Raw genomic sequence first — 72,089 nt, forward strand, 5'->3', positions numbered from 1 at the left:
TTTTTTCATTAATCTCACTGATATGAAAACAGGTCCAAGATACGCTTCATGAGTGTGTCAAGGTGAAGATGATTGAGAACTCTGAAGAACAACTCTTTGTAGTGGCATATGAATGCAAGTATGCAACTAGTTGGGCTATGTTAAATTGTGCTATGAGTACATGACAATAGGTTGATATCTATTCTAGCTGCAAAAGCTTTGAACGAAGCTTCCTAACAATTATTGTTTGCAACCACAGACAGGGGGTTTACTTCTTTATCAATCTCACATCTTCAACATGCATCAATGGTGGTGAGTTAGCAATGTGAATTACAAGTTTACAAAGCCGTTTATCAAATTCTTTTCTTATATGTTTATAAGTTCTTTGTCCATATGGTGAAAGGTACACTGAAATCAGGTTGTCACTGAAATTATTGGTTTGCTACAATACTTAGTTACTTACACATTTCACATTCCATTGAATTTCTCAATAGTTCCATCGAAGTGTCCATTAGAAAATTTAATTTCTTAATTATGTCTTTAAAGGCGTCGGCATGCTAATGTGCTGCAGATTGCTTATGTCAATTTTAATCTTGCACTATTAGATTATATGAATGGCACTTGAGCAAATATCATATTTATAATCTACAACTTGAAATTCATAATAAAATAATAATATTCGGGTGTTAAGTAATCGGAATTCACTATTGTTGCTTATATATTTATATTATAGTAGAGAAACTAAACAAGTACACATTAAGAAGTATAATAACAATTATGTGATGAAGAATAATTTACCTACAAGCTTATGTGCAACTTAACCTCTTAATTGACTCAAATGCTACCAGAAAACAAATTACACATATCAGTGTTGGAAGTTTACATACAACCTTTTAAGTTATGTTCAGGGCTTTAACCAATGAATTTAAGAAAACAAACACTTGAGATAAAATTCTAAAAGATCCTGGCCATATGGTTGGGTAAAAAACCTTGTACTAAATTACTGATACATGTTGACCATTAATACTGAGCAGTTGAGAATTCTCCCAAAAAGCCACGTCATCGCTCATTTTTTCTCAAAAGTGGACACATCAGCCCCTTTTTTTTCTCTAAACACGTATGCTAGAAAAATGTAAATCCCTGCCTCTTTTCAATTTTTCATCAAAACCCCAATGCCCCCAAAAAAACAAACCTTGCTGCCTCTCGACCTCTCTCTCTAGCTTTTGCACAAACCATCAGAAAGAGGCTTCAAGCGATGGGAAAACCAATTAGATACACAAAAGCTTTTCCACAAACCTCAAGTATTTGCATTAGCCTTAAAGAGCACCTTTCTTTTTTATTCTTTTAAAGGTGGGAGGGGACGTGAAGGTTATAGTTTTCTTCTTAGGCAAAACCAAATTTGTTGAATAAATTCAAGATATTGTGCTGCTGATGTCTAGCAGAGAGAAGCACCTTCCAATCCATCTATTGGTGCCCCATGCCATCATATCTCCTTCACTTTGATATGCAAGATGCGCTATGGAGTTTAAGGTCATTATAAAGGCTTGATTTGGTGTAAATCTTTATAGGTCTTGATCGGAGAGGGGAAGGTGGATTGTATTTGATTTTGACTGAGTTCGTGTTGGATGCTAACTGCCTACGTATCAAGTTCTTTAGCCAAACTTGAATCCAATCAGATGTAGTTCCTCTTCTCTTTATATAGGCAACTTACCCGCACTTCATCCTCTCCCGCGTTAGGTCAAGTTTAGGACTTGATGTCATTTAATGAGCTATGATGGCGAGTTGTGGTGGAGTAATGGAGTGCGCATTTGGAGCTCTGGTCTTTATCATGACAGCTGTGACATCTATTACTATCCATTATTGCATGAGCAAGTGTGGACTTTCTAGAGGTCGCTATAATAGTTGAATTGGTAGGACGATCTCTCTGAAAAGATCGTGTTTTTGGTTCGAGTGGTTACGAAGCGATCTGGATATGTGTGGTGCAATGAAGCGACCTGAAGGAGTGCTTGGTGGAGATCAGTTGGTGGTTACACTTGTGCTGGACACGTGTATAATACTCATAGGATGTGGGTATTAGTCCCTCACATAGCCCCCTCTCAATAGGTTGTTATGTTCAGCAGAGCGAGCTGCTGAGAGAGTTTGATAGCACGTGTATGGTACATGCGGGGATGTGAGCCATTTTAACCAGGAATAGTAATTGCCTCATTTTGTGGAGATTTGAAAAGTTTCTGCATAAGATGATGTGTCGGTCTAGGGTTAATGTAATGATTACATGCGTTAGGAATTGGACAAGTTTCTTGTATAAGATGCTTTTGGAAAGCAGAGAAGCTGCTGACGTCTTGATTTCTTAAGAGTTTTGAAAAGTATCTAGGTTAGTTCTCTGCCATTTTTCTTTCTCATTTGCTCTGTTGGTTAGGATTAGATACATCTTTGGTGTTTGTAAAGAGAAGAAAATAAACCATGTCTGATTCTGATGATACTCGGTCCGACGAGTTACTAGAAGAGTCGTTAGGGTTTGACGATGTGAAGGAGAGGGTGGATTCAGAGTCTGTTATTGCTGTTTCAAGTAGTTTGGGCCCTGATGAAGCTTCATGTTCTAGTTGTTTACCTCCTAGGATCATAGATAAACGTGTTGTAAATAGGTTTGTAGAGTTGAGGGAGGCATATGATATAAACGTGAGCGACCTGGAACTACACGACCTGAGTTATATGGAGAACGTCTTTAGTACAAAGTTCATTCCAAGGGGTTATGGGGTAGTTATTTGTGAGGGGGAACTGAGAGCTGGGATAAGGTTGCCATTGTCTAAGTTAACTTGCGAGTTTTTTGAATTTTTGGAAGAAAGCGCCCTGCTAGTTTGTTGGTAATACTTGGCATTTTTTAGGGTTTTTGACATGTTGAACGATAGTGGTGATTATCGTATTGAGGTTGCGGATGTTGTTGAGCACTTTGCTGTGAAGCGTTTTCATGCCAATAACTTTAGTTTGTAGACCTTGGCTAGGAAGTCTAGTGTCCTGGATGGGGTTAGTAATGAACCCTAGGAAAAGAGGCCGCTATTGGTGATTGGGAACTACTGTGTGGGTGGAAGTAGTATAAACACTAGGGTTTGTAATTTTGCTGGTACGTTTGAGTGTATTGTGTTTTGTTTTGATGTACTAATGTATGATTTTGGTTCTGATATGCTTTTGTTTTGTTTGTGCAAAGGTCGTTATTACGAGGCGTACTAAGCGTGGGGAGATCGAGAAATTTGCCCATCTTAGTCGTGCTTAGAAACAGGAGAGGTTGCCTGAGGTAGTGAACTATTTTGTTAAGAAGGGAGGTCGGGAGATTAGGTTGAAGAGGAGGAAGCAAAAGAAGAGAGCTCGTGGTTTGATTGATAGCAATTCGTCATCAAATTTGAGTATGGATAGAGAAGATAGTAGCGTCATGACAAGGGAGGCGAGGAACTGGGGTCGTGGTGGTCAAGGACGAACTGGTGGTGGCATGGGTGCCTCAGGTTATGGTGGTGTGTCAACCAGGTGATAAAAGGGAAAACGATAGTTTTACCTACGAATAAGTAATTAAACTCAAATGTAAGTAAAACTAAAACTATTTGCGCTTAATATCAAAGTTATCTACTCTCGTTATCAATGCAATATTAGGAGTAGAGAATTCGTTCCACTCCTAGTTCGTTTAGAATGTAACGCTTCCTAGTTTATGTTAATCTAACAAAGTAGTGAGAGTAATAGAATTGAAATTAACTATGATGGTGAATCAACTAATCAAGATGTGATAAATAAAATGACGGCAATTCAATACTAAATTGACAATATGAGGAGGAATTAGGGGGATTTGATTCCACCTTAATTCGACTTAATAAACTAGCATATAATACGTTGTAATCCTAATCTTTATGTTTTCACGTAAAGGTTGGGTATTTCTAATCCCTAATTATTTATGGTAATCTTTACCAACTAATAATTAGCATGTGAAGCAATTAAACCCATTCTCATGGTGAACTAATTACTTTCTAGAGTAGAATAGAACATTACAACTATATCTATATTAACCAAAATCAAGTCATCATCAAGGCTTCCTCAAACCCCTCTAATGGAGGTTTTAGCCTTGAATCATTAAACTATCATTTCTAACACAAGAACAACAAGAACAAGTCATTATTGAATAAGTATTAAACTTTATTAATCTAATTGAACAATAGTATAATGATTCAAAATGAATTAAAACTGAATTTAGAACTAAGATTATGAATAACTAATTATCAATTTAAGACAAACTATATCTATGAATTAAGTATTGAATTAGAAACTAAAACTTGAAATATAAATTATGTAATTGATTCTAAAAAAACTAAATTTACTGTTCTAAAACTAATTTATTAATAATTAACTAAGTATATGATTCTACCATTAATTTCTTTTCTAAAAACTAATTCTATGAAAAATAATAACCAAGTACTTTGATAATTCCCTAGATAAAAACTAACTAACTATTCTCTAACTAAGTAACTTAAGAGCTAAGGCTTAGTCCTCTTAAAATAGAAGAAAACTAGATCTACAATTTCGTGCATGGGCTGAGGAGCCATGTTTTGGGCCGGAAAATCGAGCCCAAAACCTCATTACTTCAATCCACAAAGGGGTTTTCAGCTGGAAATGACTTCAACAGCTTTTTCGTCCACTTATGCTCTTCTGATTGGGTCAACGCTTGGACCATTAGAAAACTCTTTCCAAGCCGGTCGTTTTGACATAAGGTAGGTCCAATTCTGAGGTATGAATCCAAAGATACGGCCTTCGAAAGTTCTGTTGACTTTTGTATGCTATTTCTGCCCGCGTTGATTTTGACTTTTCAGCTTTGATCGGGCTTTAAAAAGGCTTTTTCTCCTTGAATCTTAGCCTTTAATCATAGAACTTCTTAGCAGCCAACCCTTGTTCCTTTATCTCGCAAAAGAGGCACATTTCTTCACATATTTGACTCCAATGCCTGGAATACACGAAAACACGATAACAGTACTAACTTTTATTTATTAATCACATAATTGGTCTAAAAGTAATATGGTTAAGGGATTAAAACTACAATTTTGGGCTCTTATCAAACCACCCCCAAACAGCATTTTGCTTGTCCTCAAGCAAATATGAGAAATTAGAATAAGTGACAAAAAATGGAGTTCTAACTAATCTCGTTTCGCCGAGTGCGATTGCATTGACCATATGCAACAAGGCCTTAAACCACTAAGAATTCCCTAATGGGCGAGTTATAGCCTCGTGAAAGTTTTCCAGTGAAGGTACTCACAAACTTCATCTATACTATAATGACAAAGAAATAAAACTATTGTTTCCCTACCTATTCTCAGATATCTTCCATCTTACTAGCAATGAATACAGAATAGTCAAGTCGAAACCTAAGCTAATACGTGCATAATAATCAATCATCTACGAATTAACATATATATATATATATATATAATGAGCTATGCTATGAAATGCACTAATAGGTTTGTTTCTGAAACTTTGGAATAACGTCCTTAAGTAGGTCCTCACATAAATGTCAAGACAAAAACACTATACCACTTACTATCACACTAACCTAATCTTAATTGAGCTAGAGGTCTTTATTAGGTGTTGCGGGGATTAGGTGATGGTCTAAGAATGAAGGAAATGGATATTCAAAAAGAACTAGTCTGAGATAATAGAGTCTTCATATTATGTAACTTAGAGAAAACCTTGTTCTTTACCTTGCTTCTACACTTTGTTTCCATCCTTAGCCATTTTTTTTCTTTTTCTTTGGCTTTTGACTCCTTTGATTCTGTCTTTTGAGTTCTAACTCTTTATTTTATTTTATTTTATTTTTGTTTTTACTTATTTATTATTATTTTTTATTTGGATGGAAACTTTCTTTTCTTATTTGAAGCAACTAACAAATCTTGATTTCAAAGGTCTTTCTCTTTTATATTCTTCATCTCTATTCTCAGACTCATTCAAAGAATGGGTAGGCTGATTTTTATTTTTATTTTGTTTTGTAAAAGGGTAAAGGATTTGTGATTTATGAAAGGCTAAAGAAAGGGTCAGAGGGGCAACTAGCGGAAAATGGTTTCATATAGGTTTGAATTTATGGCTATATCGATCCAAAGAGGGCCTAAATTCTCGCTTAGGATATGGCATAGTGGTCAAGCAAGGGGACGTGTGATTTCTCTATTCGAAATTTACTTATCTCTTGTGTTATTTCTCAAATATTTCACTCATATAAGGCTTTAGGCTATATTCTCACAGGATTTGTAGAATAAGTATACTAGCCTAGATTTCAAAAACTTACTGCCAAAACAAACATAGATACTCATGCAATATATTTATAGAAAGATGCAAATATTATTACCTACATATTAACCTAAGTTTCTAAAAACTATTCTAATGCAAAAGCTAACGTGAAACTTCTAGATTATTAAGAGCATAGAAAGAAAACAATACCAATATTCCTAAGTGTATATCATAAACTTTTTATTTATATTTTTGAATTTTTTTTAGTAATTTTTTTTCATTTTTTTTACTAGAAAACAGGTGCATATTATACTATCTATATCCTAACAGATGCCTTAAATTACACGTGTTTCTATGCCACCCCCAAACAAAAAACATGCTTTGTCCTCAAAGTATTGAAATACAAAGGGTAGAAAAATACCATGGAAATGCGTGAAATTTTGGAACATCTGTAAAACAAAGTTAAAATATACTAATATAGATAAATAAAAACAGACGCAACTCTATATGAGTTCCACCCATTATGGGGTTACAAGAAGTAAATTGCTTGGGACATAAGCAGACACGAAAAAAAACAAAACTTACCTTATCTCCAGCATTTAAGCATCATCATCCTCCTCTACATAGAAACGAGGTTCTTTTGCGTCCTACCATGCCATGATAATTTGCCAAGCTTCTCTCTATGTATCATCAACCCGTGCTAACCTGTTAAGTGTTACTCGGTCTGATGGGGTGTAAGGAGCAACCAAATGAGTTTGCACCTGCCATCCCGGCCAAGTCATAACTCGAAATGAACGAACAACGTAATTGGTGGGTCTCATGATTTCAACCCCAACCCAATCTGTGTAGCGAGTACAGAATTCAAGTAAACAACCGCGCATGATGTAGCAAACCAAAATACGTATAAGAAGATACTTATGCCTCATGCTATGGGCTCTCGCTAGACTAGCCACTAAAACTCTGGGAATATCATATAAGAGACGTCCCTCAGCTAAAGCACTCCCCTAAAATATTCATCAGGATAAATAACATGGTAGTGCCTACGTTTAGGGACAGGCTACCAAGGGCTATGTTATATTGCCCTTGGTCCATTACACGAAACACCCCTCCCCCATAATACTCATGAAAATACGCATAGTTATAAAGGTATGCATTATTAGTCATATATCCCAACGTGTTTGTAGAATCAGGCATAGGCAGTCCCACAACCAACGCTACCAAAAACTTACTGAATTCCATTGTCGTGTCATTAACTTTGACGGAGAATTTTTGTTCTCCATCAGGTTGACAAAAGAATTTAGCATTATTATAGAAATATGTAGTAAGTTAAGGTGAATACGTGTCGTCAGGACTTACCAGTAGATGCTGCCATCCTAACTACACAATCCTGTCGTAGAACCATCCTCCATAGGTCTCGCCCCTAACAAGTCTTTGAAAGACTGCTCAGGTATGATTGTAGGAGATGTCATCACAACAAATACTTTCTAGAAGTGCTGCAAACAACCCTGGAAATACTCACAAAAAAAATTAGAAGTTTAAGTGGCTGCGAAAAGCAAGGCGCGGGGTGCGCTCAGCATTGGCCTGTGAAGGGCGTGGGGTGCGCTCCTGTCTTACTCAAGGTCCAGACACTACAACGCAGGGTGCGCTCGGATTTAACCTATATAGGGCGCGGGGTGCGCTCCTGTCTTACTCGAGGTCCAGACACTACAACATAGGGTGCGCTCGGATTTAGCCTGTATAGGTCGGGGGGTACGCTCCGTATAACTTGAGTGCTCTGCAGTAAAAAACTAAGAGAAAAGTGAGGGGTGAATAGTGAGAGTACAAGGTGAGAGGTGTGGGTTGTGAGTGTAGAGTGAATCAAGTATTTATAGGGTTTTAGTTTCTAAAATGAATATCCATAAGTTGCCAAAAATTTTAAGGCAATTGTCGGAAACAAAATATTCTAAAACCAAAACGGAAACAAGTTAGGTGCATATTCCGAATATAAACCAATAGCTCTTTGGTTGATTTCAAAATAGCAACTTCCTAATTCTATTCATTGAATTTCCATTCTACAACAATATCTAATCTTAGCCACACCAATATCGACAATATTCTTAAACACTCGTATTTCCACAGTTTGCAAAATTTAACGTCTAAAATGGTGGATAAGATAAAAGCAATGCAAAAAACAATAATACCACCCCCAAACAATTTGGGAAGGTGGGATTCATTCAAAAACCATCGCATGCTTGGACAAAAACTAAATTAGATTAAAAATTCAACTAAGGATAAAATATTCGAAAACAAATACGTAATTCAAATCTAACTAATAAACTAAACAACTCGTAATAAAATTCTACAAAAATAGGGAAACTTTCTAAATCCAAAACAACTACACTACTCGCCATGAGAGGAAGATGGTCTAGCATCGTCAGTCCTGCGTCGACGACGCTCATGCCTGTCAGAGTCGTCAGAAACAAGACTCTGATAAGGTGGCAAGCATCTAAAGACTTTGTCTTTGAACTACCGCTGTCCCTCCATAAATTCCCTCATCTCAACACAATGCTCATCCCCAGTCTTCTGTAGGTTCACATTTTCATCATGAATGACAACCTGCCTATTCCGCAGGTCTTCACAAACATGGTTCAAGGAACACAAACCACGATGCAGCACTGACATGCATTCCATATCCGAATTACACCTCTCCAAGGCATTGACATCGAAACATGTCGTGTCCTCCTCCTCATCTGAATTAACATTTTCCACAACCCTATCTCTAGGCAATCGTCACATTTTCTAAACACATTCCGTATAAGCAATTGCATTTGCATGCAACTTTAACATAGTCCGCTCAATTTTTGGTTTGTCACCAAAAGACAACATTATCTTAGTAATTAAAACCGGAAAGGGTGCGGTACTTATTCCAACTCCTCTAATCATAGTTAACAAGAAGTCGATTATACAAAAATCATACCTCTGTTGCTGTAACACCCCCAAAGTTCGTGCAGACAGTTCAGACTAATGTTGCTGAACTTCTCTTTCTCGATGACAATCTTACCAACCCACTAAGCTACAGCCAGCTGGTTGGTCCTCAGAGATGACTGTCGGACGCAATGCGATTTCGCATTGTACCGTCCCTCCAAAACAATCTCTCTCATCAACGCCTCTACCCCCCCATATTGGGATTCATGCCTGGTGGCTACAAGTTGGCATTTTGGTGCCCAGAACGTGAGTCAACATTGAAGCACACACTTCTTTCTTCGCACCATTTACCTTCACAAAAATCTTCCTCCCCTCGATTTCCCACTTCTTGTAAAAATTCAAAACCAAATCTTCATGGTAAAAATCATTCTCCGTATACCACAACCATTGCCAATTCCTATGTTTCATCTCGTCATCGTAAAACGATGCAAAATGTTCCGTTTTGAAAAATTGTTCTGGAAAGATTTTGCGTTTTTGGGCCATTGATATTCAAAATCGAAAATGGGATTAGGGTAAGGTGGAGGAGAGGTGTTGAAACAAGAAATCAAACTTTGGTTTGAGTGGTTGTTTGATTTGGGCGATATTTTTTTTTTGGACGAACTGTTGGAGAGAGAAGTGAAGAAGATGAACTGGATGGGGCGAAATTTGGTGTGGGTGGGTTGATTTAAGTGGAGAAAATCGGTGGTTGTTAAATTTGGTGTTTTTTTTTATTTTTTATTTTTTTTTTAGGGTTTGGTTCGTTAATGGAGGCTGAAGGCGTTAGGAAGATGAAGAACGCGATGCGTTTTTGGGTAATTTTGGACTCACGTGCGAGGCACGTGACTACGATCTTTTGGGCCCGAGCCCAAACAATTTCGGAAATACCCATTTTGTCCCTATACGCGCAAACTTAAAATTAAAATTCTCGACTCGTTACCGGTCTGAATTTTGCGAATGAACTATGAAAACGATTAGGAGAGAATTTCCAATCCAATGATCCATAAAACACTCTATTCTAACCGTGGCTGACATATAAAAAGGTGATAAATGCCTCAAAGTGCGTGAATGACATAAGTTATGCAAACAAATGAAATCTAAAGTTATAGATAGTGTCAACCCGAATCAAAATACAACTAAACATCATAAACAACAAGAATATGAAGTTGAGAGATCAAGAAGGAAAGACCAAACACCCCACCACCAAAAAAATTTAGACAACAGAGTTTAGAAAATTTATTTTAAACGTGGGTCTTTTAAAGTCAGATTCCCGAGACTTCCTAGATTACTAATTTTATGGTTTTAATATTTTTTTTTTACTTTTTATGAATAAGATTTAATATAAAAGAAAATAGTAAGCAATAAAGACCTAAATCACTCCATAGATAAACATGACTTAAAACCGAGAAAACATGCGAGAGTGGAAAGTGTGAATTACGTTAAACGTGAACTTAGGATCCGGTACTTATAGCCACACGTTCCCTAGGGAGGGCCCGGTTATCTTAATGGTGCACTTACCAATATATGAAAATGAAAGGAAGTACACCAAACATCAAAGGTCAGTCCTCATAGACAGGGTCCTATAAAAGGACATCCTCCACATCTGGGGACATTAACTCATGAAAATGTTTTAACCGTTGGCCATTGACTTGAAAGGTACTGTTGTCCTTGGGATTTACCAAGGTGATTTCCCTGTAAGGGGTTACTCCAGTAACCAGAAAAGGACCAGACCAACGGGTTTTTAATTTCCTTGGGAAAATATGCAAACGGGAGTTGTAAAGCAAGACCTTTTGACCAACTACAAACTCTTTACACAAAATTTGTTTATCATGAACACATTTCATGTTAGCTTTGTAATCCTTTGTGAGATCATAAGAATCGCTACGGAGTTCTTCAAGCTCATTTAATTGCAATTTGAGCTTGACACCTGCCTCATCAAAATTGAAGTTAAGGCTTTTTATAGCCCATATAGTACGGTGCTCCAATTCAATGGGCAAGTGACAAGGTTTTCCAAAGACAAGTCTAAAGGGAGACATACCTATAGGAGTTTTAAATGCAGTCCTATATGCCCATAAGGCATCAGTTAGACGCTTAGACCAAAATTTACTATCAGGATTTACAGTTGTTTCTAAGATATTTTTGATTTCCCTATTAGAAACTTCTACTTGGCCGCTAGTTTGTGGATGATAAGGAGTTGCCACCTTATGTGTAACTCCATACTTTTTAACTAGAGATGCAACAACACTGTTGCAAAAATGTGTTCCACCATCACTAATGATGGCTTTAGGAATGCCAAACCAACAGAAAATGAATTCCTTAACAATAAACACAACTGTCTTATGGTCATTGCTATGGCAAGCCATGACCTCTATCCATTTAGATAAGTAGTCCACGACAACTAGAATATAAATAAAACTGTGGGAAACAAGAAAAGGACCCATGAAATCAATGCCCCATACATCAAAAATTTCTACTACAATGATAGGATTTAATGGCATCATATTTCGTTTAGTGATACGCCCAAGTTGTTGGCAGCAGACACATGTCTTGTTGTGAACCTGGGCATCTTTAAAAAGAGTAGGCCAATAAAACCCACATTGCAGAATTTTAGCAGCTGTTTTCATACCACTAAAATGGCTACCACACTTTTTGTCATGGCAGAAAGATAAAACCTCATTATATTCCCACTGGGGAATACAACAATGAATAATTTAATCCGCACAATACTTAAAAAGGTAGGGCTCATCCCAGTAATATAGTTTAACTCTGGCCAAGAACTTCTTACATTCATTTCTTGACCAAACATCAGGAATATATCATAAGCTAAATAATTCACAATGTCAGCGTAGCATGGTGCAAAAAAATAGCACAAAGATGCTCATCAGGAAAAGAGTCAGGTATGGACTTAGAATCACTATCATTCTCATTTGTTAGTCTAGCTAAGTGGTTAGCAACTACATTTTCGACCCCTCTTTTGTCCTTAATTTCTAAGGTGAACTATTGCAGGAGAAGAATCCATTGGATCAATCTCTGTTTAACATCCTTCTTTACGAGAAGGTACCTAAGGGCTGCATGGTCTGTGTAAACTAGAGTTTTAGTTCCAACCAAATAAGGACAAAACTTATCTAAATCATAAACGACAGCTAAAAATTCTTTTTCCATAGTTGTATAGTTTCTTTGAGCATCGTTTAAAGTTTTACTAGCATAATAAATATCAGTGGACTTATTATCTAGTTTCTGTCCCAACACAACACCAACAACATAATCACTAGCATCACACACGAGTTCAAAAGGTTTAGACCAATCGGGAGGCTGTATAATCGGTACAGATGTTAAGGCGGCGTTTATAGTTTCAAAAGCCTGTTTGCAGTTATAATTGAAATAAAAAATGGCATCTTTTAAAAGCAGATTAGTTAAAGGCCTAGCAATTTTCGAAAAATCCTTGATAAAACGCCTATAAAAACTTGCATGGCCTGAAAAGGCTCTAATTGTAGGGACTATTTTGGTTGCATCAAATGATTTACAAACCGTGAAAACCCATGCGTAGCGAAATAAAAGGTGTTCATGATTTTGTTAGGAATTCATACCTTTAATCAGCTGTGATAACTCTAAGAATCTAAGCTCTACGTATTAGCAATCTCTTGATCTTTTGTTGTATTCCTATCTTTGGAATGGACGTTATGTGGGTAACGATCTACCAACCCCTTCTTCCTCTCTTGGCCTCTCTCACTCACAAAGTTGGAACCGAATTTTGGATCTCACTTTTCTTGAGCAAAACCTGAGTATTCTCTCTTGTGTAAAACGACCAAGAAGAATGGTTTCTTTTTATAGGCTATAATAGGGACCATGAGGAGAAATTAGGGTTGGGCCTCCTGATGGGCTTGGGCTTCCCATGTTCGCCTAGAACACACGGCCCAAGTCCATCAACAAATGGCTTATTCCACTAAAGGCCATTGTTGCACTACTGCCCTAATCCCAAATTACGTGTATTACCTTTATGGGCCCCATATTATATGCTTGTTGATCTCCCCGTGTTAAGATATCAAAAGCCCGTTGATTAAGTCAAGTTACTGACAACTACATCAATCAACTTATTATGTCCTTGAGTAGTACCACTCAACCTTATTGTCATGTCGGATTAAATCCACTTACAGGGTTTACATGATAATCCTTATGAGCTCCTTAAGGGGACATCATCAACCCGACTTCTTACGGGTCACGGATTCCTTCTATAATCAACAGCACACCTGATAAGAGCCCAAAACTGTAGTTTTAACCCCTTAACAATATTACTTTTAGACCAATTATGTGATTAATAAGTAAAAGTTAGTACTGTTATCGTGTTCTTATGTATTTCAAGCATTGGAGTCGAATATGTGTAGAAATGCGCCCCTTTTGCGAGATAATAGAGCAAAGGTTGGTTGCTAAGAAGTTCTATGATTAAAGGCCACAATTCAAAGAGAAAAAGCCTTTTTAAAGCCCGATCAAAGCTAAAAAGTCAAAGTCAATGCAGGCAGAAATAGCGCACAAAAGTCAGCGGAACTTCCGGAAGCCATATTTTTGAACTCAGACCTCGAAATTGGGCCTACCTTACGTCAAAATGACCGGCTCGGAATGAGATTTTAATGGTCCAAGCCCTAACCTAATCAGAGGAGCAGAAGTGGATGAAAAGGCTATTGAAGTCAAATCTAGCTGAAAAGGCCTAAGCGTGACTTGTGCCCATACAAGGCTAACTTCGAGTGCCGCTAGCGCTGAAGCGCCTGGAACTCAAATTGGACTTGAGCGTGACCCGTGCTCTACCAAAGCAAAGTTCGAGCGCCCCCCGCGTTGAAGCGCCTGGAACTCGAGTTGGACTGGCGAGCGACCAGCCCTACTTAGGGCTATTTCCGGAAGCGGCCCGTGCCTGAACCAACCTTTGATTTTCACCGGTTAGTACAAACTTCCATTACTTCAAGTTATTCAGTATTTCTAACTTGTTAAACACACTAGGCTTGCGTATACAAGACGATATTCATAAGCGAAGCAAGGAGGCATTCAGGTACTTCTTTCTTCCATTCCTCACATCTCCTGTTAGAGGTTTATACTAGCATATCAGGATTGTTTTGACGGTTGTTGTGTTTAGTTAAGATTGGTCTTAGCCTTGCATGAGATTATGGTTAGGTAGAAGAAAAACGCCTAACGTAATCAAACGTCAACGTCAATAAACACACCTTTCTAGTATACCACTCACTACACCTCTAGCTAGTATAACACACACTACACCTGATATAATGGTTGAAGAAAGAGAGTCTTCTCTCTCTGACTTTTACAAAGCCTTGAACGATAGCCCAAATCTTGCATAGTTCTTGCAGACCCAGTGGGGGATTTCTGAATCCCCCCAAATATATGTAATTTGTTACCTGTTTTTCATGGGTTAGACCATGAAAAACCTTATCAGCATATGCGTAGGATTGAACAAGTCCTTTCCACATTCCATCATCCTATAGTTGGTGCTGAACAAATTAAACTGAGGGTGTTTCCTTTCACCCTAGCCGACAAGACGGCGTCTTGGTTAATTGCCCAAACGCCTAATTCTGTGAACTCATGGGCCAAACTTATTCAACTATTTATGGAACATTTTTACCCACCACTGAAGACAGATTAAATGCTTTCCAAGATTCATTTTTTTTGATAGAATCCTCATGAATCCTTTTCAGAGGCTTGGAATTATTTCACTGACCTTCTTATAAAGTGTCCACATCATAACCTTGCGAAAGACACGTTAGTTCGTGCCTTTTTCAAGGGACTTTTACACCACCATAAAGAGGTCCTTGATATAATGAATGGGGGTAGCTTCCTTAGTAAAGGAGCCTCAGAGGCTTATAAGTTTTTAGAAGATCAAACAAAGCGTAATAATAACTGGGGGGGGGGGGGGGGTAGGGGTAGTGACGATATCCCCCGCTCCGCTAGTTCTTCTTCAACAGTTAAGGCTACCAGTATGTTTGAGTTTAAATCCGATCCTGAGCTTAAAAACTTAATTGAATCTCTTACTAAAAAGGTAGAAGCTATTTCTGTTCAACAAAAGCCTATCCCCATCATGAATGTCAACTCTAATCCATGTAATTTCTATTTGAGTCAAGAGCATCCCAACTCCTATTGTCCTCTCGCCTATGAAAAACAACAATCACAACAAGACAATGTTTGTTCCATGATAAAACATAAAGAGATAAAAGTTTACCTACGAAATGAACGATAAAACTCAAAACATAAGTAAACTAAAACTTAATTATGTGTCTATGATTTATCAAAGATTTCTACTCTAAATCCTATGAGATATAGTGGAGTAGATGATTCGTTCCACTCCTAGTCCTTCCGCATGCTGTGTTTTCTACGTATAAATAATCTTCTTAAAGTCTAATGAGAGATTTACGAAATGATAACTAGACTACGATGCAACTACCCACAAGATGCAACTAGTCGACTATATGAACAACTATGGGAATGCTACGTCGATTCTATGATAAGGAGTTATATCGAAGGGGATTGATTCCACCTTAACTCGACTTAATCCTACTAACAAAGAATCGTCATAATCTGAATTGAACTGCTTCGCAGAACAATCTGGTTACTCCTAATCCCTAATTACACATGACATTTTTACCAATTCATAACTAGCATGTGAACGATTACACCCATTCTCATGGTGAACTAATCATTTCTAGAGTGGAAAGGAAATTACGACGACTCTACGATAATCGGAATCAAGCTTTCATCAAGGCTTCTCAACCCCCTCAAATGGAGGTTTAGCCGAGAATCATCACGCTATCATTCCCAATGGAATTCGAAAAAGACATGATATAAAGATTTGAACTTTACTTGTTTAAACTCAATTCAAAACTACTCATGCAATAATTGAATTAAACTAATAATGACAATTAAGTAAATCTAAGGATTTAAGCTAATAAATAAATGAAAATGAAACTAGATTATCAAGAACACTATTTTATTAATCTAATGAATAATAAAACAATGATTCAAATACTAAATTAATAATCTACTTTGTTCTAAAGTAATTAATTAAACATGAAACTAGATTTAAAACAAGATATGAAAAACTAATTAATTAACTAATTGAAATTCTAAAACTAAGTTCTAAAACTAATTAATAGAGGCTAACTAATCTAGGTCTAACTATCTACCATTAACAAAGAGTCAAGCTCTTGTTTTTATACTTTCAGATCCAAAAATCGTGCATGGGCTTGGAGCCATGTTTTGGGCCAGAGAATCAAGCCCAAAACCCAATTCTTTCAGTCCAAAAAGGCCTCTTCAGCTGCAGTTGGCTTCAACAGACTTTTCGTCTACTTTTGCTCCTCTGATTGGGTCAAAGCTTAGACCATTGAAAAGCTCTTTCAGAGCCGGTCGTTTTGACATAAGGTAGGCCCAATTCCGAGGTCTGAGTCCAAAGATACGGCCTTCGGAAGTTCTGCTGACTTTGTGTGTTGTTTCTGCCTGCGTCGACTTTTCAACTTTTGACCGGGCTTTAGAAAGGCTTTGTCTTCTTGAATCTTGGCCTTTAATCACAGAACTCCTTAGCAACCGACCTTTGCTCCTTTATCTCGCTAAAGTGGCACATTTCTGCACATAATGGACTTTGAAGCCTGAAATGCATAAAAACACGTAATCAGTATTAACTCTTAATTATTACTCATATAATTGGTCTAAACGTATGATGGTTAAGGGGTTAAAACTACAGTTTTGGGCTCTTATCATAGGTGCTAGCCCCTCCTATGTCCACTACGGTGTAGGGCCCCTCCCAATTTGGACCCAGCTTTCCGTCTTTCTCCCTCTTGGTACTAGGGGTCACTCGGTAGAGCACGGAATCTCCTATTTGGAATTGCCGCAGCTTGACTCTCTTGTTATATTGTCTCTGTAGGCGTCTTTGGTATTCTTCCAACTTGATACGGGCGGAGTCTCTTATTTCTTCTGCCAAATTCAAATTCCTTGCCAGTATGCCCCAGTTCAACCTTCCTCCATAGCCTTTGTTCGTGTTATAGATGCCACCATCTCCGACGGAATCACGGCCTCAACGCCGTAAGCTAGGGAGAACAGGGTCTCCTTGGTGGTTGTCCGAGGTGTGGTTCGGTAAGACCAGAGGACATGATTAAACTTATCGGCCCACGCACCCTTCTAATCTTCCAATTTCCTCTTGAGGTTGTTAATTATGGCTTTATTAGAAGACTCAGCCTGTCCATTGCCCTCGAGATTGTATGGGGTCAAGAACCCCTGTTTCACCTGTACGCTTGCAAGAACTCCTACACCTTTGCTCTTGTGAACTGAGTCCTATTGTCCGTGATGATAGCATAGGGTAGCCCAAACCTACATATGATATTTTCCTATAAGAACTTAATCACCTGCGCCTCCTTCACCTCTATCCACTTGGTGAAATAATCAATAGCTGCTAACATGAATCTCCTCTTGCCGCTGGCCATGGGCAGCAGACCTAGCTACTATATCCATCGCCCACATGGCGAACGACCATGGACTAGATACGTTATACAGCGGTTTAGCAGGTGTGAAGATCAATTGAGAGAATCTCTGACACTTGTCACACTTCTTAGCAAACTCCACCGCGTCTCTTTTCATATGGGGCCAAAAGTAACCCTGTGTTAACAGTTGGTGTGACGTAGTTCTTCCCACTAAATGGTTCCCGCAATCTCCCCCATGTAGTTCTGCCAGCACCTCTAGTGCCAACCTTGGCCCGAGACATTGTAACAACGGCCCATTGAAGTTCTTTCGATACAACTCTCCTTATAGTAGAACGTACCCCCTGAGAAGTCTGTTTCAACATTCTTCTCTCTTTCTTATCAGCCACCTCTTTCCCAGACAAAAAGCACTTGATAGGATCCATCCAACCCTCTTCTTCTTCCATGGTCTGACATACCTCTATCGCCTCCTCCGTGCTCGGTTTCTCCAACCTCCCTACTTTTATCGTTCTTTCCTCAGATCCAGGTATTGTTATGGCTATGTAAGCAAGGGCGTCCGCATGTCTATTTTCACTGTGACCCAAGTGTACAAACCTGATCTTCGTAAACTTAGTTAACATTTTATGCAACACTTCCAAATACCTTGCCATTCGCGGGCACCACGTAGTAAACCCTCCATTTGCTTGACACACCACTAAGTTCGAGTCAGAATACACCGTTAGCTCTTTTACCCCCAAATCCTTGGCCATTCTCAAACCTGCTATCACCACCTCATACTCTGATTCATTACTAGATGCTGCGAACCCCAGCTTCATGGTTTGTTCTATTCTGTTGTTATCAGGCGTAACCAATACAACTCCTATGCCGCTGCATGCATCCGTGGCAGATCTATCTGCGAACACCCTCCACCCATTTCTCTTATCCCATGGGTCTAGGAGATCCTGCTCCATATCCTTTTTAGGCTCCATGACCATCGCTTGCCCCCAAGTAGGGGGGGTGGGAACTCTGCCATCGTATGTGCCTTCTCCGCAGTCCTTATATGATATTGTATCTCATAAGAACTCAGCATCACTACCCATTTTAACATTTTGCTGAACTTTTCTGCCCTTAACGCTTGTTCCAGGGGCAGGTTCGTCACCACCACCACCGAGTGTGATTCAAAGTAGGGTTTCAACTTTAGGGTCGAGAATATCAATGCCAAAGCATACTTCTCAATTCTACTATATCGCATCTCGACATCTAATAATGTTTTGCTCTGGAAATATACCGGCTTCTCCACCTTGTCGACAACCCGGACGAGGACTGAGCTAACTGTGTACTCCGTGGCCCCCAGGTACAAGTACAATTTCTCCCCCTGTTCCGGCTGCGACAACAAAGGAGCCTTGCCCAAATATCTCTTCAACTCTTGAAACGCCTCCTCGCACTCTATCGTCCATAAGAAATCTGGTGTACTTCTTAGTAATCGATATAACGGCCTACACTTGTCTGAGGATTTCAAAATGAATCTATTTAAAGTCCCGACCCTTCCCGCTAGCCATTGTACTTCCTTAACGTTCTGCGGCGATGACATCTCCACCAAGGATCTTATCTGTTCGGGGTTAGCCTCTATTCCCCGGTGAGTAACAATATGTAACCCAACAACTTCCCAGTAGTCACCCCGAACGTGCACTTATCTGGATTTAGCTTCAGATTGTGCATCCGCAGTATTCTGAATGTCTCTCTTAAACCCTCTAAATGCTCTTCCTCCGACATGCTCTTTTCCACCATGTCATCTATGTATATTTCAATTCCTTTTCAGATCTTGCTTTCGAACATTTTCTCTCCCAACTGTTGGAAGGTAGCCCTAGTATTCTTCAACCCAAAGGGCATCCTCATATAACAATATGTACCACCTTCCACCACAAAGGCCATCTTCTCCTGATTTGGTCCATACATCGCGACTTGGTTGTATCCCATAGATGCATCCATGAATGAATTTTTTTTGAATCCCGCTGTTTTATCCACCAATTCATCTACTCGCGGTATGGGGTAACTGTCTTTGGGACACTTTAAGTTAACATCTGTAAAATCAACTCATATACGGACCTTACCATTCTTTTTCGGTATCGTGACGACGTTGGACAACTAGTTTGTGAATTCCACTTCTTGTATTGTTCCAACTCTTTTTAACCTCGCAACCTCCTTGCGAATTCTCTCGGCATACTTCAGCCTAATGCTTCACATCTTTTGTCTAACAGGCTTAACATCTTCCTTTATGTGCAAACGGTGACAGGCGAATCCTGGGTCTAATCTAGTGACATCCTCAATTGCCCAAGCAAAGACATCTTTATTTTCGGACAAGAACTGTACCAACTTACTCTTCCACTCCTCAGGCAAATTGGACCATACTAACATGAACTTCTTTTCCTCTCCCTCCCTTAAATTCACTATTTCGATCTCATCGAGGGTCTTCAGTCCCACCGACGACTCCGCCTACCCCTCCACAGAGGCACACTGTAATTGCTATGCTTGCCTCTTCCTAGGATTTGATGTCTCTCCTTCTGACTCGCGGACCAATCTCTTCAATGTACCCCGATGGCTGTTCTTAGTCGACACCTGATCTCCGCAGACTTCATACATCCCGGTTGTGGTGGGGAATCATATCACCTGGTAGTAAGTTGATGGTACTGCCTTCATCTCGTGGATCCAGCGCCTCCCTAAAATTACGTTGTATTGTGAACTCAAATCCACTACCATAAATTGGGTGAAGACCGTTACCGAAACCATTGTAACGGGTAATAAGAGTTCCCCTATAGGCTCCGTCATACTCCCATTGAATCCATATAAGTTGGTTTGCGGAGGTCTCAGCTGCCTCGGATCAATTCTCATTTCCTCCAAAGCTCCTCTGAACAATAAGTCCACAACACTCACAATCAATTAACACCCTCTTAACCATGTAATTGACCATCGCTACCGTAATGACCAATGCGCCTTCGTGGGGGGAATCAACAGCTCTGAGATCTGCATTGTTGAATACAATCCTATCTCCTCCCTCTGCCGACCATGACTTTGGTCGCGGATTGTCTGTTGCCTCGTTGATCTGCTGGATACTCGCAGTTCTCCTTATCTTTTCTCTATGAGAATTGTGACTCAGAACCTCCTCACTAAAAATCACATTAATGATTCCCAGTATCCTGTCCTGGGGCAGCACTTGTTCCTCATTCTGTGCACCCCTTACAAACTCTCTCATCATCCCTTTTTCTACCAGCCTTTGAACCAACCATTTTAATGCGTAACAGTCATTAGTCTCATGATTTCGTACCTGGTGATATGCGCAATTTGGCTTGTTTGGTATCTCTATCGGTGTGCTCCGCGGTCCTTCATATCCCTGAAGGTTCTTAATCAAGGGCAAGATCTCACCCAGCGGCCTATTCAGCGGTGTCTGATCCATCTCGCGGTATGGATTTCTCTCCTTATTTTCCCTCCTGATCCCCTCCCAGCTTCTTTTAGGCCGTGAGGAGTATCCGCGATACCCACCACTCCCTTTCTCAGACGTCTCCGTTCTCTGGTGTTCCCCGTTTTTCTCTAAAGATAACACTGCCTTCCCTGATCTCCTGGAATCTTTCTGCATGGTGTCCTCATACCTTATATATTTCTCCACCTGAGGATACAGCTTGTGCATGGTTGCGATCTCATTCTTAGCCACGGAGTAATGTACTCCTGTCCCCGGTCTCATACCTCTTTCAAATGCTATTACCACTGTTCTCTCATCCATGTTTTCCACCTTCAATATCTCAGCTTTGAATCTGCACAGATAGTCCCTAACTGACTCCGTGGATCTTTGCTTAACATTGAATAAAGCCATGATATCCACCACTCGCCTTTTCTAATGTATGAAATGGTCTATGAACGCTTGTTCCAACTCTTGAAAATTTTTTATGCTTGTAGCCGACAATCTGTAGTACTAGTCTGACGCCCCTCCTTTAAGACTAGCCAGGAACATCATACACAGCAGCCCATCGTACCTAGCCTCTTGCCAAAGAGGCATCTACTGTCAAAAATGGTGAATGTGATCCACAGGGTCCCCTTTGCCATCATATCTCTCGAACTAGGGCTGGTTAAATCGCTTCGGAACCTCTGAATCCCAGATGGCTTCTGCTAATGGATTACGGTTCATACTAGCCACCACCTGGCTAGCCGCTCCTCCGCGATTCTTCACCTGTTGAAGATTCACCTTCCTATCATTGTTTTTCATCTCCTGAACTTGCTCCACCGTTAAGTTGGTCACCGGGTTTTCGACAAGATCTGGCCCACCTTCTTCATTGCTAGCCTCCTCACTTACTTCCTCCCCTGCTTCTTCCTCCGCCATTTCTTTTTCTCTTCTCAGTGTGTTGTTCTCCTTTCTCAACCTCATAATCTCTTCTTGCATAAGTCGTGTCTCTTCTGCTACTGACTCCGCTGCTGTCTCCTTTGCTCGATCTCTCTCTTCATCACTTACCACTTCCGGCGATGGCTCCTGCACTACTGCCCTTTTTGGTCTCCACCCCTCTCTTTGCTCCTGTTGCCATCTTTGAGTTGCTTTGATCTGGTCCCCACAGATGGCGCCAAATGTAGTATCACACTCTCTTAATCTTCACTCCCTCCCTCTTTCCTGTCTCCTCACTCTATCCCTATGCCTTTTTTCCTTTTTCCTCTTTCTTTCTTCCTATATCTTTCTCTTTATACCCCTTCCCACCTTCATCTTGGAGGTCCATTTGTCTTCCCATCCCACGGTCCCCTCCTTTCCTTTCGTACACATGCCACGTCCATGGTTTAGGTTTCCGCGGCAATGATCCTCTACTCCTCGAGTTCCTTTGTTATGTTGCATTCCAAACCATTCACCGCTAACCCAGTCCACTTCCCGTTCTTCGACCACTATAAGACCCAAGTAGATAGGACCAAAATTTGTTTAAATGCATAGACATTTGCTAACAGCCCCAGTAGTAGCGCCTTATGAAACTAACTACACATTGCATTTTCAAGTTTAGAAACCTAATATGCATGCATTGTTTGTAATACTACTATACACTCTTAACTATCAAAACCCAACTCTACTAAGATGTATATAGTGGTGAGAGAATGGATATCAATCCATTTCATGTGCCATGAAGTGTGGGAATGAATGAAACATGCAAGGTGAGAGAAGGCTATTAATTATGTCGAGAGAGTTGGTTTGTAAGGATGATTGTTGATTAAACTAATGTGAATGAATAAAAAAGCAAGTAAACTAATTTAGATAATAAAGAAAGAGAGAGATCGTAAGGTCGGAGAATCCATTATCAATGAAACATACATGAACATGAACAAGTTTCCATACATATTCTAAGTTCCCATTGATTCTTAAGTAATAATTGATCCTATCTCTGGGCATCACTAATGAACAAGTCTATCTCCAGTATTTGTAGTTAAGACATGAATTATAAAGTTGTTTTAACTGTAATTAACACCATTTTTGTAAAGGTTGGATGGTCATCCTATATCTAGGCATGACAATCCAAGGATGAAGCTTAATATATCAAGAAAGTGGTTGAAACACCATGCACCACACTTCAACTTCCTACATAAGCTTCTATATCAGTAGACAACTCCACGGTTTGAATTATATTAAAAATCCTTTTAAAGAGAACAAGAAAAACTACATATAGACTAGAACATATAATTCCATTAGGGCTTCATCTCTTCCCTTGTGGGGAAGATTAACCTAGCTACCATAGTGATGCAGTACGTATAGGATCTTGCAGATACATATATGGATGCACATGGTGATGTCTCGGTGGTTTAATAGTTTGGTTGTTTTTAGTTGAAGGCGCGCATGCCCTTGGTGTAGCCTTCTGACAGGGGCACACGCTGAAGGTTTAGTAGTGGTGTGTATACTTCAAAAAAAGTTAGATTAAGAGTTGAGGTTCATCCTAAATTGTTTAGAGTTTGAGTGAGGGAGATGTGAAGAAGAAAGGTAGACTCTTGTATGATTAAAATGGTTCTAAGCTAATGAAAACTTGAAAGCTTGGATTGTTGTATTGAAATGAATTGAAAACATGAAGGGGAAGATTGATTAAAACATTGAAATAAAAGCAAGCAAACAAGATTGAAGATTGAAACAAATAAAAGCAAGTAAACAAGATTGAAGATTAAAACAAAGAACAAGTAAATAAGATTGATTTAAATAAAATAAAACAACAAGAAAGTAAAAACATGAATTGAAAAACAAGACAAAGAATTAAACAAACCAAATAGTTTGGATCCTAAGACAATGGATTGTTCTCTCTCCCTTTCTTTTTGCTTATATACCCCTACTTTTGCCATTTATAGATTTTCCCCCTCCATTATAAACTAGACACCTCACACTTTCACTTTTGCTTTTTGGTTTCTTCATGACCAAGGTAGGCTTAGGGAGAAAGTCATCATATTTTGAGATAAGGGCCTCCATATTTGGTCTTTTGATTGAGGACTTTGACTTTTGACTTTGACTGTTAACTTTGACTTTTTCAACAATTTTCCATAGCAGCTACTGGTCTTCATAATAAGCGTGATTAATACTTCTTTTGGTGCTAATTAAGATATAACTTTTATGATAAGTGGTCTGAAATACTCCTTAACCTGAAAAAGGCAATAAAAGCTATGAGTTGTCTTTCCGTTAAGCGTAAGAGGGACTATAATGCAGCAAATACGGGTAATAAAACACACATTTGGGAGCTGATTACCACCCCCAAATAGCATCTTGCTTGTCCTCAAGCAAGGATGAGAGAAAAAACTAAGATCACAAATGACTGATTTATTTTCAGTTATAGTAATCTCATTTTGCAGAGTGCGATTGCATTGACCATATACAACAAGGCCTTAAACCACTAGGAATTCCCTAGTGAACGAGTTTTAAGCCTCGTGAGAGTTTTCTAGTGAAGGTACTCACAAACTTCTTCTATTTAGTACAAAGGGTCTTGTTTCCTTATTTATTCTCAGAAGTTCATACATCTCATTAGCGGTGAATAAGGACAAACTTCTTTGAACTTAGAATAATATATATACAGTAATTTAATCATCTAAAGGTAAATGCACAAAACATGAGCAATGAAATGTAAAAGCAGAGTCGTTTTCGAGGCTTTTGGAGAGCTTCCTTAAGGTAGGTTCTCACAGGGGTGTGTCGTAATCACAACTCTCTGATAGATTCACTCAAGGTTCATTCTCTCTAGTGAAGCGGGCATTTATATTCCTCGTATACTCTCTGATAGATTCACTCTGATCACGCTTGCCACTTACTATCATATTATTCTATTTCTAATCGAGCTAGAGGTCTTTTATTAGGAGTTACGGGGCAAGGGTGATGGTTTAGAAAGAAAAAGGAAGGAAAAAACAAAATATGATAAGTCGAGAAATTGGGTCTTCAAGATACATATAACCAGAGAAGAACCTCGTTTTGTTCTTTTGCTTCCGAATTGTGACACATTCTTTTAGCCTTTTGGCTTTGTGACTCCATATGATTTTGAATTTTAGGAGTTCTAACTTTGCTTTTGTTTATTTTGTTTTTGATATTGTCTCCTTTTGATTTTGAAATTTTGGGAGATTCAATTTTTTTTTGAGTCCTTTGAATTTTTTGGAGTTTTGGTTTTTGATGGGTCTTTATTTTCTTTTCTTTTTGCAGCGAATAACTGTTCTATTTTTGTATAAGGTATTCTCTTCTCTTTTTCTGATATCCATCAAGTTCTTAACTCATCAGCTGGATAAGTTTTTTTATTATGTGTTGTAACAGGTTAGGAATTATTGGTGAAGAATAAAAAGGCTTTTAGAAAGGGTGAAGGCTCAAGATGGGTAACTAGAGGAAACTATCTTTTTGGGGTTTTAACGTTTATTTGGCTATATTGGTCCAAAAAGGGCCTAAATTCCCTCTTAGGATATGGCGTGGTGATCAAGCAAGTGGACGTGTGGTCTTTCTATCCGGACATCCTTTGTGTCATCACTAAATAATTATTCAGATGAGGCTTTTGGCTAAATTCTCACATGATATGGAACTTAATTTTTTTTTGAAATAACTAGGGGTTTATGACACCACAACCTTTTATTTATGAGACTATGAAATTCTCAGATACATCTTTCCTGCTTTATTTGCCAAGATCAAATCATTAAGTTTTTTATCCAACAGTGGAATAAAGTACACAATTTCATTACAAGTTTGCCTACTTAACTTGGATATATAATTTGCTACTTGATTTCCTTCCCTAAAAACATGCTTGAAAGTTATTTGCTTAAACTTCAAAATATCGGCTTGGATATGAGCGACTATGTTCCTGCAGTGCCATGACGTCTCTTCACTCTTTGTCAAAATCTGCATCTCCCTCAGAGAATCCAATTGCACTTGAATTCTTTTAATCTTCATACTTGCCGCTCCTTCTAGTCCTTTTTGAACCCCTAGTAACTCCTGGTACAGGACGGACAATCTGGTTGAGCTGCCATTGTAAGCCATTATTGCATCTCCATTCCAATCCCTTACCGCTCCACCACAGCTGGCCCTTCCCTTTTGTACCGATCCATCCGAATTCAGAACTGTTATTCCAGCTTCCGGTTTACTCCAGTTTACCCATATCTCCTCTCTCTGCTTTAAAATAACCCAAATTCCCAGTTTCGCTAGCAGCACTTTCGATGCCTCATCCTCCTTATCCGTCTCCAGCAATTTCCCCACATAAATCTTCATGCTATTCAGCACTTTCTAGCTCACTACATCTGTTGGCCAAAATCTAGCTTTCTTTAACCTCCAATTTCGCTCATTCCAAATGGCTTGAACTGCAGCGCAGATGAAGGCTCTTATCACTTCAGATGCTATGGTATTCACTCTGCAGAGTCTCATAAAATAGTACCATTCATTATGTGATGCTCGCACCATCGCTGGTAGTTCCATAGCTCTCTTGAAATTCTGCCAGACCAGTTTCGAGTAAGGACATTCGAAGAAAAGGTGAGCTGAACTCTCTTCATGCCACCACACAGACAACACTTTGATTGTGTTATCACCTTTTTCGCCATCAACCTATTATGTGTTGGAAGAGTTCCCGAGAACAACTGCCAAGTGGTAAAAGAGTGTTTTGGTACTGATTATTTCCCCCACACAATCTTGAACCATTTTACCTTGTTTCTCACCTTTTTCAGGACAGAGTATGCTGAAGAAGTAGTGAAGCCTCCTGTACTGCTTGGTGTCCATGTCACATGATCCTCACTGATATAGGAATTAATCTATGTTCCCAAAATATAGCCCTTTACCTCACCCTCTTGCATATCAGTGATACAGCTTGACCATCGTCCTTCACTTAAAACTGCGGACACCTTCGCATCCTCTGGGACGAGATGCCCTAGCAAACTTCTGGCTTGGTTGTTCAAGAATAATGGCCTTGAACACCATGGATCATGCCAAAAACTAGTACCATTTCCATTCGCTATACAATGTTTGACAAATTTCTATGAGACTTCTCAATGTTTCAAAATCCCTCTCCACACCCATGAGCAATCCCTCGGCACCTTCACAGTCCAGAACTATTTGTGTTTTATATGTTGCTGCCATGTCCATCTAACCCACAAACAATCTGATTTCTACGCAAGTTTAAATACCAATCCACAATACGCAGCTTGATTCCAAACTTTAGGATCCACAAGACCAAGCCCTCCTTGTTCCTTGTCTAGTCTGAGAGTATCGTGACTAGCATGATGCATCTTCCTATCCATGTTTGGACCTACCCATATGAACCTATTACACAGCTTAGCCACCTTCTCGATCACTATTTTTGGCAACACAAAGGTCTTTGCCCAATAGGTTTGGAACGATACTAATATAGACTTCACCAATTATACTCTGCCGGCTTTGTTAAGATCTTTGTTCTTCCAATTTGAGATTCTGGCCGTAATCTTTTCAATTAGAGGTAGACATTCTCTTATACCAAGTCTAGTTGCAGTGAGAGGCAGACCTAGATATGTAATAGGGGGTGCTACCAGTGAAATATTCATTACTGCAGCTAATTCCAGACCTTCTTCTTCTGACATGCTACCAGTTAGGAGAGTTGTCTTTTCATTGCTAACCTGAAGCCCTGTCGCCTGAGAAAAGTCTCGCAAGATTTCCTTTATATCAAGTATAGATTCCACATTACCTTTGCAGAAGATAAGGACATCATCGGCAAAGCAGAGATGGGATATGTTCAATTTCCTACATTTGGCATGAGCATTGATTTTTTTCTGCTGGAGTCCTTTATAGAGAAGAGCACTCAAGATCTCCATGACAAGCATGAACAAATAGGGGGAAACTGGGTCGCCTTGTCGAATCCCTCTTTTCCCTTCAAAATACCCTTCCGGAGTCCCATTTACCATTACTGAGTATGAAGGGGAAGCATAACACATATGAAGCCATTCAATGAATAGGAGAGGGAACTTGAACTTGTACAAAATAGCTTTTATTGCTTGCCAAGACACCGAATCATAGGCTTTCTTTATATCAAGCTTGATAGCACATCTCTTCTGTCCATGTTTTCTAGAATAACCCCTTAGTAACTCATGAGCTAACAACAGGTTATCTTGAATTGACCTCCCCGGAATAAAAGCAGATTGTGTACTTGAGATCAAGGAGGAGATACAAGTCTTCATTCTGTTGGTTAGAACCTTTGCCACACACTTGTATCATATATTACAACATGCTATGGGCTTGAAATAATCAACGGTAGAAGCATTCTCCATTTTTGGAACGAGACAGAGGAGAGTGGAATTTATACCTCCTGTCAATATCTTATGGAGAAAAGTGTATTGGATTGCTCTGGTGAAATCAGCCCCAATAGTAGCCCAACGTTTCTTAAAGAAACATGCATTGAAGCCATCTGGTCCAGGTGTCTTATTATCCTCCATGGAAAATAATGCTTCCTTTATCTCCAGATCAATTATAGAAGATTCTAGGAATTGGCTCGTGCTCGGGGTAATCTCCTTCACTAGCACATTACAAAGAAACCCAGAATCACAAAAGGCAACTGAGGGTACTCCAAGTAGATTAGAATAGTATTGTAGGAAAGCATTGGCTACTGGATCTTTACCCTCTCTTCGAATTCTGTGAGTATCAATGATATCTCATACGAAACTTCTCGTCTTCTTTTCCTTTAGTGCATTAAAGAAGTATGCACTACATTTATCCCCGAAAGACAACCAATCAATATCGGTCTAGTGGAAAATATATGCTTCCTCCATCTTTATCAAATAACAAAGCTTTTCCCTTAACTCATACTCCTTTCCACTGAGTGAGCAATCCAGTGGATTCTGGTGAAGTGATTCTTGGACTAGCTTCAATTGTACCCTAGTTTCAGCCACTATTCTCTGAGTATCATGGCAAAAGTTTCTTGCCCATCCTTTCAACATTAGCTTCAAATTCTTCAGCTTTCTTGTCAACATATATGGGGGGCTACCATGATTTGTTACATCCCAGCACACTTTTAGAGTATCTTCAAAGTCTTGATGCTTCATCCAGAAGTTACAAAATCTAAATGGGGGTGGCTTCAAGGAGTTTTGGAAAGTCATCAACATCGGACAATGATCAGAAACTCCTTGCGTCAAGACTTCCACCTTTGTGGCCATCATAATAGTTGACCAATCTACATTGACAAGGCACCTGTCTATCTTTGACCATTTCCTAATATTTTCCCCTCCACTGTTCCACGTGAAAAAACACCCTGTTGCCGAATGATCAAACAACCCTGCAACGTTCAAGCAACTTGCAAAAGGCTGTGTCTCTCTAGGGGTGAACTGGCTTGTCACCAATTCTTTCATAGGAGTACAAGACATTGTTGAAGTCCCCTATTACACACCATGGACCCTGAATCCCTGCACTTAGTACCTTTAACTCTTCCCATAGAATAAGTCTCTCATAGCTGTTATTCTTCTCATATACGACAGTTAACAAAAAGCTAAACCCATACTGTAGGCTATTGACCTTGCAATGAATAAATTGGGCCCCTTCCACCTCCTTCTAAACATCCAGAAAATTCCTATCCCATATGATCTAGATTTTTCCATATTCTGCACTCGAGTAATTATGTTTTGTAGCCCATGAGGGACATACCAAACCTGTAATGGTGTAAAATTCTCCATACATACTTTTGTTTCTGAAAGACCCATACAACTAATTTTATTCTCTATTAGAAATTTATTCATCTGTTTTACCTTTGAGAAGTCATTTAACACCCTAACATTCCAACTACCTATTTTTATCATTGGAATTATTTATCGACCTCTCTTCTTACCACTCCTTTTTTTTTCTTCCCCTCCCTTTCTTTCCTGACTGTTTATGCTGTTCAACTGCGTTCCTCTTATGTGCTCTTGTTTGTACTGAGGCAGGCACACCCGTTTCTTGTAAAGATCTTGGAGTGGCATTCTTATCCCCAAATAGTTCCGGCTCTGCATATGAGAGATCATCATCTTCCAAATCTGCGAGCTCCTAAAAAATATTCTTTTCAGCACAAAATATTGCTTTCATCAGGATGCACTGGTCTGAGTTGTTGAATTGGAGTATGCATTACTACTTGAGATTGGTCGTCAGCAGTATGCATGTCATGTATAAGAACATTCAACTCGTCTAGGGGAAACCAAATTTATATTGGTTAACGGAGCTATGCCACTTTGATTTGGTTGAGTTTGTTATCTGACCTCATCACTATTATAGACTTCTAACTCATTTTGATCTTCACATCTTATAACCACTTCTTGCTCAGAGTTTACTGTTACTATAGCTAGGGACTGTATTTCTTCTCAATCTACTTCCTGTTCAGAGAGTCCCCTTGATCTTGCCCTGATCCTCGGCCTTCGATCTCTGTACTTGGTATTGCTTCAGCACCACTGTTTGGCTCTTTCCTCCGTTGTTGCCATACCCTAGTTGTCCTTCCAGTGCACTTATCTATGGAATGTCCAAACTTGTTGCATTTTGTGTAGGACAATGGCTTCCATGGATACCTGAGTGGTATCTCAACCTTGCGATTGCCTGCTTTAACTTTTATAGAGTCTTTATACTCAAAGTTAACAGGGAATTTAATGTAGAACCTTGTGAAGGATAACCTTTTCCTCTTCACTGTGGCGTCATCCATAAACATTGGTGCACCTCTAACCAAGCTTGCAAGGTAAGAAAGCCCATCAAATGTCCACATTTCCTTTGGAACGTCCATCAACTTCACCCAAAGAGGAATTGAAGCAACCTTGTTTTTATAATTCTCAACCTCCACTGACCATGCATGGCTTTACCACAAACACTCGGTTAGCAATAAAAATAGGACCTTCATCTAGCACCATTTGCCGGTCTTTCGAACTCGTAAAACTCATGTAGAGTAGCTCCTTATCCGTGGTGATATCAAAAGATCCTTTTAACTTCCATATCTTCTCTAGAACATCCTTTACTGTAAGAAAGGACAGTCTTTTGTCTAGGAAGTATCCAACAAGATACTCATCCCACTGTTTGATACCTTGTTCAAGGAGCTCAGAGGGGAATTGAGCAACTCCATCTATGAAGATAGGTGAGAAAGATTTGAATGCCACTGTTGTCTCTGAAGAACCTGCGTGCCCAAACAACAAACTCCAGGAGTTATGTCTTGGGTCCCCATTACTATTTCGGTTTTCAGGAGGCGTCATATTACTAGAGGATGACATTTGTTCTTTAATTGGGGAGAAAGGTATGAATACCAAGACAAAGAGATATAGCTTTCTTCCTTTTCAGAATTCGCACTATCTATCAATGGAGGATTTTACTTGAAAAGGTAAGCAGAAAGTGGATGAAGAAGATAAGAGTTCCTCTCCAGACTAGTTTTTAACTAAAAGCAGCAAATTTAAAAGAGTATCTGATCACTGTAACAATTTTAAGTTTTAAGTCATGTAGTTTTTAAGATATGGAACTTAATTGTTCTAACCTTGGCTTCAGAAACTCATTGCTATATATATACAAATAAATGCTGATGCATGCCATTCATAAAAAGATGCAGAAACTATTGTACGTATATTAGTCTAAGTTTGAAGAACAAGTCCTTACTCTATTGCTATAATGAGACTTCTAAACTTTTTATTCATCATAGAAAAAGAAAACAAGACTTTTTAATACTAAACGGAAAAATATTTTTAGTCTTTTTCGAAATTTTTTTAGAAAGGAAGAAATATACTATTATATAGAAAATGCATAGTTTTTGCAAAATGTTACTATATCATATAGAACTATGCTTGTCCTCAAAGTATGAAGAAATAAGGAAAGAGATTACCATAGAAATATGAGCAAAAACGGCGACACATCTGTATTTTGTTCTTCATGATGAAAATACGCCACCTCCAAAGAAGTTTGGTGCATGGGTTGTTTGATATAGAACGAGAAATACATGGTTTAATATACTAGGGACATTTATTTTACTATAAAATCTTTTTGGGTTTTTGTATTTTTGAAAACATGTATGGAAGAAAAATGGAAAATTTTGGCATGACGTATCTGTTTTACCTTCTACTCATATACCAAATTTCACAAGAAAAACAAAATAAAACAAGCAGATAATATTAAGCATAAAATGAAACTTATACTACGTCATACACGTGAAAAAGAAATAGAAAAAATAAATAGATCCAACTATACGGACACTAGGAATCCTAGTCAGAATCCGTGCATGACTCGTCTCGATGTCTAGAAGATCGTTCTCTTTGCTGACGTCGAGGCCTGACCATGTCTATCACTATGCGGGAGAGCGTCTCTGATGCTCTGCAGTGTTCTAGTGACATTGTGTTGAAAACGTCGCTGCTCCTGCTGGAAGGATCGCTGCTCCTCTCTGAGGTGAGTGTATGCTGTTCTGCTCGGATAGTCTGTTGTTCCGTTATAATGTTCTGCTGAGTTTCCTTGAGCTGGTGGAAATATGAGTGCAGAATCCTCTGGCCTCAATGGAGGAAGTGAATTCCATCCATGGGTTGAGTGAACTGTCGAGTGGCATATTCAGCGAAGTAATCCACCTTCTTGGTCGGGAGTGCTTGCTCAGCGGCAGGTGGAAGCCATGACTTCTGGACGTAATGGGCATAGATAGGACCTGTGGTAGCGTCCTTGACCTCCACTAGGGCGTCTGTGGCTTGGAACTCCCAGTGCTGCATGATCTTGGTGACCAACACTGGTAGAGGGGCAATCGACTTCTTCGGTTTGCAGAGTTGCTCGAAGATAAAGGAGACGATGCAGAAGGTGTTCTTCCACTCTTGAAGAATCAATAAAAGATGAAGCATCGGCTTACCTATATCCTAAGGCTTGACCGAGCCTGGCAGGTTGTAGGTTGTCCACTGAGATACTGCTAGTTGGTTCCTTCATAACGAACTCTGATAAGCACAGTGAGACTTGGGGTTCTTAACCCCCTCGACCAGCATCTCTACCATCATCACATTGATGGTCTTACCGTCTGGGGAATGTTCTGTCTGATCATAAGCCTTCAGAGGAATCCCTAGAACTCCACTCACCATCTCCTTGGTGAGCGCTAGCGAGTAGCCATCCTTAACAACAACAATGCGGTCATCCTCCCCTCTAAGCATGCAGGTATAAAATGAAAGATTAAGAGAGGGAGAATAAACAGCATCTTCCAACAAAACCAAGGGTTCCCATCCTCTTCTTCTGATCTTAGCCCTAAAGTGCACTTCAAACAGATCGGAATAGAAGAGGTCTTGAAAATTTTGCTCCGACACGATTTTAAAAACTCGAGCCATTTAGAGTAGGGATTGATGAAATTAGGGTTTTTAGTTAGAATGGGGGTTAAAAATGGGGAAGACTGTGAAAAAATTGTATGGTGGTGTGTTGTGGTGAGGTCGCGACCGCGAGTGGAGTAGGGGCGGGCACGAGTCAACTTGTGGTGGCTAGGGTTTGGAAATTTTTGGGGAGGAAGCAAGGAAGGTGAGTGATCACGTGGGCTAGGGTTTGATGGCACGTGCCTCTTTTAAGAATTTGAAATTTTGGCCCAAGCCCAAATGAAATTAGGAAATTCCGATCTTGTCTTTGGTGCCTTGCCAAATTCAAGAGCCGATCTGCACTTCGTTACTATTCTGATCTTGACTCGTGAGGTACCAAAATGATTAGCATAAAAAATGCAACGTAACGATATAAGATACACTCAGATCTAATGGTGGATGAAAAACAGATGATGGAAAGAACGCACAAGAACTGTATGGAAAATATGTACAGATAACAGAAAGAAAATTTTAATTAATTTTTTTGGTTTTTGAATAAGTTTGATAGAAATTTTAAAAAGGTGGGTCATTTTAAGTCAGATCCCCAAGACTTGGAAGTTTTTGAAAACTCGAGTGAATCCCAACCAGATGGATGAATTACTCTCTTAGATCGAGCATAATGCACTGGGGGATAACACATGTAGACTTTATAAACAGAATTATTATGAGGTTGAAGACTAGGGCAATTGGTGTTTGCCAATTCAAGCACCAGCATTCTCTCATAGCTCGTCTCTTACGTGCGTATGAACTCTTACCTAAACCAGGAATGATTTTCGGTATATGTGTCCATATCATAAGTTGCAGTTCTCTAGAAGTGCTTGCACACGATTGATAAGAGCCCAAAACTGTAGTTTTAACCCCTTAACAATCGTACTTTTAGACCAATTATGTGAATAATAAGTAAGAGTTAATACTGATTGCGTGTTTTTATGCATTTCAGGCTTCAAAGTCCATTATATGCAGAAATGTGCCACTTTAGCGAGATAAATGAGCAAAGGTCGGTTGCTAAGGAGTTCTGTGATTAAAGGCTAATTTTCAAGAAGACAAAGCCTCTGTAAAGCCCGGTCAAAAGATGAAAAGTCAAAGTCCACGCGGGCAGAAACAGTGCACAAAGTCAGCATAACTTCCGAAGACCATATCTTTGGACTCAGAGCTCGGAATTGGGCCTACCTTATGTCAAAACGACCGAGTCGGAAAGAGATTTTCAATGGTCCAAGCCTTGACCCAATCAGAGGAGCAGAAGTGGACGAAACGTTTGTCAAAGCTAATTGCAGCTGAAGAGCCCATTTTGGACTAAAGAAATTGGGTTTTGGGCCCGATTTTCCGGCCTAAAACATGGCTCCAAGCCCATGCACGATTTTTGGATCTGAAAGTATAAAAACAAAAGCTTGACTCTTTGTTAATGGTAGATAGTTAGGTTAGAAAATAAATTAGGTTAGGATAAGAAAAGTAGCCATTAAACCTTAGTTCTAGATCTAGTTTTAGATTAATTAATTAGTTTTTATTCTTGCCTTAAATTCAGTATTAAATTATTGTTATTGCTCTTCATTAGATAAATAAAGTTAATTAGTTCTCCATAATCTAGTTTCATTTTCATTTATTTATTAGCTTAAATCCTTAGATTTACTTATTTGTCATTATTAGTTTAATTCAATTATTGCATGAGTAGTTTCGAATTGAGTTTAAACAAGTAAAGTTCAAATCTTTATATTATGTCTTGTTTAGATTCCATGAGAAATGATTGTCTTATGATTCTCGGCTAAACCTCCATTAGAGGGGGTTGAAAAACCTTGATGAAGCTTGATTTCGATTAGCGTAGAATAGTCGTAATTTCCCATTCAACTCTAGAAGTAATTAGTCCACCATGAGAATGGGGTTGAATACTTCACATGCTAGATGTTAGTTGGTAGAGATTAACATGAACACTAGGGATTAGGAAGAACTAATTGTTTCTCACATAGCGATTCAATTCGATTACGATTAAATCGTTAGTAAATTAAGTCGAGTTAAGGTGGATTCAAATCTCTCCTAATTCCTTATCATTGAATCATTTTAGTTCATACCTTGTTATTTGAATTATCGCGTCTTGTTAGTATAAATTGAATCCGTAGTATAATCGTAGAATATAAATTTCACATAACACATTACTCTCACCATTGTTCTTTGTGTTTGTTCAATTGAATTTGTTTAAGTCTTGAGAGTTAAGAGTGGAACGATTCCGTACTCTATATATTGTATGAATATACATGTGAGAGTAGGAAATAAATTATTGATACCGTAAGAATAAGGTTAAAGTAATCTAATTGAGTTTTTTACGGGTTATCAACGATCATTGAAACTGATCCATTTAGTCTTTCTAGGTGGAGGGTTTTTGTTTGTTACAGAAGACATTTTTGAAAAGTTTTTCAGAAACGATAAAGATTTAGAAGGGGAAAAAATTTAAATGAGAAGGGAAATATTTTTAAGAAAGGAAATTTCTGAGTCTTTTAACGTCAGATTCTTGAGACAAAATAGAGAGGTGGAGGCAAAAAGATAGAATTAAACAGAGAGTAGTATCACTTTGGGTTACTCTATTTCTTTAATTCTCATTTGGAGATGCCTCGTTTTTTTTTTTTTAGTTGGTTGTGTCATTCAAATTATATCTCTATCCATATAAAGGTTTTGCCAAGAAGATAAAATTATACGTTAATCCGGTATCCTTTTGGTTACTCCGGGCGTATAACTTTCATTTTTATATCTTCTAGTTTTGAAAACTATGGAGAGATGTTTTAAGAAACTCGTACTCAAAAGCTGTGATTCTAGATGGTACTACTTGAAAAAAAAAAAAAAGATAATCATAGGCAACTTTCGTGTCGGCTCTGTGGCGAACCTAATCTAGACAGACAGAGCTTCAGCTATGCGAGTTGGGGGATTTACTACGTAAGACATGGAATGTTTTGACCCGGGCGAATAGCTTGGTGATATAGGTGACCTTTAGTAAGCAAAGCTAATCTCAAACTGCCCCTAGATTGCGTTGTTCTAGGGGTTAGTCTGTGTAAAATCCATTGCCTATTTTGAAAAAGCACTTAACTATTGATGTATCAAGAATCTATCATTAACAACACAAAGAAAAAAAACATTTTTGAAAAAGAAGTGTAAAATAAAGAAAAGAAAAATTGTATATTCGCTCCACAGGTTCACAGTACATACACTTACTCCAATGACGAGTAAAAAATGTTTTACAAAGAATATGCGAGATATGCTGTGGACTAAAGCTCCGACACTTACAACCACACCCTCCAAGTGGAGAGGTATGATTACCTTATTGATGTATCCCCTTAAAGGAAAAGATGGAGTGGAAAGGAATACATCAGAAAAGAGGAGTTAATCCTCATAGATGGGATGATTAAGAAAAAGTTTTTAGCGCTCCCGCTTCGTTCACGTCACTTGTTGCTTCAAAAGCTGTGTTTGTTGGTTTATGATTAGGAATAGCTTGACCTAGGAACACACCTTTCTGGGTTTTATCTTGGGATAACAAGTTTAGAGATTGTTGCATAGATGCTAAGATTTGGGTTTGCTGTTGCATGACAGATAGAATTATTTCGGTGGGCATATCTGTTTGGACACTAGTTGATGGTGTAATGGGGACTAGGTCTCTTTAGTTGTTGATAGGCTGGTTTTGATAGTTCTGGTTAAACTGGGATGGAACCAATGCTCTTTTCTGATTATTATAGGTACCTTGTCCTTGTCCTTGTCTGAAGGTATTTGATGGTTTGTTGAAACCTGGTGGTGTTTGGTTTTGTAGATTGTTGGTCTATGCGAAGTTTGGATGTTGTCTCCACGGTGCGTTTATTACATTGAAAGAACACACTTCTTCTAGCTGAAGTGATGACAAGTTTGTGATAAAGTGACATGTGACATCTATATGATTTAAGCTTAGACAGAAATTGCATGGTAAGGTATTTACGTTCATGACAGGATAAGGGGTTTGGTCTTTTTGTTTGCTTGTGAGGGCATCTATTTTTCTTGTGAGGTGATAACCCATAAAAACTCAATTAGATTACTCTAACCTTATTCTTACGGTATCAATATTTTATTTCCTACTCTCACATATAGATTCATGCTATATATATAGAGTCAGGATTCATTCCACTCTTAACTCTCAAGACTTAAACAAATTCAATTGAACAAACACAAAGAACAATGGTGAGAGTAATTTGTTATGTGAAATTTCTATTCTACGATTATACTATGGATTCAATTTATACTAACAAGATACGATAATTCAACTACAGAAATACTACGTTGATTCTATGATAAGGAATTAGGGGGGATTTGATTCCACCTTAACTCAACTTAACTTGCTAGCATGTGAACGATTAAACCTATTCTCATGGTGACTAATCATTTCTAGAGTGGAAAGGAATTACGACTATTCTATGCTAACACAAATCAAGCTTTCATCAAGGCTTCGCAACCCCCTCTAATGGAGGTTTAGCCGAGAATCATTCCGCAATCATTTCCATATGAATCTAAACTAAACATAATATCAAGATTCCAACTTTACTAATTTAACAAACAATAATTGAAATCTAATTAATAATTAAGAAATGATATCAACAAGAATTTAAACTAGATCTATAAATGTAATGACAAAAAAACGAATTGAATAATAATAAACTATTTTATTAATTTAATCAAATGAATAACAATAATGTAATACTGAAATTGAACAAGAATTAACTAATGAATTAATGTAAAACTAAATCTAGATCTAAATTATTCTAATTTAACCCTAGCTACCATTACAAGGAACTAGTTTTCTAAATAAAACTAGATAACTTAAGAACTAAGCTTTTCTTTGTTTTTATATGTTTCAGATCCAAAATCGTGCATGGGCTTGGAGCCATGTTTTGGGCCAGAGAATCAGGCCCAAAACCCAATTCTTTCAGTCCAAAAAGGCCTCTTCAGCCGGAGTTGGCTTTGAAAAACTTTTCGTCCACTTATACTCCTCTGATTGGGTCAAGGCTTAGAACATTGGAAAGCTCTTTCCGAGCCGGTCGTTTTCACATAAGGTAGGCCCAATTCCAAGGTCTGAGTCCAAATATATGGTCTTCGGAAGTTCTTCTGACTTTGTGCACTGTTTTTGCCTGCGTGGACTTTGACTTTTCATCTTTTGACCGGGCTTTACAGAGGCTTTGTCTTCTTGAAAATTGGCCTTTAATCACAGAACTCCTTAGCAACCGACCTTTGCTCCTTTATCTCGCTAAAGTGGCACATTTCTGCACATAATGGACTTTGAAGCCTGAAATACATAAAAACACGTAATCAGTATTAACTCTTACTTATTATTCACATAATTGGTCTAAAAGTACGATTGTTAAGGGGTTAAAACTACAGTTTTGGGCTCTTATCATGAGGGTATCTATTAAGGTTTTGATTTCTAGATCTGATTTCACCTCAAAAATACCACTAGCCTTAGATGTACTGGGTTGAGCTGTTCTGGAATTGTTTATGTCACCCCAATAGGTACTATTTTTAGCTTGGTTTTCAAGAAAGGTTAAGGCTTAAGTTGCACCTCTATCCAAAAAATTACCATTACTCATGATGTCGAGGGTTACTTTATGTATGGGAGAAGGCCTTCGAAAAAACATTAGACAAGAGTGGATTTTTCTAGTTTATGGTGAGGACATGAATGGAGTATGTCAGAGAATCTATACTATGCTTCGGAAAATGTCTCACTCGGACTCTGTCTGAAGAACTATATCTTGCTTATTATCTCTTCTGTTTTCTTCGGCAGAAAGTACTTCTTCATGAAGGAGAACACAACCTTTTTCCATGTATCGAAAGAGTCGGCCTTCTGTGAGAGAAGCCAAGCATGACTCTTGCCAGCTAGAGTGAAAGGAAACACTCGTAGCTTAACCTGATCGTCGGTGACACCCGGATGATGAAAAGTATTACATAGTTCATGTATCCGGCGTAGATGCTCATACGGTAACTCGTGGAAGATGGGTAGAAGATTGAACACATTCGGTGGAATCCTAAAATCACTCGTAAGCGGTGTGAGTCGTATACAAGATGGAGGCCCATCTTGTAACGGTGTGTAGAAGTTGGAGAGAGGCTCTTCAGCTTATACTACTTTGTCAGCCATCTTAAGAGATGGAGGACTAGAAATAGGAGGTTGTCTAGGGCGACAAGCTCTCCTACGTGAGTAAGTTTTATTCTTACTAATACTAGAAGTGCCTGAACGCAGTATCATACACTTTTAACAAGACCCCAAAACTATCCTAACATGCGCAAACAGTGCAATGTATGCTCAAGCAATCAAAATTCATTTTTGCAAGTATGGAGTTTTGAAAACTTTGCTTTTGGTCTATATTTTACTATGCCCTATTCAGAGGAACAATTGGGCGTGAGACTAGGATTGCTCTACTACACGTCTCAGAAGAGTAGGCAGTTGATAACCTGTAAAAACTAAACTAGATTACTCTAACTTTATTCTTACAGTATCAATTATTTATTTCCTACTCTCACATATATATTCATTCAATATATAGAGTATGGAATCGTTCTACTCTTAATCTATCTAGACTTAAATGAATTCAATTAATCAAACACAAGGAAACAATGGTGAGAACAATGAGAGTAGTGTTGTGATTTATTTAAACTAAAACTAATTATAAATTAAACTAATTTAACTAAGCAATTAAAAGGTGAATTTAATGAATTGGAAGAATATAGAGGAATGATTAATCCATCTATGTGAAGCTATGATTATGCTAACTAGTTTCTCATTTACACAAGGTAAAACAACAAAAGCCACAATCTATTATTGATCCCTAACCAATCCTAGCAATCTCTGTACTAAGATATGATTAGCATAAGAGAAATTCTCCTCCACAAATCTCTTTGCAGAGTTTTCTTTCTCTAGTTCAACTTCTATAATCTCTATCTCTAGACAACTATAGAACTTGAACTTGAAGCACATAAGACAATAAGAAAACTAAAGAAAAACAATCATAACCCTCACATAGGCTTCATAAAGCTCCTCTAATAGAGTTTTTAGCCTAGTTTCATTGAGTTCATTAACAATAAACAATAATAATAAGACATAATTAAATTAAACTAAACTTGATTAAAATAACTTGAATTGAATTGAATTAACTAAAGCTTTTATTGAAAGGTTCTAATGGAGGCTACAAACTAAATCTAAACTAAAACTTGAAATACAAACTAATTATTGATTCTAAAAACTAAATCTTGTTCTAAACACTAATTTGATGCTAATTAACTAGATCTAAAACTAACTATTGGATCTAGACTAAGTAAAGCTAATTAAAAATTAAGTAACTTAAGAGCTAAGTCTTTGTCTCTTCATATGGAGGAGACAAGATCCACAAATTCGTGCATGGGCTGAGGAGCCATGTTTTGGGTCGGAAAATTGAGCCAAACACCCAATTTCTTCAGTCCACAGAGGCATTTTCAGTTGGATTTGACTTCAACAGCCTTTTCATCCACTTCTTCTCCTCTGATTGGATAAAGGTTTAGACCATTAGAAATCTCTTTTCGAGCCGGTCGTTTTGACGTAAGGTACGCCCCATTCCGAGGTCTGAGTCCAAAGATACGGCCTTCGGAAGTTCATCTGACTTTTGTGCGCTATTTCTGCCCGCGTTGACTTTGACTTTTCAGCTTTGACCGATCTTTAAAAAGACTTTTTCTCCTTTAATCTTGGCCTTTAATTATAGAACTTCTTAGCAACCAACCTTTGCTTCTTTATCTTGTAAAAGGGACACATTTCTGCACGTATTCGACTCCAATGCCTGAAATACATAAGAACACGATAATAGTAATAACTTTTACTTATTAATCACATAATTGGTCTAAAAGTAATATTGTTAAGGGGGTTAAAACTTTAGTTTTGGGTTCTTATCAAACCACCCCCAAACAACATTTTGCTTCTCCTCAAGCAAATATGAGAAATTTGAATAAGTGGCCAAAAATGGAGTTCTAACTAATCTCGTTTCGCCGAGTGCGATTGCATTGACCATATGCAACAAGGCCTTAAACCACTAGGAATTCTCAAGTGGATGAGTTATAGCCTCGTGAGAGTTTTCCAGTGAAGGTACTCACAAACTTCATCTATACTACAACGACTAAGAAATAAAAGTAATTGTTCCCTAATTTTATCTCGGAATCTATACATCTCACTAGTATTTAAACAAGAATGATCATTCTAAAAGTTAAACTAATACATGCATAATAATCAAATAATCTTAAGATAAATAACTATACAATGAACTATGATATGAAATGCAATGGCAGGTCCGTTTCTGAAACTTTTGGGTAGCGTGCCTAAGTAGGTTCTCTCAAGGAATGTGTCAAAACACATAACACTCTGATTTTTCCACTCAAGTTTGCTAACTCCAGTGTGCAGTGGGCACATGTTTCCTCACAATCTCCATGACAATCCAAGGAAGCCGAGGTCGATCAAACACATCTACCACTTACTATCACACCATCCTATTCCTAATTGAGCTAGAGGTCTTTATTAGGTGATACGGGGGGTAGGTGTTGGTTAAAGAAGGAAGGAAATGGATATTCAAAAAGACAAGTATTAGAAAATAGGGTCTCATATTATGTAACTAGAAAAAACCTTGTTCTTTTGCTTCTACACTTTGTTTCCATCTTTAGCTTTTTTATTTTGGCTTTTTGACTCCTTTTGTTCTATTTTTGGAGTTTTTATTTTCTTTTATTTTTCTTTTCTTTTCTTTGGATGGAAACTTTCTTTTCTTTTTCTTTTCTGAAGCAACTAACTAATTTTTGTTTACACAGGTTTTTCTCTTCTCTTTTCTTCACTCATCCTATTTCTCACACTTATCCAGATAGGTAGGCCGATTTTATTTATTTATTTTGTTTTATTGGGTAAATGATTTTTGGTTTGTGAAAAGGCTAATGAAAGGCTCATTAGGGTTTTGAACAACAACCCAAACCCCAAGACTAGCGGATAATAAATTTTATATAGGTGTGAATTTAAGCTATATCGATCCAAAAAGGGCCTAAATTCTCGCTTAGGATATGGTATGGTGATCAAGCAAGTGGATGTGTGATTTCTCTACTTGGAATTTACTTCTCCCTTGTGTCATCACTCAGATATTTCACTCTTATGAGACTTTTAGGCTAGATGCTCACAGGATATGTATTAAGTACTCTAACCTAGGTCTTAGAAAAATACAGCCAAGTACAATCAAAGATGCTCATGCAAGATGTTCGTGAAAAGATGCAATGACTATTACCTATATATTAATCTAAGTTTCTAAAATTAAATCCTAATTCAAGTAATACGTGAGATTTATAGAATAATATCATTATGGAGAAATGAACAATACCATTATCACTAAGTGCCTAGTATAAACAATATTTATGATTTTTAATATTTTATAAAGAAAAGTGCGTAATTTACATCCTAAAATTGCCTAATTTTTGCAAATGTTTCTATCCCACCCCCAAACAATCGAACGCTTTGTCTTCAAAGTGTAAAGAGATAAGGAAAGAATTTACCATAGAAACGTGGCAAAAATTGGTAGTACCTATAACAGAAATATTATAAAAGATGATATGATAACATGAAGCACAATTAAACTGTTACGTACTAACTAAATTGGAGTAAACATGACAGAAAATGGGTGGCAAAACGTTTTGAAATGAAATATCAAAATACGTTACCACCAAACAAAATTGGAAAATTCTTTTTAAGTTTGAAATTTTTTGTTTGGCCTATACTCCAGAAAAGTGGTATTGTACAAAAACTTGGGTCTTTTAAAGTCAGATTCCCTAGACTTAATGTGATATATATGTATTAACATGCAGTTTACCATATATCAATAATCTAAATAATTGTGGATCTTTCCATAAATAGTTAACATGGAAAGCACCATCAAACAAAATTAAGCACCAAGATTTTCTATGACGTGGCTTAGTGGAATGAGAGCGAAGCTTGATAGATCTAGAACCTAATTGAGCATACAATTTCTTCTTTGTCCTCCTACGAAAGGGATGCCAAGTGAATGAACGTGAGAAAATGGATGGTTATGGAAGATACGTGGGATGTGGATAATTTTGGGAAGGAAGGAATGGAAAAATTGAAAAAAGTGTCAGGTGGCTTGTCCTTGGGTGTTACTTCTTCACCAGATGGGTTAAGAAAGTTATGAAGCATAGGAGAAACAAGATGGTCAAGTACAATGTCAATGGTTCTTTGAAAAGGTAGAGGGCGAGGAACATTCGTGATGAAAGGTGAATGAGTGACATGAGGTTGTGAGGTGGGTGAATGGTGCTCAACTAGTGTTCTTACTTCTATATCATTAGAAGCCTTGAGATATGCAAGACATTCCTCAATAGGTAGGTAATGATAATACGATAAAATTGAATATAACTCTACTTATGAATAAACGATGAAGTCTCAAAATGGAAGTAAAACTATAACTTTATACGCATACTATTTATCAAAGATTTCTACTCTCGATACTATTGAAGTAGAGTTGGAATAGAAGATTCGTTCCACTCTTAGTTCTTTAGCATTCAAAGTTTTCTACAACTATCAATCCTACCAAAGTCAATGAGAGTTTTACGAATTATACTACGATGCAATTTATACTAACAAGATAATGGGATTCAACTATGAAATGCTACGGGTTGAATCTATGATAAGAAATTAGGGGGGATTGATTCCACTTTAACTCGACTTAATTTACTAACGATGAATCGTCGTAATCCGAATTGAACTGCTTTTGCAGAACAATTGGTTCTTCCTAATCCCTAGTTGTTCATGGTAATCTCTACCAACTAACATCTAGCATGTGAACGATCAAACCCATTCTCATGGTGAACTAATCGTTTCTTGAATGGAATGGAAATTACGACTACTCTACGCTAACACAAATCAAGCTTCATCAAGGTTTCTTCAACCCCCTCTAATAGAGGTTTAGCCTAGAATCATCATGCTATCATTTCCATATGTAACTAAACAAGTCATCATAAAAAGATTGGAGCTTTGCTTATTTAAACTCAAATGGAAACTACTCATGCAATAATTGATTTAAACTAATAATGACAAATAAGTAAATCTAAGAATTGAAGCTAATAATTAATGGAAAACGAAACTAGATTATCAAGAACTAAATATTTTATTGATCTAACAACTAAATAACAATCATTCAATACTGAAATTAAAACAAGAATAACAACTAATTAATTCATTGAAAAACTAGATCTAGAACTAAGCTTTAATGGCTACCTTCTATCCTAACCTAATTGATACTTAAAAGCTAAGCCTTGTGGGTGGAAATGGAGGAGACCAGATCTACATTTTCGTGCATGGGCTAAGGGTCCATGTTTTGGGCCTGAAAATCGAGCCCAAATCCCAATTTCTTCAGCCCACAGGGCCCTTTTCAGCTGGCTTTGACTTCAACAGGCTTTTTGTCTACTTTTGCTCCTCTGATTGGGTCAAGGTTTGGACCATTGGAAAGCTCTTTCCGAGCTGGTCGTTGACATTAGGTACGCCTAATTTCGAGGCCTGAATCCAAAGATACGTTCTTCGAAAGTTCTGCTGACTTTTGTGTCTTTGTTTTACCAGTTGACTCGACTTTTTAGCTTCTGACCCGGGCATTACAAGGGTTTTTTCTTCTTGAATCTTGGCCTTTAATCACAGAACTTCTTAGCAACCAACCCTTGCTCCTTCATATCACCAAAGTGGCACATTTCTGCACATAATTGACTTCAATGCCTGAAATACATAAAAGTACGTAATTAGCATTAACTCTTATTTATTATTCGCATAATTGGTCTAAAAGTATTATTGTTAAGGGGTTAAAACTACAGTTTTAGGCTCTTGTCAAACGACCCCCGAACATCATTTTATTTGTCCTCAAGCAAATATGAGAAATTAGCATAATTGACCAAAAATGGAGTTCTAACTAATCTCGTTTCGCCGAATGCGATTGCATTGACCATATACAACAAGGCCTTAAACAACTAGGAATTCCCTAGTGGACGAGTTATAGCCTCGTGAGAGTTTTCCAGTGATGGTACTCATAAACTTCATCTATATTACAACGACTCAGAAATAAAACTATTGTTTCCTTATCTATGTCTCAATTATCTATGCATCTCACTAGCAATGTATACAAAATAATCAAGTCGAAACCTGAGCTAATATATGCATAATAATCAATCATCTACGAATAAACATATATATAATGAGTAATACTATTTGATGAACTAGCAGGTCCGTTTATGAAAACTCAGAATAACGTCCTTAAATAGGTCCTCACATAAATGTCAAGACAAAAACCACTATGATTTTTCTACTCAAGTTTCGCTACTCCAGTGTGCATTGGGCACACTTTACCTTACAAACTCAATGACACACAAGGAAGCCGGAGTCGATCAAACACATCTGCCACTTACTATCACACTAACCTATTCCTAATTAAGCTAGAGGTCTTTATTAGGTGTTGCGGGGATTAGGAGATGATTTAAGAAGGAATGAAATGGATATTCAAAAAAGATAAGTCTGAGATAATAGAGGCTTCATATTATGTAACTAGAGAAACCCTTGTTCTTTACTTTTGCTTCTACACTTTGTTTCCATCCTTAGCCATATTTTTTTCTTTTTCTTTGGATTTTGACTCCTTGATTCTATTTTTGGAGTTTTAACTCTTTATTTTCTTTTATTTTTTTTTATTTGGATGGAACTTACTTTTCTCATCTGAAGCGACTAACGAATTCTTGATTTCAAAGGTTCTTCTCTTTTCTATTTTTCATCTCTATTCTCAGACTTATTCAAAGAATTGGGTAGGTTGATTTTTTTTTTATTATTATTTTGTTTTGTTTTGTAACAGGGTAAAGGATTTGTGGTTTATGAAAGGCTAAAGAAAGGCTCAGAGGGGCGACTAGCGGAAAATAATTCATAGGTTTGAATTTCTGGCTATATCGATCCAAAGAGGGCCTAAATTCTCTCTTAGGATATGATATAGTAATCAAGCAAGTGGACGTGTGATTTCTCTATCCGGATTTTACTTCTCCCTTGTGTCATTTCTCAAATGTTCACTCATATAAGGCTTTAGGTTATATTCTCACAGGATTTACAGAATAAGTACTCTAGCCTAGATTTCAGAAACTTACTGCCAACAATCATAGATACTCATGTAATATATTTATAGATAGATACAAAGATTATTACCTACATATTAGCCTAAGTTTCTAAAAACTATTCTAATGCAAAAGCTACGTGAGATTTCTAGATTATCAAAGGCCTAGAGAAGAAAACAATACCAATATTCTTAAGTGTACAGCATAAACTTTTTATTAATATTTTTAAATTTTTTGAATTTTTAACTAGAAAACAGGTGCATATTATACATATCTATATCCTAACAGATGCCTTAATTACACATGTTTCTATGCCCCCCCAAACAAGAAGCATGCTTTGTCCTCAAAGTATTTAAATAAATAGGGTAGAGAAATACCATGGAAACGCGTGAAATTCTGAAATATCTGCAAAACAAGGTTTAAACATACTAATATAGAAAATAAAACTGACGCAATTCTATAAGAGTTCCACCGGTAATGGGGTTAATGATAAATAAAGTGTTTCGGACATAAGCAGACACTAACTGAAACTAAAAACTAACCTTAACTCCCGTTTAATCATTTCTCTCCTCATCCTTAATAAAGAAATGAGGTTCCTTCGCATCTTGCCATGCCATGGTAATTTGCCAAGCTTCATGCCACTTATCATCTACTATAGCTAACCTGTCAAGCGCCACTTGGTCGGATGGGGAGTAAAGCGCAACCTGATAAGGTTGTATCCTCCACCCTTGCCAAGTCTTTGCATGGAACGATCGAATAATACAATTGGTGGGTCTCACAATGTCGACCCCAACCCAATCCATGAAACGGGCACAAAAAATAGGGAAGAAACATAGCATTATACGGCAAATTAAAACAGGCATAAGAAGGTACTTATGCCTCTTGTTATGGGCTCGGGCTAAACTAGACATTAGGGTCTGGGGAATATCATAGAGTGTACGTCCCCCAGCTAAAGTAAGAAAAATATTATAAGTTTCGTCATTCACATAAGAATAACGCCATTCCCCTCTAATGTTTAGCATGATCCAAAACATAACAATGCCCACGTTCATAGACGTGCTACCAAGGGCGACGGTATAATCCCCTTGGTCCTCTATCCTAAAGATTCCTCCCCATAATGCTCATGCATATCATCATAGTTATACATGTACATATTATCTACCAAATAGGCCCATGAGTCTTGTATTTCGGCCGGCATAGCAAGTCCAAGCACAAAGGCTAGCAAGAACCTGGAAATTTTCATTGGTTCATCCCCGATGGTGATGGAGAACACTTGTTCTCCAGATGTTCTCCATCTGGTCTATCAAAGAACTTATAATTATCATAAAAATAAGATGTAAGTGTGGGAGAATAAAGTTCATCAGGACTTACCAATAGTGGCTCCCAGCCTGCTAGAATGATCACTTTGCGAAACCACGCACCATAGGTGTCACTTTGGAACAAGTCTTCAAAAGACTATTCCGGTATGATACGAGGGAATGTCATCCCCAATAAACTCGCTGGAATAGCTGCAAAGGATCCTGGAACAACCCACAAAAAATCAAATTTTTTCGTGCCCACGGGGTTAGGGCGCGGGGTGCCCTCAACCTATGCCTGGGATGGGCGCGGGGTGTGCTCTGGTGAATTTTGAGTTCCAAGCATTTGGGCGTAGGGCGCACTCACTTTTTTCCTGGGATGGGCGCGGGTCGCGCTCAAGATGAAAACTAGAATTCCAGTGTTTTGGGCGCAGGTCACGCTCAGCTCTGGGCTTGGTAGGGCACAAGTCGGCTCTGATGAAATTATGGCTGACAATGCCTAAGGAGCGTAGTAGCTCCCATCAAGGAACGTGGGGCTCCGAAATTTGCCGAGTTGCTAAAATGGAGAAGAAAAATGGGAAACGTGGGAGTGAAATGTGAGAGATGAAAAGGAGGTGTAGTGTGGGTTGTGAGTGTAGAATGAATGAAGTTTTTATAGGTTTTAAGTTGCTAAAACGAATCGGGAAGTTGCCAAAAAGCTTTGAGACAATTGTTGGAAACAAAAAAATTCCAAAACCGAAAATGGAAACAACTCATATTTTTTATTCTAAAACAACCCTAATATCTTTTAGATTGAATTTAGAATAGCAACTTCTAAATTCTTTTAGATTTCATCCTACCACAACATCTAATTATAGGTATGCCCATATCGGCAATATTCTCAACCCTCACATCAAACCAACTACTAAAATGGAGGATCCTATAAGAAATCATGCTAGAGTAAATAATACCACCCCCAAACAATTCGGGAAGGTGGAATTAACGATAAAAACAATGCACAATTTGAAAAGAACCAAATTATATTAAAATTCAAATTCAAATACAATTAGCTACCGAATTTAAATTTAATTACTGAATTTAAAAAAACTTAATATCCGAACTAATAAAAACAATAAAAACAACTAAATAACATCGAAACACCAAATTTTTTGAAACACCTAGCCACGTTATGTAGTAGGACCCTGAGATGGAGATTGGGCCTGGGATGAAGATGGGGCCTGAGATGAAGAAGGGCCCGACCCATCCGTCCTTTGACGACAACGCTCATGCCTCTCAGACTCATCTAAAACAGAAACCTCTAGGGGTGGCATGCATCGTAGAATCTCTACTTGGAACAGGCGTTGTGCTTCCATTGGTGCCTTCATTTCTGACTTCAACTCTTTATATTGCGCATCGTGACGCTGAAGGAGTGTTCTCATGTTATACAAGAGATCATCCTGACCCTTTTCGAGGTTTTCAAAACTCATCTGAAGGGTATTTTGTGTCGTTCAAAATTTAATCTGCCTATCTCGTATATCTTCACAAATAGCATAAATGCAACGCACACCAGTATGCAACACTGACATGCGTTCTGAATCAGACGTACACCTCTCCAAGGCATCTTCATCCAAACATGTCATGTCCTCCCTTTCCTCATCCGAATCAACCATCCTGTCCTCCGGCAACATCCAAGTCTTTTGGATGCACTCCGTATAAATAGTTTCATTTGAATGGAATTTCAACATAGTCCACTCAGTTCTTGGCCCCCCCCCCCAAGACAACATTATCTTCATAATTAAAGCAGGAAATGGTGCAATACTCTTCCCAACTCCTCTAATCATATTTATCAAAAACTCGAGGATACAGAATTCATACCTCTTCTCTTGCAATATCCAGATAACGTGCAGACATGTCAAACCGATGTCACTCACTTTCTTCTTCCTAATGATGTTCTTACTAATCCACTGAGCTACAGCTAGTTGGTTGGTTTGCAGAGATGACTGTCGAGCACAATGAGAATTTGGATTGTATTGACCTTCTATGAGAGTGTCGTTCATCAATGCATGAACTCAAGTATACTAGCATTCCTGCACGGTGGCGTCGAGGTGGTGTTCAGGCATAATGCCTAGAATCTCAGCCAACTTCTCTCTTGATAATTCTCTCCTAGTCCCAGTCACCTTCATGAAAATTTTATGTCCATCCAACTCTTTCTCCTTATAAAATTGTTCTACTAAATCAGAGTGGTAGAAATCATTTGTCGAGTACCACAACTTATTCCAATTCCTCCTAATCATCTTGTCACTATAAAACGGCGCGAAATGGTCGGCCGTAAAAGCTTGTTCCGGCAAAATTCTTCGTCTTAGAGCCATTGGAAGTTTTGAACTGATTTGAGGGTTTGTATACGGTGTAGGAAACAATATGAAACAACCCTACTTAAAAAAAACGATGGTGGTGGGACAATTGTTGCGTGGCAGTTCAAATATTTTGTGTTTTTTTTTCAAATTTTTGGTGGTTGCAAATGTTGGGGATGGTGGTGGGAATGTTTTGGAGAAGATTTGAAGTTGGAATTGTATTTGGGCGTGGGTGTATTGAGGTTTATTTTTATTTATTTTTTTAATTTTTGGTTAGGTTTTTGAATTTAGAAATGGCGGAATTGGAAAGAAATGGCGATTCTGTTTGTTTTGGAGGAAGGAGACGCACGCGCGTGTGTTGGGCCCAAGCCCAAAATGATTTTTCAATTTTTAGTGCAACTTCAAACTAAAATTCTTGCTTCGTTACCGGTCTGATTTATGCGAATGAAATATGGAAATGATTAGGAGAGAATTTTCAATCTAATGATCCATAAAACACTCTATTCCGACTATGGGTGACATATAAAAATATGGAAAATGCCTCGAAGTGCGTGCATGACGTAAGTTATGCGAACGAATGAAATCTAATTTCATAGATAATGTCAACACGGATCGGAATATGATTAAACGACATAAACAACATAAATGGAAAGTTTGAACTTGAACACCCCATCCCCAAACAAATTTTAGACAATAGAGTTTAGAAAATTTGTTTTAACAATGGGTCTTTTAAAGTCAGATTCCCGGGACCTTTAACAATTAATTGGATATATTAATATATATACCATGCAATTTTCCATATATTAATGATAAGAGCCCAAAACTGTAGTTTTAACCCCTTAACCATCATACTTTTAGATCAATTATGTGAGTAATAATTAAGAGTTAGTACTGATTACGTGTTTTTATGCATTTCAGGCTTCAAAGTCCATTATATGCAGAAATGTGCCACTTTAGCGAGATAAAGGAGCAAAGGTCGATTGCTAAGGAGTTCTGTGATTAAAGGCTAAGATTCAAGAAGACAAAGCCTTTCTAAAGCCGGTCAAAAGCTGAAAAGTCGACGCGTAAAAAACACAAGTCAGTGAAACTTTCGAAGGCCGTATCTTTGGACTCAGACCTCGGAATGGGGCCTACCTTATGTAAAAACGACCGGCTCAGAAAGAGCTTTCCAATGGTCTAAGCCTTGATCCAAACAGAGGAGCAGAAGTGGACGAAAAGTCTGTTGAAGCCAACTGCAGCTGAAGAGGCCTTTCTGGACTGAAAGAATTGGGTTTTGGGCCTGGTTCTCTAGCCCAAAATATGGCTCCAAGCCCATGCATGCTTTTTGGATCTGAAAGTATAAAAACTAAAGCTTAACTATTTGTTAATGGTAGCTAGTTAGACCTAAAACAATAGATAATTATAGATCTAGTTTTTATTTAATTAAATTAAGTTTAGTTTATATTCAATTCTTGTTTTAGATTAAACTCTTAGAATCATTGTTCTTAATTAGTTTGATAAATAAAATAGCTATTTGTCAATTTTGATTCTTGTCATTTACAATTGTTAGATCCAATTTCATTTATTACTTGTTATTCAATTCTTAGTTATTAATTAGAATTTAAGTATTGTTTAATTTAGATTAGTAAAATTCAATTCTTTATATTATGTTTAGTTTTAATTTAATCGAAATGATTAGCGTAATGATTCTCGGCTAAACCTCCATTAGAGGGGAGAAGCCTTAATGAAGGCTTTGATTCGATTATCGTAGAAATCGTCGTAATTTCCTTTCCACTCTAGAAATGATTAGTTCACCATGAGAATAGGTGTAATTGTTCACATGCTAGTTATGAATTGGTAGAAATGCCATGTGTAATTAGGGATTAGGAGTAACAGTTGTTCACGGGCGATTCAATTCGGATAACGACGATTAAATGGATTAGTTAGTAGGATTAAGTCGAGTTAAGGTGGAATCAATCCCCCTCTAACTCATTATCATAGAATCAACGTAGCATTCCCATAGTGTTTAAATAGTCGACTAGTTGCATCTTGTGGGTAGTTGCATCGTAGTCTAGCTGCCATTTCGTAAATCTCTCATTAGACTTTAGAGTTGAGTTTACTTATACATAGAGAAGACAGCATGCGGAAGGACTAGGAGTGGAACGAATTTCCTACTCTACTATATCTTATAGGATTGAGAGTAGAAACTTTCATAAATATAGGCACGTAAGATAGTTTTAGTTTACTTACGTTTTGAGTTCATCGTTCATTTCGTAGGTAAACTATCAATTTTATGTTTTATCAATTAACAACCTAAAGAGTTGTGGGTCTTTCTATAAATAATTACAATGGAATGCACCCCCAAACAGAATCAAGCACCAAGATTCTTTACAACGCAACTTATTGAAATGAAAGCGAAGTCTGATGGATCTAGAAAGTAACCACGCATGCACCTTCTTTTTCGCCTTTGAACAAGAGGGTTTCCAAGTGAATGATCGTGAGAAAATGGATGTTTGTGGAAGATATGGTGGGTATGGATGAATTTTAGATGTAAGGAATGGAAGAAATGAGAATGTAGATTTGGCACATAACTCATTCATGGTGTAGGTGGGTACTGTCTTAATTCTGAAAATAAAGGTGCCAAGTGCCTTTCCCTTGGGAATTATTTCTATATTAAAAGGATTTAGAAAATTATTAAGTATAGAAGAAACAAAAGGGTCAAGCGCAAACTCTAGGTTCCTTTGAAAGGGTGGAAGGTGGGGAATATTAGTGAGGGAAGATGAATGAGTGTCAGCTAGAGCTCTCAGGTCTAGATCATTAGAAGCCTTGAGATATACCAGACATTCCTCAATAGGTGGGTCAAAAGAATCACTGGGATAGAAAAATTCATCTTTCGTCATAGCGTCAAGGGATAAAGGGATGTTGGTAGGGTGGGACTCGCGAGGTGGTAGGGAAGAGTTGCAAAAGAGTTGAAGGAAATCTTCCTCAATTTTCTCTATGTCCAAGGAGTATTTGTTGAAGTTGGAACTTCCAAAGGAAAGGAATTTGTGCATCTGGTCATTCGGAAACGTGGTTTTGAAATAATCATGAGCTAAGCTCTCGATCATACTAACCTCTTCATCAATATTTGTATAAGGCAACTGTTTGATCGTCTTAAAAACGTTAACCGTAACGGAAAGATGGCCAAAAGACAAGGACATCGAACCATCGCGGCAGTTTATAAGTTCGTTGGCAGTTGCCAGGAAAGGGCGTCCTAAAATGATTAGAACAAAATCGTTAGCGACTTCTGTATCGAGGATAACAAAATCCGCAGGATAGTAGAAATCTTGAACCTTAACCATCACGTTTTCCACTACACCCTTAGGATACTTGATAGACCTATCAGCTAGTTGCAACGTCATTGTTGTAGGTTGCATTTCATGTATACCTATTTGTTTATATAAATAATAAGGGAGTAAATTAACACTCGCCCCGAGGTCTAATAAAGCAGTGGTCGTGTGAGTATCCCCTAAGGTGCATTGTACAGTAGGACGACCAGGGTCTTTGTATTTAACTATTCCATTGTGTTCTGTTAAAGTTGGAAACTGTTCCGTTAAAAAGGCGTCTTTAGGAATCTTTGTCTTACGCCTAGTATTGGACAACTCTTTAAGAAACTTAGCATGGTGAGGTAACTTTTTAATAGCTTCAAGGAAGGGTAAGTTTATCATTAGATTTTTAAAAACTTCCCTAATCTCGTCAAAATTTGTATCCTTGTTTAACATAGCTAATTTCTAAGGAAACAATGGTTTCTCTCTATATTTAGCGTATGAATCAACTGGATGTCTTACCTTTGCTTTCTGTTTCTTAGGTTGTGGTTTAATTAGTACCTCTACAGGGGTAGGATATTCAGTTCCTGTTTCGGTATCTAGTATATTATCTAGTGTAGGGACTACTGGTGGGGTAACTATAGACATAGTTACTTTGTTATCCACCACTCTACCTGAATGGAGAGTGGTGATGGAATTTATCTCCCCTATGTTTGCATTTTCATTACTAGTATTACCGTTTACCTCAAAGGCTGTGTTTGGTATTTTCGGATTAGGTATCGCTTGTCTTGGAAACACACCTTTGGGTTGCACTTTCTCTTAAGCTAACTGCTATAAGAAAAGTTGGATGACCTATAAAATCTATTGTTGAGATTGCGTAAAGGTATCAAAATGATTCGGTTGTGGAGTAGTATTTGCTACTGGTTGTGTGACCGAAACTATGTCACGTTGATTATTAATGGGTGGATTTTGGTAGTTATTTTTTACCAGAATGATACCTCTATTAGTATTATAATTATTATTATTATAATTATTATAATTACCCTGACCTTGTCCTTGTCGTGCTTGAGCTTGGTTGTTATAATTATAATTACCCTGACCTTGTCCTTGCCTTGGTGGACCTTGGTTGTAATTGTTTCTTGGCCTAACATTTGGGTTAAACAACCTTGGAGGTTGTTGATTATTTTGCCAACCGAAGTTGGGGTTTTGTTGCCAAGCTGCGTTAGGTTCGCTATTAACGGAACAAACGTTATCTTGTTGTGATTGTTGTTGTTCATAGGCGAAAGGACAATAGGAGTCGGGATGCTCTGGACTCAAACATAAATTACATGGATTGGAGTTGACATTCATGACGGGGATAGGCGTTTGTTGAACAAAAATAGCCTCTACCTTTTTAGTTAGAGATTCAATTAAAATTTTAAGTTCCGGATCGGGTTTCATCTCAAACATACCGGCGACCTTTACTGTTGTAGAAGAACTAGCATTGCGGGAGATATTGTCACTACCCCCCAGTTATTATTACGCTTAGTTTGATCTTCTAAAAATTTATAAGCCTCTAAGGCTCCTTTACTTAAGAAACTACCCCCATTCATTATGTCAAGGACTTCTTTATGGTGGTGTAGAAGTCCCTTGAAAAAGGCACGAACTAACGTGTCTTTCGCGAGGTTATGATGTGGACACTCTATAAGTAGATCGGTGAAACGATTCCAAGCCTCTAAAAATGATTCATGAGGATTCTGTCGAAAGAAATGAATCTTGGAAAGCATTTCATTGGTCTTCAGTGGTGGGTAAAAATGTTCCATGAATAGTTAAACAAGTTTAGCCCACGAGTCCACAGAATTATGCGCTTGGGAAGTTAACCAAGACGCCGCCTTATCGGCTAAGGTGAAGGGAAATACCCTTAATTTGTTCAGCACCAACCATAGGATGGTGGAATGTAGTAAGGACTTGGTTAATCCTACACATGTGCTGATAAGGTTTTTCATGGTCTAACCCATGAAAAACGGGTAACAAATTAAATATATTTGGGGGAATTCGGAAATCCCCCACTGGGTCTGATAGAACGATGCAAGATTTAGGGCTATCGTTCAAGGCTTTGTAAAAGTCCGAGAGAGGAGACTCTCTTTCTTCAGCCATTACTTCAGGTGTGGTGTGTGGTATGCTAGCTAGAGGTGTAGTGAGTGGTATACTAGAAAGACGTGTTTGTGGCTATTGTCAGTTAATTACGTTAGGTGTTTTTCTTTGGCCTGACCTTAATCTCATGCAAGGCTAAGACCAATCTTAATGAAACACAACAACACTCCAAACAATCCTGATATGTTAGTATGAACCTCTAACAGAAGATGCCAGGTGTGGAAGAAAAGAGTACCTGAAAACCTCCTTGCTTCGCTTATGAATAGCATCTTGTTTACGCTGTGCTTTCGTGTATATAACAAGTTAGAACACTCTGAAAATCTTGAAGAAAAGGAAGTTTGAATCAAACCCGTGGAAATCGGGCGGTTTATTGAGGCGCTTAGCTCCAGAGTAGGCATAGGTGGCGCAGTCGCCTTTGAAGTGGATTTCTAGGCGTGTGGGCGCAGGGTATGCTCCGATTTGGCTTGCCCAGGGCGCATGTCGCGCTCCGAGTAATTTTCTGGGGAAAATTTCAGTGTTGAAACGGACAACCATAGTGAGAATCAAACAAGGGTGGGTGGGTTATGGGACTTTGGAAAACTAACAATTCTAAAGAAAACAATACTAAAGGGAACTAAGATGGCAGTGACGCCATTTGATAATACGATAAAATTGAATATAACTCTACTTCCGAATAAACGATGAAGTCTCAAAACGGAAGTAAAACTATAACTTCATACGCATACTATTTATCAAAGATTTCTACTCTCGATACTATTGAAGTAGAGTTGGTAGAAGATTCGTTCCACTCCTAGTTCTTAAGCATTCAAAGTTTTCTATAACTATCAATCCTACCAAAGTCAATGAAAGTTTTACGAATTATAGTACAATGCAATTTATACTAACAAGATAATGGGATTCAACTACGAAATGCTACGGGTTGAATCTATGATAAGGAATTAGGGGGGATTGATTCCACCTTAACTCGACTTAATTTACTAACGACAAATCATCGTAATCCGAATTAAACTGCTTTCACAGAACAATTGGTTCTTCCTAATCCCTAGTTTTTCATGGTAATCTCTACCAACTAACATCTAGTATGTGAACGATCAAACCCATTCTCATGGTGAACTAATCGTTTCTTGAATGGAATGGAAATTACGACTACTCTACGCTAACACAAATCAAGCTTCATCAATGCTTCTTCAACCCCCTCTAATGGAGGTTTAGCCTAGAATCATCATGCTATCATTTCCATATGCAACTAAACAATTCATCATAAAAAGATTGGAGCTTTGCTTATTTAAACTCAAATGGAAACTACTCATGCAATAATTGATTTAAACTAATAATGACAAATAAGTAAATCTAAGAATTGAAGCTAATAATTAATGAAAAATGAAACTAGATTATCAAGAACTAAATATTTTATTGATCTAACAACTAAATAACAATCATTCAATATTGAAATTAAAACAAGAATAACAACTAATTAATTCATTGAAAAACTGGATCTAGAACTAAGCTTTAATGGCTACCTTCTATCCTAACCTAATTGATACTTAAGAGCTAGTCTTGTATGTGGTAATGGAGGAGACCAGATCCACATTTTCGTGCATGGGCTGAGGGTTCATGTTTTGGGCTAGAAAATCGAGCCCAAAGCCCAATTTTTTCAGTCCACAGGGCTTTTTTTAACTGGCTTTGACTTCAATAGGCTTTTTGTCTACTTTTTCTCTTTTGATTGGGTCAAGGTTTGGACCATTGAAAAGCTCTTTCCGAGCCGGTCATTTTGACATAAGGTACACCTAATTTCGAGGCTTGAATCCAAAGATACGTTCTTCGGAAGTTCTGCTGACTTTTGTGTGCTGTTTCTGCCCGCGTTGACTCTGACTTTTCAGCTTCTGATGGGCTTTACAAGGGCATTTTCTCCTTGAATCTTGGCCTTTAATCACATAACTTCTTAGCAACCAACCCTTGCTCCTTTATATCGCCAAAGTGGCACATTTCTGCACATAATTGACTTTAATGCCTGAAATACATAAAAGTACGTAATTAGCATTAACTCTTATTTATTACTCGCATAATTGGTCTAAAAGTATTATTGTTAAGGGGTTAAAACTACAGTTTTGGGCTCTTGTCTGGTAAGAAGAATCACTGGGATAGAGGGTGAAAAATTATTCTTCCGTCATGGCGTCAAGAGATGAGTGGATGTTAATAGGAGGGGACTCGCGACATGACAATGAAGGGTTGCAAAAGAGTCAAAGGAAATCTTCCTCGATGTTATCTACGTCGAGGGAGTAGAAATTATGATCCTTGTCTTCTTCTATAAGAGGGGTATCTACTAGTGTGGGGACTAAAGCGTCAGCCGCACTAATGTGAGGTACAAAACTATTAATGGACTTCACTTCTCCTTCTACAGGCAAACCTAGTTGTCCCTACTTTTGTCTAAACATGTTAACTTCCACAGAAAGATTCCCAAAAGAAAGAGTCATTGAGCCATCCCGACAATTGATTTGGGCATTGGCGGTTGCCAAAAAAGGACGCCCTATGATGATGGAAATGGAATCATGAGCAACTTCTGTGTCGAGAATAACAAAGTCGGCTGGATAGTAAAAATCTTAAACTTTAATGAGAATGTTTTCAACTACACCCTTGGGATACTTAATAGAACGATCGGCTAACTGCAAAGTCATTTTGGTTGGTTAAAGTTTTGTTAGACCTAGTTGTTTATATAAATAAAAAGGGAGTAAGTTAACACTCGTTCCCTGGTCTAATAAAGCAGTTGTTAAGAAGGTATCACCTAAGGTGCATTGTATAGTAGGACGATCAGGGTCCTTGTACTTAATAATTCCGTTATGTTCAAATAAAGAGGGATATTGTTCAGTTAAGAAGACTTTATTGGGTATGTTGGTTTTCCTCTTCTTGGTGCACAACTCTTTTAGAAACTTAGTGTGTCCAAGGTAGACTTTTTATAGCATCTAGAAAAGGTAGGTTTATAGTCAGATTTTTAAACATTTCCCTAATCCCATCAAAATTCTCGTCCTTTTTAGACATAACTAGTCTCTGGGGATACGGTGGTTTATCTCTATATTTAACATAAGGTTCAAAAGTATTATTAGTCTTTGCGTTATTTTTAGCCGTTTTCCATCTAGGTGTCCATATTGGAACCTCTATAGGTGTAGGGTCTTCAATTTCTATTATTGGGTCTTGTAAGGTTTTCCCTTTTGGTTGTGGTTTAACTGGTACTTCTACAGTTGTATGATCTTCAGTTTCTATTACAGTATTTGGTATGGTTTCATTTTCAGCTTCTGTTTGCGTGTGGTCTTCAGGCATAGTTACTTTGTTATCAACTACTCTCCCTGAACGAAGGGTAGTGACTGCCTGTAGGTCCCCTTGGTTTATATTACCATTACAGTGAATACTGTTTATTTCAAAGGCGGTGTTTGTTGACTTAGGATTAGGCACTGCTTGACCTGGAAACATGTCTGTTTGGTTATTATTTTGGTTAGGAGACATGTCAATAACCTTTTGGCAGAAAGACTGCATCATTTGCATCGTTTGTTTCATCATATTAGAGTTTTGATCATGCTGATCTTTCATCAAGTTGGAGTTTTGTTGCATAATTTGATTTTGTTTTTCCAACAAGGTCACTACTACTTTGTCTGTAGATGGTTGAACTGGAATTAAGGCTTGTTGAGCGTTCTTGTCTTGATGTTGATAGTTCTTGGTCATGGGCACTAAACCTCTATTCTGGTTACCTAAGTTTCCTTGTCCTTGCGGTTGAGTTAACTGGTTAAAGTTTGATGGTTGTGGTGGTGGTTGTGCATAGACAAGATGACAATAGAAGTCGGAATGCTCAAGACTAAAATAGACATTACAACGAGTAGAGTTAATGTTCATGATAGGAGTGGGTTGTTGTTTAACAGAGATGGCATCTACCTTTTTAGTGAGGGAATCGATAAAAGTTTTAAGCTAGGGATCAGGTTTAACCTCAGAAGAAGGAGTGGAGCGGGAAGAGTCGTTGCCTCCCTAATTGTTATTCTTCTTAGAATGATCTTCTAATAATTTATAAGCCTCCAAGGCTCCTTTACTAAGAACACTACCCCTAGTCATGATATCTAGAACCTCCTCATGACGATGTAAAATCCCCTTGAAGAAGGCACGAACAAGCGTGTCTTTCGCAAGATTATGATGCGGGCATTCAATGAGAAGATCAGTGAAATGATTGCAGGCCTCTGAAAAGGATTCATGAGGATTCTGGTAGAAGAAATGAATATTTTGAAGCATTTCATCTGTCTTCAGTGGTAGGTAAAACTGTGTAGGAACCCTTATTTCAGAATGAATAGTTTCTACAAACCGCGAGAACCCACGCGCAGCGAAATCAATGGGGTCTCACAATTTTGGATTAGAGAACATACCTTTTAGATCCGGTTTTGATAACTTTGAGAATCCAAGCTTTATGAAATCCGAAATCAACCCTTTGATCTTCTGTTGTATTCCTTTAGAATAGATTGGACGTTGTGTGGACAACGATCTACCAATCCCCTTCTTTCTCACAAAGCTAGATCCAATTTTGGATCTATCTTTCCTTGCCTCTTTTTCTAAACCAGGTGAATAATGAAATCGGCCAGAGAGAGAGTATTCTATTTATAGGCTATAATAGGGACCATGAGGAGAAATTAGGGTTAGGTCTCCTGACGGGCTTAGGCTTCCCATGTTCGCCCAGAACACACGACCCAAGTCCATCAACAAATGGCTTATTCCACTAAAGGCCATTGTTACACTACCGCCCTAATCCCAAATTACGTGTCAGCATTTATGGGCTCTATATTATATGCTTGTTGATCTCCCCATGTTTAAGATATCGAATGTCCGTTGATTAAGTTAAGTTATTAACAACTACATTAATCAATTTCTTATGTCCTTGAGTAGTACCACTCAACCTCATTGTCATGTCAGAATAAATCCACCTGCAGGGTTTACATGACAATCTTTTTGAGCTCCTCAAGGGGACATCACCAACCCGACTTCCTGCGGGTCAATGATTCCTTCTATAATCAACAGCACACCTTACATACAATGTCATTACCCAATCCATCGAGTTTGTTGATTCACAAATGAATCTCACTCATTGATGATTTAAAGTAATGTACAATGCACGTAAGTGCCCGTTATTATATCCAGATTAAGAGGACAAGCATCCATAATAACAGAGGCGTTTGTTCTCTTACATAGTCAGTATAAAGAGAAACAACCTCACTTGGTCCTGTTCGATACACACAAGGTGTATTAGTGTAATCCTATAGTCAAGATAGACTAATACCAGATTATACTACAACCGTACTAATGGTTTGTCCAAATCCATCTAGGTTGTGAACGATTACTTATACTTTATAAGGTACTGATGATATGATTTTCTATGTGTTCACACCATATCATCTAAAACATAAAGTATTAGACACATGAATATAACTAATAACTTATATAATATGCATAACATTTGCCCATATGATTCCCATTCAAAAAATGAAGAATTAGAGTTAATACAAAAGTAATGCTTTTAGTATATAACCTTATCAAACTGTTCCATGAACAATTGAACAAGATTAGCCCATGAGTCCTCCGAGTTTGGTGTTTAGGCAATTAACTAAGACGCCGCCTTGTCGACTAGGGTGAAAGGAAATACCTTAAGTTTAACCTGATCCGGACTTACGCTAGGATGATGGAATGTAGTGAGAACTTGTTCTATCCTACGCATATGCTGGTAAGGCTTCTCGTGGTCTAAACCATGAAAAACCGGTAACAAGTTAAATATATTAGGGGGAATTTGAAAATCCCCTACTAGGTTTGCAAGAACGATGCACGACTTAGGGGAATCGTTTAGGGCTTTATAAAAATTAGAGAGAGGAGTCTCTTGTTCTTTAGCTATCGATACAGGTGTAGTGTATGAAATTCTAGATAGGCGTATGGTATTTATGTTTACGAAAAACAAGCCTGATTATACTAGAATTAAACTCCTCTGACAGAAGAAACGAGGAGTGAAAGAAAGAAGTACATGAATGCCTCCTTGCTTCGCTTATGAATAACGTCTTGTTTACGCGAGCTCAGTGTGTGTAACAAGTTAGAAACACTGAATAACTTGAAGTAATGGAATTTTAAACTAACCTATGGAAATCGGGCGGTTCGGAAGAGGGCGCAGGGTGCACTCTGAAGTAGCCTAGGATTGGCGCGGGGTGCGCTCGTGTCTGACTCGAGGTCCAGGCACTTTGGGCGCAGGGTGTGCTTTGGTTAAGTCTTGGAAGGGTGCAGGGTGCGCTCATGCCTTAGCTGATGTCCATGTACTTCAGCGCATGGTGCGCCTTGATTTTGTCTAGGATGGGCGCGGGGTGCGCTCGTGCCTTAGCTGATGTCCAGGCACTTCAGCGCGGGTGCGCACCACTTTTGGCCTACAAGGGCACGGGGTGCACTCAGTGTATTCCTGCAAAAAAAAAAATCAGTTCCGAAGCAAACAACGACAATTAAAATCAAACAAGGGTGGGTGGGTTGAGAATGGGGGATTGCCCCTTGGATTCAACCAATTGAATTCTTGTCCTGAATCAGTTTAAGATGGCAGCGGTGCCATTTGATAACCCATAAAAACTAAACTAGATTACTCTAACTTTATTCTTATGGTATCAATTATTTATTTCCTACTCTCACATATATATTCATTCAATATATAGAGTACGGAATCGTTCCACTCTTAATCTATCTAGACTTAAACGAATTCATTTAATCAAACACAAGAAAACAATGGTGAGAACAATGAGAGTAGTGTTGTCAATTTAACACTAACACTAATTATAAATTAAACTAATTTAACTAAGCAATTAAAAGGTGAATTTAATGAATTGGAAGAATATAGAGGAAGGATTAATCCATCTATATGAAGCTATGATTATACTAACTAGTTTCTCATATTTTAATCTTAACCTTTATTAATCGACACAAGGTAAAACAACAACAGCCACAATCTATTATTGATCCCTAACCAATCCTAACAATCTCTGTACTAAGATATGATAAGTATAAGAGAAATTCTCTTCCACAAATCTCTTTGCAGAGTTTCCTTTCTCTAGTTCAACTTCTATAATCTCTATCTCTAGACAACTATAGAATTTGAACTTGAAGCACATAAGACAATAAGAAAACTAAAGAAAAACAATCATAACCCTCACATAGACGTCATAAAACTCCTCTAATGGAGTTTTTAGCCTAGTTTCATTGAGTTCATTAACAATAAACAATAATAATAAGACATAATTAAATTAAACTAAACTTGATTAAAATAACTTGAATTGAATTGAATTAACTAAATCTTTTATTAAAAGGTTCTAATGGAGGCTACAAACTAAATATAAACTAAAACTTGAAATACAAACTAATTATTGATTCTAAAAACTAAATCTTGTTCTAAACACTAATTTTATGCTAATTAACTAGATCTAAAACTAACTATTGGATCTAGACTAAGTAAATCTAATTAAAAATTAAGTAACTTAAGAGCTAAGTCTTTGTCTCTTCATATGGAGGAGATAAGATCCACAAATTCGTGCATGGGTTGAGGAGCCATGTTTTAGGTCGGAAAATCAAGCCCAAAACCCAATTTCTTCAGTCTACAGAGGCCTTTTTAGCTAGATTTGACTTCAACAGCCTTTTTGTCCACTTTTTCTCCTCTGATTGGATCAAGGTTTAGACCATTAGAAATCTATTTCTGAGCCGGTCGTTTTGACGTAAGGTAGGCCCCATTCTGAGGTCTGAGTCCAAAGATACGGCCTTCGGAAGTTCATCTGATTTTTGTGCGCTATTTCTGCTCGTGTTGACTTTGACTTTTTAGCTTTGACCGAGCTTTAAAAAGACTTTTTCTCATTGAATCTTGACCTTTAATCATAGAACTTCTTAGCAACCAACCTTTGCTTCTTTATCTCACAAAAGGGACACATTTCTGCACGTATTCGACTCCAATGCCTGAAATATATAATAACACGATAACAGTACTACCTTTTACTTATTAATCACATAATTGGTCTAAAAGTAATATTGTTTAGGTGTTAAAACTACAGTTTTGGGCTCTTATCTGCAGTCACTTCACCAAGTGGTGTGCTACCAAGAATCTCACTCACAATGAATATGGGGGAGGGGAGTGAGGAAGGTAGTTGGTCCACCGGAATCTGGTAACTGATTACTTTAAATCCTCATGGCTATATTTTTGTCCTTTTCTGGAGGAGCGTGACTACTTTGGGCTATAGTTGATTGATTTTAATTAATTTTTTTGGTCTAGGGCTTTAAAGAATCAAGTAACATCCAATTTACCTACATTGGGTAATGACTTTCCAATGGTTGTTATGGCTCGGGTTCAACCTTATGAGCGAATGTAAATTGCAGTGCAGAAAGTAAATTTCAAACAATCACGTAAGCATGCTTGAACACACATGTATCCTCTTACTTGGGCTTCGAGGAGGTTTAGAAATTACCTCTCAAGCCGTGCTTACATGCTGCTTGAGGAGAAGGCAACGTCGGTTGGCGCTTGATCTGAGAATCAGGCCCAACCTTTTGAGGTTTACCCTATTTTAAGTTACAATAAATGCCCACAAGTTAGGTTTTTGACAATTTATACAACTTTGCCTTTAAGGGCTCAAACTTAAAACTAAACTAAGATTACGCTAATCTAATTAACTTGTTTTAGATTAATCACCTAGATTAACTAGAGTCAATTGGACTTAGAGTGTTGATTACCAAGTTGATTCAAAGTGTGTGAGCTATGATCTACAACTTGCCACAATCACTTGAACTTTCCAAGGCAATTAAAACTCTAATCCCTTGGTAAGTATAAAACTTAAACCAAGTTTAACTTATGTTCATCATAAGAAAGCAATCAAAAACCATTTTTTTTTCGTTTTTATTTTTATCACTAACTATTACAAACAAGTTCCACTGTTTTCTCTTACTCTATTAGAAAATCCGGGCTCGGAGTACGACTGTTCGTCACAAATCAACTGGGCTGCCAAAAAATCAGATACACTTATGTGGAGGTGAGGTCGTGGTCGCCCTCCAACTAGCCAGCGGTCACCTGCGTGGTCGCACGCCGGCGCCGGTGAACGGTCGTCGTCTTTTTCATGTGTCTTCAGCTCCTCTCCAGCTTTGTTGTCACGCAACCTGATTTGTAAAAAAGTAGATCAGTACAGAGAAACAATAAAATGAAATGATGCAAAATTGAAAAAAAAGAAAAAAAAAGAAATGGAGAGATGAGAATGATGCTCCTTTCTTAGATTCTCAGCCAATCACTCTCACTCCTTCAATCCATGATGGTGGCGCCATTTGAAGGTTTAGTAGTGGTGTGTATACTTCAAAAAAAGTTAGATTAAGAGTTAAGGTTCATCCTAAACTGTTTAGAGTTTGAGTGAGGGAGATGCGAAGAAGAAAGGTAGACTCTTGTTGGATTTGAATGGCACGGTTATAAGCTAATGAAAACTTGAAAGCTTTGATTGTTGTATTGAAATGAATTGAGAACATGAAGGGGAAGATTGATTAAAACATTGAAATAAAAGCAAGCAAACAAGATTGAAGATTGAAACAAATAAAAGCAAGTAAACAAGATTGAAGATTAAAACAAAGAACAAGTAAACAAAATTGATTGAAATAAAATAAAACAACAAGAAAGTAAAAACATGAATTGAAAAACAAGACAAAGAATTAAACAAACCAAATGGTTTGGATCCTAAGACAATGGACGGGTTCTCTCTCCTTTGCTTTTTGCTTATATACCCCTACTTTTGCCATTTATAAATTTGCCCTCCTCCATTATAAACTAGACACCTCACACTTTCACTTTTGCTTTTTCTTTTTCGTTTCTTCATGACTAAGGTAGGTTTAGGGAAAAAGTCATTATATTTTGAGATAAGGGCCTCTATATTTGGTCTTCTGATTTGAGGACTTTGATTGTTGACTTTGAATTTTTTAGTACTTTTTTATAGCAGCTACTGGTCTTCATAATAAGCGTGATTAATGTACCTTTTGGTGCTAAGACGTAGCTTTTATGATAAGTGGTATGAAATACTCTTTAACCTGAAAAAGGCAATAAAAGCTATGAGTTGTCTTTTCGTTAAGTGTAAGAGGGACTGTAATGCAGCAATATACGAGTAATAAAACACACATTTGGGGGCTTATCACACGCCCTCTGGGCTTTTCGAATTCAGGCCTTTTTAGTTGAAGGCGCGCACGCCCTCATTTTATCCTTATGTTAGGCGCGCACGCGCTCTGGGCTATTGATAAAAGCCCAAAATTGTAGTTTTAACCCCTTAACAATCATACTTTTAGACCAATTATGTGAGTAATAAATAAAAGTTAACACTGATTACATGTTTTTATGCATTACAGGCAGTAAAGTCCATTATGTGCAGAAATGTGCCACTTTAGCGAGATAAAGGAGAAAAGGTCGGTTGCTAAGGAGTTCTATGATTAAAAGCCAATTTTCAAGAAGACAAAGCCTCTGTAAAGCCCGGCCAAAAGATGAAAAGTCAAAGTCCACGCGGGCAGAAATAGTGCACAAAGTCAGCAGAACTTCCGAAGACCATATCTTTGAACTCAGACCTCGGAATTGGGCCTACCTTATGTCAAAACGACCGGCTCGAAAAGAGCTTTCCAATGGTCAAAGCCTTGACCCAATCAGAGGAGCAAAAGTGGAAAAAAAAAATCTGCCGAAGCCAACTGTAGCTGAAGAGCCCATTCTGGACTAAAGAAATTGGGTTTTGGGCCCGATTTCCCAGCCCAAAACATGGCTCCAAGCCCATGCATGATTTTTAGATCTGAAAGTATAAAAACAAAAGTTTGACTCTTTGTTAAAAACAAAAGGAGGTTAGGTTAGAAGAAAGACTCCATTAGAATAGCTTGGAGATCCAGTTTTTTACATTAAATTAGTTAGACTTAGATTAGAACATAAATTAGATTAGCCTCCATTAATATAGTTTAGAACTTAGTTTTTAGTTAGTTTTTAATTTGTTTAGATTGAAATAACTTTGTTTAGATCTATTTTTATTTCATTAAATTAGTTTTTACATTCAATTAATTAGTTAGAACAAGTAGATTATTATTTGAGAATCATATTTAGTTTTTATAATAAAGTATTAGTTTAACAAAAAGTCTATTGAAGCCAAATCCAGCTGAAGAGCCCTTTTCAGACTAAAAGAATTGGGCTTTGGGCCCGATTTTCCGGCCCAAAACATGGCTCCAAGCCCATGCACCATTTTTGGATCTGAGCATATAGAAACAAAAGCTTAGTTCTTTATTAATGGTAGCTAATTAGACCTAAAACTATAGATAATTCTAGATCTAGTTTTAATTGTTTTTAATTAAGTTTAGTTTAAATTCAATTCTTGTTTTAGATTAAACTCTTAAATCATTGATCTTCATTGATTAGATAAATAAATTAGTAGATTCTTATTCATTTCGATTTTTGTCATTTACAATTGTTTAGATCTAAAATTCCCTTATTACTTGTTAGTTATTTCCTAGTTATTACCTGAGATTTCAATTATTGTTTAGATAAATTTCATAAAGATAGAATTTTTATATGATGTCTAGTTTTAAATCAATGGGAAATGATAGTAGTATGAATCAAGGCTAAACCTCCATTAGAGGGGTTGAAGAAGCCTTGATGACGCTTGATCTTTGTTAAACTTAGAAATCGTTGTGATAATTATTTCACTCTAGAAACGATTAATTCACCATGAGAATGAGTTTAATCGCTCACATGCTAGTTATGAATTGGTAGAAATGTCATGTATAATTAGGGATTATAATTACTATTTTGATATGCGAAGCATTCAATTTGGATCACGACGAGTCTTTGTTAGTAGGATTAAGTCGAGTTAAGGTAGATTCAATTCCCTTTAATTCTTTATCTAGACTCAAACCCTTAGCATTCCCTCATTTCGTTATTCGTAACTTGTTAATTGAATTCACCTCGTAGTATAGAATTCCCCTCGTAAATCTCTCACTAGACTTATGATTGATTAGTTGACACGAAACCATCGCATGCTAAAGAACTAGGAGTGGAACGAACTTCCTACTTCACTATATCTTAATTTGATTGAGAGTAGAAAACTTTGATAAATTAGGCTCGTAATATCGTTTAGTTTTACTTACGTATTGAGTTTTATCGTTCATGTCGTAGTTAAACTATCATTTTTACATTTATCAGCTATTTATAGTTAGGTTTTTTGTTTTCTGTAGGTTTTAGTCGGTGAACTTTAGGATCACCACAGTCTTGATCTTTAGGTTTTAGATGCCTATTTAAGGGCTGCTGAGGTTTGTAATAAGAGACTCTTGGATTTTATTAATTTTATTCATAGTTTCTTGGTTAAAAAACGATTCTTAATTGTTTGCGAGCTAACGAACACTTCATTCATACATTAGTTGGTATAAGAATCAGCAACAAATTGGACATGCCTTGTCTAGTAGGAAAAGGGTGTGGTAGAGGATAGCGAGAAGCAACTCTGGAAGATGTGTATGAACGTGATCGCATGGCCGAACTCTCAAAGCTGGTAGCTATGCAAACCCGCTAGGTCTCAGCCCTAACACGGCCGACCGAACAACCACAAAATCGTGAACCACAGCTGGTGGAAGACAATTTTGAGGCAGAGGACGCTAATCCCTTTGTTGACTTAGTGGAAGAAGAAAATTTTTCACTTGTTCCACCGTCAAGGGAGAACAGACGTTGGGAATCTAGGTTAAAAATCGATTTGCCCGAATTTCATGGGGGTTTACTTCCGGATGAACTAATTGATTGGATTGGTACAGTGGAGGAGGTCATGTATTTCAAAGAAGTTCCAGAAGCCAAGTGGGTTGCACTGGTGGCGACCAGGTTTCGGGGTCGTGCTATGGCTTAGTGGCAACAGTTGAAAGTTACCCGCTCCAGAAAAGGTAAAGCTAAACTTATTGCGTGGGAGAAGCTTAAGAAACATCTCTGTGCATATTTTTTACCCTTTAATTATACTAGAGAGCTTTATCAGCGTCTCCAGAACTTACGTCAGGGTGCGAAGATGGTTGATGAATATACCAAAGAGTTTTATCAGCTTTTGGCTTAGGTAAACCTTACTGAATCTAGTGATCAACTGGTAGCACGTTATATCGGGGTTGTCCAAAATAACCTTCAGGATGCACTTAACTTGTTTGATGTCTTTACTGTCTCCGAAGTGCATCAATGCACTTTAACCTTAGAGAAGCAACTGAACCGAAGGGGTAGTAGTACTTCCTACCACACTCTTACTGCACCTATTGCTAAGCCACCAGTTGTATAAGAGGTTGTTGGTCGCAACCCTACTTCTGTCAAGTGTTTTCGTTGTGGCGAAGTCAGGCATTATGCTAATCGGTGTTCAAAACCGCCAGCTTCTGGTAAGATTTTGTTTGCTGAAAATGAAGATATTGATGGCTACCATGTGGGTGATATTTTAGGCGCACCTATTTTTTATGTTGGCCTTGATGTCGTGCATGAGGAGATTGTTCAAGGTGACAGGGGGGACCTTCTGGTTGTTAGGCGGCTGTGTTTTGCTCCGAAGGACACTGAGGGTGATGGGTGGCTCCATAATCATATTTTCAAGTCCACCTGTACCATTTAGGGGAAAGTTTTTAAATTGGTTATTGACTCTGGCAGTTGTGAGAATGTGATTTCTTCTGAGGTATTGCGTAAGCTTAATATGCCGACGGAGAAACACCTAGCTCCTTACTCCTTGTCCTGGCTGAAGAAGAGAACTGAGGTTATTGTATCTAAACGCTGCTTGGTAGATTTTTCCATTGGTTATAAGTATTCAGATAAAGTGTGGTGTGACGTCGTCTCTATGGATGCCTATCATTTATTATTGGGTTGACCCTGGCAGTTTGATCGCAGGGTATCCCATGATGGTTGGCGCAACACTTATAGCTTCCTGTTCAGCGGTATTAAGATCATACTAGTGCCCAGTAGAGAGTCGACCCCGATTATAATCTCCAGCACCGAAGTGATAGGGTTATATACTAAAAGCATTACTTTTGTATTAACTCTAATTCTTTATATTTTGAATGAGAATCATATGGGCAAATGTTATGCATATTATATATGTTTTTAGTTTTATGCATGTGTCTAATACTTTATGTTGTAGATGATATGGTGTGTGGTGACACACAGAAGATCATATCATCAGTACCTTATAAAGTATAAGTAAACATTCACAACTTAGATGGATTTGGACAAACCATTGGTAAGGTTGTAGTATAATATGGTATTAGTCTATCTTGACTACATGATTACACTAGTACACTTTGTGTGCATTAAACATGACCAAGTGAGGTTGTTTCTCTTTATACTAACTATATAAGAGAACAAACACCTCTGTTATTATGGATGCTTGTCCTCTTAATCCGGATATAATAATGGGAACTTGCGTGCATTGTACATTGCTTTAAATCATCAATGAGTGAGATTCATTTGTGAATCAACAAACTCGATGGATTGGGTAATGCCATTGTATGTAAGGTATGCTGTTGATTATTGAAGGAATCCGTGATCCGCAGGAAGTCGGGCTGATGATGTCCCCTTGAGGAGCTCATAAGGATTGTCATGTAAACCCTACAGGTGGATTTAATCTGATATGACAATGAGGTTGAGTGGTACTACTTAAGGACATAAGAAGTTGATTAATGAGTTGTCAGTAACTTGACTTAATCAACGGGCATTCGATATCTTAAACACGAGGAGATCAACAAGCATATAATATGGAGCCCATAAACGTAACACGTAATTTGGGATTAGGGCAGTAGTGCAACAATGGCCTTTAGTGGAATCATAGTTCACGATTCCGAAATCGTCGAAATTCCGACAAATCGAAAAACCGGAATTCCGGGCGATGTATCGAAATATGCAAGGTCTTCATTTTCACCGAAAAATTATACATGGCCGGAATTAAAATATTTTTTATTCATCTTTTATCATTTTATGTTCATTTAAACATTAAATAAAAATGAAAATGAAATAAAAATACATGAGCAATTAATTTTAAACAAATAAATATTCAATGGAATTTTAATTAAATTGCAAATCAATTTATTGGTTAAATTTTAACCAACAAATAAAAATTAAAAATACAAATTACAAATTACAAATTACCAAGTCAATTTTTTTTCATGTCTTAGACTCTTAGCCTCTTAGGTCCATTTTTTTCGACCTCCAAATTGTTTGAAAATTAGTTTACAACATTTGAAGGCTCAAAATAACCACAAAGTTAATAAAACGCTCAAAAAATTTCAACATAGTCTCTCTTGTAAAATTCACATTATACTTTATAAAAATGTCATAAATTCATACGCGTCATAAACTAACAAACATACATATATGCATAGCCACAAAAACTTCTAACATAGTCTACCCTGTAAATTTCACGTTACATGCTATAAACCTGTCATAAATTCATATAAAATACTAAATACTAAACTATTTACTATACTAACAAACATATATATCCAAACATACGTAACCTAAAATACAAAGTTACAAAATAACAAAGAAGTCTAAGATATGAAAAATTATTACAACCCAAATGTCTTCAAAAGTCCAAGTCCAAATGTCTCCCAACATCAATTAGAAACATAATTCCAAAACCTAAGTCTAAGTTCAAAAGCCTAATTAGAAGCATAGTTTAAACTAACAAAAATCTCATAATACATAGTTATGCGCTTTCATCTGAGAATAAATGAATTGAGTGCAATATTGCTCCCAACTCATAGTATTCATGAACGCCCAGTTATAATTATACACATATTGATCATAAGAACTTTGAGTAAGGTAGGTGCCCATCTGAAGTAGGTACCCAATGACGGGACCCATCATATTGAACAATAGTAGTCGGAGCCCAAATTTTTCCTACCTTCACAAAACCCGACTCACTAGTAGACGAAGGCTCCTAAGAAAAATCAAAATCAAGTATTGGTTTATTAGAAAAATAAATGATTTGAAATGTAAACAAACTTGGAAATAAACTTTATAAATACCTCAAACACTGCATACTGGTGGCCCATCTCCTGATGTGGTTGGAAATGATACGACTCTATCTCTTTACCAGAACGGGAATGATATGGCTCGCTCTCTTGCCCATAAGGATAACGATAATAGGAAGAGGCAGCACTACTTTCACCCGAGTAGTTCCCATAATAAGAAGAAGTATCACTTGCTCCACCGGGTTGTGCTCTCCTAGTTCTCTGGCGACTCCCAGAAACTCGTCTAGTTCCTTCCATGCACCTCTCACCATCACCATCGAAAGGGTCAAAATCTACATCCCTGTCATATCGGCAATAAAATTGATATGCATCCTCAGCAAGACCACCGTCACCGCCACCACCACCATCATCACATCCATCATCATCATCATCATCATCATCATCATCATCATCGCCCTCCCCACCAACATCCATATCACCACCCTGCCCACCACCACCACTAGTACCACCACCACCACCACCATTATCATCACTTGAATCACCAATAATATTATTATCTGGTTCCCCATC

The 72,089-nt window shown here is 37.8% G+C and overlaps 2 protein-coding genes across 2 annotated transcripts; both read right to left on the reverse strand.

Moving 5' to 3' along the window:
- Nucleotides 1-17,758: 17,758 nt before the first annotated feature.
- LOC147488100 (uncharacterized) lies at nucleotides 17,759-18,601 on the reverse strand. Its single transcript, XM_086574260.1, has one exon. The coding sequence runs from the start codon at nucleotides 18,599-18,601 to the stop codon at nucleotides 17,759-17,761; it is 843 nt and encodes a 280-aa protein (XP_086430386.1).
- A 1,883-nt stretch (nucleotides 18,602-20,484) lies between these two features.
- LOC147488101 (uncharacterized) lies at nucleotides 20,485-21,471 on the reverse strand. The gene has a single exon (XM_086574261.1). It carries the CDS (start codon nucleotides 21,469-21,471, stop codon nucleotides 20,485-20,487), a length of 987 nt encoding a protein of 328 aa, XP_086430387.1.
- Nucleotides 21,472-72,089: the final 50,618 nt, after the last annotated feature.

This window comes from Coptis chinensis, chromosome 7 (genome assembly GCF_015680905.1).
Source record: "Coptis chinensis isolate HL-2020 chromosome 7, ASM1568090v1, whole genome shotgun sequence".
Lineage (NCBI taxonomy): Eukaryota > Viridiplantae > Streptophyta > Magnoliopsida > Ranunculales > Ranunculaceae > Coptis > Coptis chinensis.

Excerpts from the sequence above, each read along its gene's own strand:
- LOC147488100 (XM_086574260.1), bottom strand. The coding sequence starts at position 18,601 with ATGGTCATGGAGCCTAAAAAGGATATGGAGCAGGATCTCCTAGACCCA.
- LOC147488101 (XM_086574261.1), bottom strand. The coding sequence starts at position 21,471 with ATGGCTTTATTCAATGTTAAGCAAAGATCCACGGAGTCAGTTAGGGAC.